Consider the following 72089-nt stretch of genomic DNA (forward strand, 5'->3'; position numbering starts at 1 on the left):
ACAGTGGGTTGGTTGAAGCAGCTGGATGATGGCATCTTCAACTCCAACTCCATGGCGATAAGCAAACTGCAGCGGGTCCTGATATGTTCTAGTTTGCTTATTCAGGTGGACCAACAGGAGTCTCTCCAGGACCTTCATGATGTGGGATGTCAGGGCAACCGGTCTGTAGTCGTCATTGACTGATGGGCGAGATTTCTTTGGAACTGGAACAAGGCAGGATGTCTTCCACAGGACTGGAACCTTCTCCTGGGCCAGGCTGAGGTTGAAGAGGTGCTGCAGAATCCCACAGAGCTGCTCTGCACAAGCCTTCAGTACTCTGGGGCTGACACCATCTGGACCTGCAGCCTTGTTCCTGTTCAGTCTCTCCAGCTGCCTCTTCACCTGACTTCTAGAGACAGATAGGTGGGAGGGGGAGGTAAATGGGGCAGCAGCATCTCCTGACTTGGTTGAAGACAGATTTATAGAACCAGTAGAGTCCATGACTGCGTTAGAGGACAAAAGAGCTGGCGTGTGACAGGAAAATGTTGCATCAGAGGAGGATGGGATGTCTGACTGGCTGGGGACAGGCGAGGAGGATGCTGGGTTTGTTCCTGAACTGAACCTATTGAAGAACTTGTTCAGTTCATTGGCTGTGTCCAGGCTGCCATCTGTGCAATCCTTCCTCTGCTTGAAGCCTGTGATCTTCTTCATCCCTGACCAGACATCTCTGATATTGTTCCTCTGTAGTTTGTTCTCCAGCTTCTTCCTGTATGCCTCCTTGCTCTCTCTGATCTTGATCTTCAGTTGCTTCTGTATACTCCTCAATAATTCCCTGTCTCCCTCCTTGAATGATAAAGGATAAATGACCCACACTTGTATAGCGCCTCTCAGAGTAAGGACTCCAAAGTGCTTTACACTACAGTGTATCATTCATCCATTCACACACACATTCACACACTGATGGTGATGAGCTATGATGTAGCCACAGCTGCCCTGGGGTGCACTAACAGAGGTGAGGCTGCCGAGCACAGGCGCCACTAGTCCCTCCGACCACCACCAGCAGGCAAGGTGGGTTAAGTGTCTTGCCCAAGGACACAACAGCAGAATTCTCTGTCCGGAGCCGGTATTTAACCTGTAAATCTCCGATTACTGGACAACCCACTCAACCTGTTGAGCTACTGCTGCCCCTGAAGGCTCTGTTTTTCTAATTTAGCGGATTCTTCAGTTCACTGGTGATCCAGGGTTTGTTATTAGCGAAGCATCTCACTGTTCTGGTGGGTATGATGTTGTCCACACAGAAGTTTATATAGTCAGTGACACATCCAGTCATGGCATTGATGTTGTCATATCCTTGGCAGAGAGTCATCCAATCTGTGGTCTCAAAACAATTCTGCAGGGATTCTTCTGCATCCTATGACCATTTTCTCACAGTTCTTCTTGTCACAGGTTGCCTCTGAACAAGTAGTTTGTATTCTGAGCAGAGAAAAACAAGATTGTGATCCGATTGTCCCAGAGGAGGTCTTGTTTTGGACATGTATGCATTCTTTACATTTGCATAACACAAATCCAATGTCTTGTTTTCTCTGGTGGAGCAGCTGACATACTGTTGAAATGTTGGAAGTGTAGCAGAGAGCGAGGCATGATTAAAATCACCAGATATAGTCACAAATGCATTGGGGTGCTGGGTTTGTAGCTTAGCGACAACGGAACTGATGGCATCACATGCATTTTCAGCAATGGCTGAAGGTGGAATATAAACGGTTGCCCAGACAACACTGGTGAACTCTCTTGGCAAATAATATGGGTGACAACTTACTGCCAAGAGTTCAACATCTGGGCTGCAGAGACGACATTTCAATGAAACATGACCTGGATGGCACCATCTGTTGTTGACAAGCACTGCCACTCCACCTCCTTTTCTTTTCCCGCTCCTCTTCAGATCTCTGTCTGCTCATACAGTCAGGAATCCTGGCAGAGAGATGCTGGAATCGGGGATATGGCCCTGCAGCCACGTCTCAGTGAAACACATAACACTGCACTGCCGAAACTCTGGCTGAGTCCTTGAAAGGGCTTGGAGTTCCTCCATCTTGTTGGCCAGTGATCTCACATTGCCCATTATGATTGATGGAAGAGATGGTTTGAATTTCCTCTTTTTCTGTCTCCATTTTGCTCCCGCTCTGCACCAACGCTTCTTGTGTTTCAGCTCATTTGGGATTTGTGGCTTCAGTTGAGGTATTATTTCAGCTTTCCCAATGTTAATCAGCTGCTCCCGATTGTAAACCAGCTTGTTGCCATGGTTATGCATCATAACAAATGCTCAAAAAGTGAAAAACGTGAAAAAAAATTGCAGTAAAAATCCTCCAAGCTTCACAGTACCAGAAACTGAAAAGTAAAATGTCCAAAAATACAGTTTTTCTTGAGAAACTAGAAGAAAAAATGTCCAAGAAAAGGCAAAACTTACATATAGTCAACAGAGCTACTCCAACATGCAGCCACCCAGAGCAGCGTGGTTCTGGAACGAGAAGCTGATCATTGGGAACCAGGTCTGGACACAGAAATGGGAATGGGCTTGGGAACTGTCAACTGATTTTTTGGTTGATAGATTATTTTAAAAAGGAATTATGTTCGTACTTCTTAGCCACTGTACTATAATTATACTGGTAACACACTGGGTGCCAGTATTAACATTACTTAGTGCATTATTAGCCATTAATGATGTAGGGTCCTGTTAATTATTAAGTTTCCTTAAGGTCAGGGCGGTTGTTTCCACGCAAACACACACTTAGGGCCTTGGGAGTGAGCATACTCAACGGTATTTGGCAGGGGATCTTTCAGCCTCATCCCGAGAGCTGGTGCCCACTTCCAATTTTTAAACTGCACTTATGCCAGCATGAGGGAGGGAGTGCGTGACTGTGTCTGTGTGTGGCTGTATATGTCAGGTGAGGTCTTGGACTCCTTCCCTCTCCTCGGACTTCTTGTGCTACAGCACATTTTCGCCTACCCTCCCCCTGTCACATTAAGTGCTGAGTGTGATGCCTATCTCTGCCTGAGTGTTCGCGGCTCCCGGGTCAGGGGGTTTACAATTTTTGGAGTATGCCTGAACGGCCACGTCCGCCAGCTCCTCAGCTGGGACACCCAGGTGTACCTTGGCCAACCTCCAAGTAGTCCTGGGTCAACCCGGGGACCTCTTGCAGGCAGGACATGCCCAAACACCTCCTGAGAGGCTTCTAGGAGGCATCCTGACAAGATGCCCAAACCACCTCAACTGGCTGCTTTTGATGCAGAGGAGCAGCGGCTCTACTCCGAGTCCCTCCTGGATGTCTGAGTTCCTTACCCTATCCCTAAGGCTAAACCCGGCTACCCTGCAAAGAAAAATCATTTTGGCCGCTTTTATCTGCGATCTTGTTCTTTCAGTCATCACCCAAAGCTCATGACGATAGGTGTTAATAATAATACCTAATTAGAATATTCTGGAAAAAATTATAAAAAGGACCTGCCTATTGAGACAAGTCAGGTCGTAAACGCAGAAGAACGGCCTCACTGTGGTCTCCAACAGACACGACTGAACACCAGAGTTTAAACACAAGCTAAGCTAAAAACGAGGGTTTTCAGACGCCACTGAAACTCGTGGGAGAGGACCGCTTCACCGACTGAGTGGGTTCGATAGGGCCGCCAAACTAAAACCAGGAAGTCGGTGTAAGTCTGCTAAAACAGGGGTGATCATATTCACTCGTCGTCAGATTAGCTGTTTCTTGAGGGGAGTGGCTAGTCGTCAGATGTGCTTTTGTGTTTACGGAGACACGTCCGAGTTATACACTTCTTGAAGCGATCCACTTGGAGATCTTTTCCCGTTTGCTGCTGACGGTTGGTGGAAGATCTCCTTGGGACCTGCAGTTTATTAAAAACTCGTTTGGCTCGGTGTCTTCCATATTTTCTAACCTGCTGAGATCCTTAACCCTGCTGAGCTCAGACTGCAGACCGAGCCTCCGCTGTTGCTCTGCTATAAACTGCTTCTCCAGTTCATCAGAGACTCGTTTTTGACTCCAGTTTCTCATCCAGTTCATGCATGAGGGTAAGTCTGTGGGAGGAATCGTCTTTCAGGTTTTCACTAAGAGAAGTTTTATGTTGCAGCTGCTGCTCGACGCTCTGCAGCTCCTGAGCTAGCTTCCTGTCTGATTCGGCTCTTTGAACGTTCTGCTGGTCCATCACCAGGAAGAGATCCGCGTTTCTCTGCTTTAAATCGATGATTTCGTTTTTGAGGTGAGAATTTTCACCAATTATAGCCGTTTTTATCCAGCTCCGCCTCATATCTCAGTCTGAGCCTTTTCTCTTCAGAGAGATTGTTTTGGAGTTCTTCAGAAATTTCTGTCAGCTGTTTTAAAGTTCTCCAGTTCCTCGTCTCTTCTGCAGCTCTGTACGTCCATCCAGACGCAGAGATCAGTGTTTCTCTGCTGCAACTTGCTGATTTCTTGTTTCAGGTGTGAATTCTCACTAATTCTAACCCTGTTTCTATCTGCCTCATAACTCAGTCTGAGCTTTCTCTCTTCAGTGAGAGTGTTTTGGAGTATTTCACAAGTTTGTGTCAGCTGTTTTAAAGTTCTCCAGTTCCTCGTCTCTTCTGCAGCTCAGTTGGTACATCGTGACGCAGAGATTGATGTTTCTCTGCTGCAACTGGTCGTTTTCCTGCTTCAGCTGAGAAATCTCACAGTTTCGCTTTGTTTTCCATCAGTTCAGCTGCATCATTCAGTCTAAGCTGTCGTTCTTTGCTCAGACCATCTCGAAGCTCTTTGCAGACAGAAGATATCTGTTGGAGCTGCTGTTTGCAGCTCTCCAGCTCCTCAGACATCTCATCTGCCTTAGCTAGCTTCTCGCTGAGCTCCACGTTTGTCTTGTTCAGATCGATTGTTAGTTTTTCATGTTTCGCTCATCTCGCTTATCTGATCTTTGGGGGAGGGGGGGGTTCAGCTCTTCTTCACAGAGCAGACGACGCTGGCTTTCTTTGCTGAGACTCTTTTCTAGATTTTCACAAATCAGGTTCTTTCCTTTGAGCTGGTGTTTGAAATAGTTTTGCTCTCCTAGACGTTTTGTCTCTGCGAGTCTTTGGTCTCTCTTAACTTTATCCAGCATCTCTCTTAAGTCACTGTTCTGTCTCTTCAGGTCTCTGACCTCCTTCAGGTTCTCGTTCACCGTGGCTCTACTCTGGGAGTTCTTCAGGTCTTGCTCATAGCCGAGTCTGAGCTGGCGTTCCTGGTTTTAATAGTCCTGCAGATTTTCACAGAGCAAGTCTTTTTGTTCAAGCTGCTGTTTGAAACTCACCTGCTTATCGTTAAGTTTCTGTTCAGTCTTGATTCGGTCTGCCTTTTCATTACTCATCTGCTTTTCCAGATCCGTAATCATAGTTTCCAAATCTTTTCTTGGTATTCCAGAAAACCTAGAGCGCTCTTCTGTTTCTCCTTTAGGATCAGAGCAGATCTGATTTAAATCCTCGTTTTCGTTCTTCTGCTCCTGTAATTTTGTCTCCAGCGTCACAAACATGTCCCGCTTTCTAATTCTTCAGTCTGTTCTCTAAAAGATGGGTAGCAAGCTTCTGCTGCCACTCTTTTGTCCTTTTCCTGTTTCAGAAGTTCCTGAAGAGGAATCTTTGGCTCAGCAGAAATAGTGGATTGGTTTTTGGTTTCCTTAAACTCAGGAGTCTCCATTTCTTGTTTAAGGGTCACCTGCTGTTCACAATCCATATTAAAATCCATTTTTAAATCGTACTCGACTTCCACCTGTTGTAGAACCATTTTGTACCACGAGAGCTCAGATTTACTTGAAATCTTGTGGTTTGACATGTGGTTGCTAATGGTAGGGTAAGCCATGACAGAGCGATGTGCTAGTCGGCCGACGTCAGTCACTACTGAAATGAGTGTGCTCTCATCGGAGACAAAAGAACGAGTCCTTCTGGGTGTTTATTACGTGTGCCATGACTTTTCTGAGCTTTTTGATTTACCGTGGTGACATTATTTGCAAAAACAATATTTTTTACATTTCATGTTGGGTTTGTTCATTTTACAATGTGTGCTCACCATGTGTGTGTTCAGCACGTGTGTGTTCAGCACGCGTGTGTTCAGCACGCGTGTGTTCAGCACGCGTGTGTTCAGCACGCGTGTTCAGTACGCGTGTGCTCAGTACGAGTGTGCTCAGCACGTGTGTGCTCAGCACGCGTGTGTTCAGCACGCGTGTGTTCAGTACGCGTGTTCAGTACGCGTGTGCTCAGCACGTGTGTGCTCAGCACGTGTGTGCTCAGCACGCGTGTGTTCAGCACGCGTGTGTTCAGTACGCGTGTGTTCAGTACGCGTGTGTTCAGTACGCGTGTGCTCAGTACGCGTGTGCTCAGTACGTGTGTGCTCAGCACGCGTGTGTTCAGCACGCGTGTGTTCAGCACGCGTGTGTTCAGCACGCGTGTGTTCAGCACGCGTGTGTTCAGTACGCGTGTGTTCAGCACGCGTGTGTTCAGCACGCGTGTGTTCAGTACGCGTGTGTTCAGCACGCGTGTGTTCAGTACGTGTGTGTTCAGTACGTGTGTGTTCAGCACGCGTGTGTTCAGTATGCGTGTGTTCAGTACGTGTGTGTTCAGCACGTGTGTGTTCAGCACGTGTGTGTTCAGCACGCGTGTGTTCAGCACGCGTGTGTTCAGTACGCGTGTGTTCAGTACGCGTGTGTTCAGTACGCGTGTGTTCAGTACGCGTGTGTTCAGTACGCGTGTGTTCAGTACGCGTGTGTTCAGTACGCGTGTGTTCAGTACGCGTGTGTTTAGTACGCGTGTGTTCAGTACGCGTGTGTTCATTATGCATCTATAGGGCCAACATTTGTGGGGGTGCCCACTGCCATTTGAGCCCCAACATGTCTCCCAGACACGTTACATGAAAATGACCGGCTTATCCGTGGGAAGTGTGTGTTTGCCCCAGCGTTAGCCCATTTTCATGCCTTTTGGTCTAAATAACATATGACCACTATCTTTCACAAGCGGGCAGGTCCTTGTTGACATTCTTCAGGATCTGTTGTTGTTGTTGTTGTTTCAGGATTAAATAAATGATCGATACAAAGGTTATAAGATAACACAACAACACTTCTTTGGTTTTTTAACTAATATTTTAGTTAATAATGTAAACACTTTTAGCTGCTGTGCCGTAAACCCGCTCAGCTCTTTCCCGTAAAACTACGCTGCACCTTGACCTTTCACACAACCGTGTAAAGCGCGTGACGACTAACCTTATTAGTGGCCTTTTATTGGCCGAACTTTCCATCCAGAAGAATCCAGCTGGATGCGGTGTCGGAGCTGCGCTGCGTGTGGAGACGGATGCAGGAGGACTGGTAATCACGCTGCTGAACTGACACTGGGCCAGTGGCAATCAAACGTAATGGAACAAGCCTGGGGATCGATACGAGTCAGTGATCGCAGACAGACAAAGGTTGTTTAGTAACACACAGCACTAATTGAAATCAATGGCTAATCTGATGACAGTTCTTAACCTTTACACCTGAGAGGATTCATAAACCAGAGAGAATCACGACGGAGCGCTGGCGAGCCGCTGGCTCCGTACCATTACTCTCCCCCACAACGCCCTTATGTTTCTGCTGATCCGCACTTTCCAAGATGCCTAACTAAGATGTTCAGTGAGGCTCGGATCGATACAGAGGGAGTACTAACGCTCCACCTTAATGGGTGATTCTGCCTTCATCCATAAAAGCATGCAGGTAAATAAAATATGCGTGGAAGTGGAAGTCCAGACCTGATTCATGCTTGAAGAAAACAGAAGTGCCAAAGAGGCCATGGAGACTAAATGGTATTCATACAGATGTACATGGGCTGATGGGGTCTCCATCAAGCAGGATTGAACCCAATTTGCATGCAATTACATGTAATGTCCTCAAAAGCTGCGGTTAATTGATCGAGAAGCCATGGTCCACCCGCGTGGCAGTCAGGCACCGGCCGCTATGACAGAAAGGAAGATTGGACTCAAAGCGGACGTTTTAATCACCAGACATCAATAAGCCATCAGGTAGCCTCTCACTTCTGTAAATGGAGACTTGTCAGAAGGAATCATAAGGAAACATATGAAGCTGATTGGTCACCAAGCACCATGTCGTGTTCGATTAGGGGATCTCTATCTAGGCCGTCCCTCAGATTTCACACTTCACTGGATTTCATTACCAAGTCTCCTAATTTATAAGCCACAATAAACAAGAAGCCCGGGCTGTTGTGAGTCAGGTTTCATCTACGGGGAGTCCTGTAAAGACCCAACGAGGGGAGGGTGTTGGTCTGATGGTTCCAGTCAGAGAGACCTCAGCTCAAAGGCTCATGACACCTACTGGGCTGCTCCTTGTCGAAGACAGATTACAAACTTGGTGAAATGATTGCGTTCACACCAGCTCAGAGGAAGTGAACCAAGGAGAGGAATGAGTTGGACCAACTAGACACCATAGGTGTGAAAACACCCTTTAATGGTTGCCTACTTCACTAAAGGCCACACACAACTGAAGGCTGTAAAGGAAAATGGCCGCTGTGTCCACCTGCAGCAGCATTGCTGATAATCCAGCGTGGCACCAGGCTGCTGTCAGCTTGTCTTTTCATTAGATCAGGCAGAATATTCCATCTATGGAGTCACACGCTCAAATGAGACGTTTTATTTCACCAGCTGTTGCTCGGAGACGGTCGGTTTTCCACAAAGTCGTTGAAAAGTGACACAAGGGGGGTGTGCATATTCCCAGCAGAGGAGCCGCTGTTTTCTGGACTCATTTGAAATCCAAGCGGTGCGAAGGTATTTGAACAAGGCTTTGATTCATGCGCAGACACACTCCCTGATCCCCCATCTAATCCCTACTTTAGCTGGGACAAGGACACGTTGACAGTTTAAGACCTCTTCTCTCAAACTCCCCTAAACAGTCCTGGTGACCGATCACAGCGTAGTCCCGCTGGTGTGGAAACATGTTTATAATAATCAGATAGAAGGCCTAACTGGTTAAAGTAATTATCAAAGAGCTGATAAAACGTCGACAGGTGATTTTATGGAAGGAATTGTCTCTAAAATAAGAGAAGTGATTTGTGAAACATCAGTGTGAGTGGAGGCTTTGCCACCGTGTAACGTTTCTGCTGTTAAAGTGTGATTTATGGACACTGAGAAGTAAATAAAAGGCCAATGAGACATAAACGCTGGGATTAAAGCTACAATGGCAAATTTGCTAAACAAGGTGGCACAGGAGTTAAGGGCTCCACCTGTAATCGGAAGGTTGCAGGTTCGAGCCCCGCTCAGTTTGTCGTTGTGTCCTTGGGCAAGACACTTAACCCACGTTGCCTGCTGGATAGGGTTAGAGGGGCCTGCTGGTGGTCGGAGGGACCGGTGGCGCCAGTGCTCGGCAGCCTCGCCTCTGTCAGTGCGCCCCAGGGCAGCTGTGGCTATCATCGTAGCTCATCCCCACCAGTGTGTGAATGTGTGTGTGAATGGGTGAATGACTGGTTGAATTGAAGGCGCTTTACAACACAATTTAAAATTCTTTATTAATCCCAGATGGAAATTGATTGAAGGGGTTGGGGGGGGTCCAGGACTCTAGAAGGCGCTATATCAAACGCAGGCCGTTACCATTTCAAACATGTTGTCATGCCTCTTAACAAATTCTAACGTCATATGTTTAGTGGAGACAAAATGAAAAATAAAAATAAGGAAATGAGTGGTTTTCTCACGTGTGTCTAACTTCAGCCAATAACACGGCTCCATCCAAAAGTATTAGACCATCAGTCTGTTTCACCAAAGCTCCGCACTTCACCCAGGTTCTCCACTCATTTAGCACTTGTGTGTTTAGCAACAGAACACCACTGGTGTGAGAGGTTCTTCACTCAATAACATCAGAGAAGGAGAAACAGCCGGCTGCTACCTCTTCAGCCTTAGGACAAACTACCAGAGTCCCAGAAGGAAAAAGTTTGGACCTAGAAAACGCCGACTGGGGTTCAGCGTTCTCTCTGGCAACGCAGGTGCCCAAATAAAAGGGCCGTGTTCTAGACATGACAGGGTGGGGTACCATTTAACCGTTTTCTTTGACCAAGGAAGGACAGTGTCCTCGTAAGCAAGGCGCCTGGCCTCGCAAGACATCGCCTCGCGAGGCCAGGCGCCTTGACGTTGAGAAACACTCCTTGTTCAGTAGACCTGCTACTGCAGCTCTACTGTCTTTCTACAAAGAGGAATGAAGGTAAGCACACACACACACACACACACACACACACACACACACACACACACACACACACATTCTGGTTTTTGCCCCTTATGAGGCCCACCGGTTTTTCTATGCTTTATGGGATCCACCCTTTCCAGTGGTCCTACATCGCTTTTAAAAACAAGGTTAGATGTAAAAAAAAATCTAAATCATTAATATCACTTCAATTTAACACATTTCTAAAGTTTTGACCAAAAAGGTATTTGGCCACTTGTGGGGACCGTTTCTAGCATTGCATACTTGTGAGGTCCATTCACATACACACGTACATATCAAGTTTTTATATGTTAATGGGGCCCACGGTCACTATCTGCAGCTGCTGATACCAGTCTTTATTATTACTCCCAGTTTCCTCATGTTGGACTAAAATATTTTTTTGTAATAAGTGATTATGTATATGTGTGAACATTTCTATCTGCGATGACAGATTACAAGACATTCAGCTTCAAAGACAGTTTAATAACAAAATTGAAATGACCAATTTAATTACATTTTATGCCATATGCTTGTGATTTTTTTAATTATTAAATCATTAATCTAATCTCCACTGAATGTTTTAACAATATCAGTTTGAAGTTCTATGCAAACCCAACATTTTTTGTTACATTGGCATTGAAATTATGCGTTTCATTGGACTGCATTCAAAATGCCTTGTTATTACAGGTGTAAAAAATATACAAAAAAAAACTGTGAAATGTTTTTATTTGTACACAACGGAACAGCCATAAAACCTGAGCAAACCCTTACAAAAACAACAAAAAGTAACAACAAACACAACAAAGGACAAAACATTTTGACATCCAATGTTTTGCTTTTACCTCCGTTCAATTAGGTGCTTTCATACTACTTTTCTTCTCAGGGCTGTAATGCGATTTTTAACATAATATTTACCAGCTTTCCAGTCTCTGTTTCTGAGAGCTTCAGGTGCAGCAGTAATACAGCGCTGACACTCTTCTTTACCAGGAACTTGACTCCTCACGATAAATCTCCTCAAATGTTTGTCCACTGCAGCACACTCTTCTGGGGTCCAGCTTCTCTTGACAGCTGTTTGTTTTTCTGTGTGGACAAAAACAAAACAATGTAGGTTTTCTATTATAAAGAAGTTTTAATCTTGATTAACACTGTAAGACCCACTGTTTTAGAATTACAACAATTTTGGTTATTGTCCAAAATTATTCCACAAATTCAGTCTCATAAATCCCCAAGGCCCTCTGATGGTGGTCAGCACAAAACTTACTGCATGTAAACAAATCAGGTAACAGAATTCCATTTGTACCATTTCCATGTACTTGAAGAGAGGTCCAGAGTCTGGGGGCTACAGCAGCAGATGATCTGTCACCTTTGGTCTTTTGCCTTGAGCTGGACTAACAGTAGGCTTTGGTCACTGGACCTCAGGGACCTGCTGGGGTGTAGGGTCTGAGAAGAGCACCAAAGTATGGTGGTGCTTGTCCATGTAAGGCCCTATAAACCAGAACCATGATCTTGAAATGAACCCTGAAGTTGACTGGCAGCCACTGAAACTGGAGAAGAAGCGGGGTGATGTGGGTGTGTTTGGAGGTCCTGGTTAGAAGCTGAGCTGACAGGCATTCTGAACCACCTGTAGACGGTTCAGGGAGGTTCTGCTCAGACACGTGAAAAGAGTTGCAGTAGTCCAAGCGTGAGAAGATGAAGGTGTGGAGAACTGTCTCAAGTTCAGAGCAGGACAAAATGGGACTCAGCTTTGCAATGTTCCTGAGATGAAAGAAGGAAGAGCAAACAAGAGAACGGACTTGAGAATCCAGGGTGAGAGCCGGGTCAAAGGTCACACTAAGACTCCTGACGGAGGGTTTGGTGTGAGAAGCAAGCTGACCAAGATCTCTGACTTTGGGAACCAGCTTGTCTGGGGCACAGATGAGGATCTCAGTCTTATCTTCATTCAGCTGAAGAAAGCTCCCAGCCATCCAGGTTTTGATAGAGTCTAAGCAGGTGTGTAACAGCTGCAGCTTAGACATCTCATGGGGCTTAAAGGAGATGTACAGCTGGGATGTCATCTGCATAAAGATGGTAGGAGATTCCTCTGAAAGAGCTCAGGATGTGCTGAAGAGGAATCAGATAGAGGAAGATGAGTAGAGGCCCCAGTGCAGAACCTTGTGGGACACCATGGGTGAGGGAGGTGGTGGAGGACCTTGGAGATGGCCACAGCGTTTTTAAAGTAAGCAGGGACCTGACCATAAACCAGAGAAGCATTAATTGTGGAGAGCACGCTGGGATCGATGGACTGAGAAGCACTTTTAAACAAAGATGAGGGTAAGATGTAGAGGGGGCATGCAGAGGTCTTCATAGAGTTGGCTAGTTTGGTTAACTCAGGCAAAGAAACAGGAGCAAAGCTATGTAGGATGATGGGCCTGGTTGGAGTCAGGAGAGGCAGAGATAAGGCTGAGGGAGAGATGCTAGATTTGACCTTATTGACTTTGTCCACAAAGAAAGACAGAACGTTCTCACAGTCTACAACAGAGTGAATGGAGGCTGTAGGAGAGGCAGGGGAGAAGATGCTTCTGATGGTGTTAAACAGCACCTTGGGATTCTCTTTGCTCTGGGACACCAGGTTGGAGAAATAGTCAACCTTTGCATCTCTGACTGCAGAGTTAAAGGAAGTCAAAAGATTCTTTAGATGCAGCAGATGGACATGGAGACGGGTTTTCTTCCACAAGCGCTTGTAACAACAACAAGCTACTGACCATCAACCTCTGTGACGGGTCAAACTGACCCGACATGTGCCTCTGCTTTTACCTGGAGCCGAGATAGCTGCTGAGACACACTCTCCTTCTGCAAGGACGGCAGAGGCTGGGTTCTGATAACCAGTTGTCAAGGACGCAGTGTGGGGAAGGAGGACAGCTGAACTGTTCATCTTATGATTTTAATAAAGAATGAGATCTGTTGATGAATTAATTAATATGATCAACTGCTGAATCAATTTGTGATCAAACTTGTAAATGATGTTTAATGGAGATGATGTGATAACGAATAATACACCACATATTGTTAAACACACAGCAGGCAAGAGCAGAGCTTCTCAAGGGCAAAGACGTCACGATCTGGGAATGCCCCGGGAAGGGGGGTCGTTCTACAAAACTACTGACAAGCGAGCTGAGAGTCAGTTCGTTGAGACTTCACAGGGCCCGTGAATTCCTCTTCGACAACATCAGAACTTTGGCACGCTGCCAGGTTCTGGACACTTGCAAGCAAGCTGAAAACACCAACTGAGTTCCACCATCAACCGTGGAACGGTTTGCTTAAACTTGAGCCAATCAGAGACTGATTTTGACCAGTGGACTTTAACCTCAAAGCCTCACGGATTGGGAGACCAGCTGGGAGCGACCGTGTTCCTCCATCGACCGGGGTCCGTCCAAGACACCCCCCAGGTGATTTAGGGCACTCATGATCACTTCTTGTTCCAAAGCGACACAGTAGACTAACCCAAAACATCATTTCTGTTTCAGACAGATGAACTAAGCCCTCAGCTAAGCTCTGCTCTCATGCACATTTTAGCTCATTAAACATCAGGGAATTGTTAACTGTGTGAGATTTTAAATTGTGATTTATAAATTAAATTCTTTTAAAATTGTTGAAGGTTGATCTTTATTCAAGCGAGTCTAAATACCTGAGAATAAAAAGTTCTTTAGGTCTTCTGAGAAAAATAAGCGTTGTCCGAATTAATATTCAATCAATATTAATCATTTCCAAAGGTTGTTAAAATAACATTCCTTATTTCACGTAAAGGGAGCATTCTCCACTTTAACACGCTCAATTTTTCTGCATTGGTGCTTTAGGCTGCAAAGGCTGTCATTAAATGATAATGATAAATGACCCGCGCTTGTATAGCACCTCTCAGAGTAAGGACTCCAATGCGCTTTACACTACAGTGTATCATTCATCCATTCACACACACATTCACACACTGATGGTGATGAGCTATGATGTAGCCACAGCTATGATGTAGCCACAGCTGCCCTGGGGCGCACTGACAGAGGCGAGGCTGCCGAGCACAGGCGCCACCGGTCCCTCTGACCTCCACCAGCAGGCAAGGTGGGTTAAGTGTCTTGCCCAAGGACACAACAGCAGCATTCTCTGTCCGGAGCCGGGATCGAACCTGCAACCTTCCGATTACTGGACAACCCGCTCAACCTGTTGAGCTACTGCTGCCCCCAGGAAGTAGGGTTCACTGCAGGAACTGATCTGGTTCTGACAGGACAGATGTTGTCCAGAATGGAAATGCAGTGCTTGTTAAACTGATAAGTTAAGGAATCTGGGTCGTTATCAGAAGAACAGGGTGGATCAATAGCAGCAGAAAATTTGCTAGCTGTGCTCTCATTAAGAAAACGAGAACTAACCAGAAGGTGAGCAGGAGGTGGGGAAACTGACAAGTTAAAGATAACGCAATGGGGATCTGAAATATGAACATCCTCAGGACAAACACTACCAGCATGTAGACCCAAAGTAAAAACAAGGTCTAGAGTGTGTCCCTTGGTGTGTGTGGGGCCAGCAACATGCTGGGTAAAGCTGAAGGAGTCAGGAGGCTGGACAAGGTAATGAGAAAGTGGTCTGAGGCATCATCGTAGATGTAGGGCTGGGCAATAAATCGAAAATGTATCACTATCGAAATTTCTGCCTCTTATCGAGATAATTTTTCCCATGTCAATAAATTTGATTAAAAAAAAAAGGTGTGTAAGTTGGCAATGTTCATGTCCCTTTAAGAAGCTGTACCACCTTGAGTCACATAAAAATGTGATTCAACGTAATACATGTGACAGCCCCATCTAGTGAACAACTTTTGTTTCTGCACATACCTGTAGTTATCGTCCATTTATCGTTATTGAGGTTCAAATCCTCAATATATCGTGATATTGATTTTAGGCCATATTGCCCAGCCCTACGTGGATGTTAACATCACCAACAATAACCAGTCTGGACAGCTTCAAGGTGGAGGATAGAAAGACACTAAACTCCTTAAGAAAAGAACTGTTTGGACCAGGAGGACGATAAACCATGGCACAGTAAAACGGGTCCTTATGCCCCAGAGTGCAAGAGAGTGCAAGCCCTTACCTCTCTTTTTTGCAGAGACAGTCTGGTTTTGGACTTGTGGCGTGGAGGTACATTCTTGCAGGGATGACATGCTGACCTCATGTTCTGACCCCTCTTCTGGCATACTGACATCTGGATCAAGAAATAACTTTATTAAAGTATACAATACACAAAATATGTAATAGCCGTCAGTATAGTGGTTGTTATTTTATAAAATAAGTATATGGAATTTGTGTCTCTTAAAGGGAGAGACGGAATTTCATTCTGTCTCCTATTCTAAATCATTTTCAAGTGACTAGTGAAGTAAAAATATTAATTGTCATGTTAGCCCAGGGATGGCCAACTTCACTCTTTAGGGACCCACATCCTACAGGTCTGAGATGTTTCCCTGCTTCAACACGCCTGATTCAAGTTAAATAGATCAAACAGCTTGTTGCCAAGCTCTGCACAATGAATCAGGTGTGTTGCAGCAGGGAAACATCTAAGACTTGCAGGATTGTGGTCCTCAAGCAATACATTTCCTCATATAGTGTACAGACGAAAGACTGTCCTACGCAGCCCACTAGTGCTGAAGTAGCTGTACGCCTCAAAGATTGGATGTTGGACAACATAAAATGAACTGATATCTTAGGTGTGTTCTTACTGTGTCGTGGTTCTAATTCCATGCTTTCGTTCTTTTTTAAACACAGAAACAGTTTTGTTTACCTGTTTTGTAGCTACAGTTTCACCGACGGCAGCCGTCGGTGAAACTGTAGCTACAAAACAGGTAAACAAAACTGTTTCTGTGTTTAAAAAAGAACGAAAGCATGGAATATGAACTGATTTCACCAGACAGCGACCGTTGTTACTGACATTACAAGTAGCGTTATAGTTAAGGTTAGTGTGCACTTACCTACTGTTTATAGGTTGCTCCAATCTCAGGGCACAGACTTCATGGAGAGATTGCATGGCTATTAAGACATTTTTTCTCCTCAATTCTGCACGAGTACACAGTTACAGCGAGTGGAGAACAAGTACATAGTTGAAGAGGAAAAATGTCAAGATGAAGCTGAGCGAGTTTAGTTCATGTCATCTAACCCGATGGCATACAGTATGCGTTTAAGCCAGTGATGAGGAGGAGGGGCGCAGCGGCTACGGACAAAGATGACAGTGAGGAGAGGGTTGGCAACCCTTTGTAGTGCAAATGCGGTCACTGCTCAGCCGTGGAGCAACAACCGTGGAGTCCGTTTGCTGCCATGAAGGAGACTTGGATAATGATAGGTATTTTTAAAATGCTCCTCTTTTTAAGTAATAAAATAATAAACTTGTGGATTAAAGGGTTTTTTCTTATCCTCAGTTGTTTTCAGTTAAAGGGCCTTTTTGTCCTCTTCACTTGGTCTTACAGGATGGTTACATTGGAGGTTGCAAGAGTGAGTGGTAACTCGTAGCTTTGGAAACTGAATTCCTGGCTGTCAGTCATAAATTAAGTAGCCAGCAGGTTTTGGCTTTCAACAAAAACTCTGTGACTTGAGAAATCCCCGCCTTAGACATGCGGTGGTTGGCCAAACCTCCTGACAGAGATTTACGGGACTTTGTTTGGAAGACGGTGGGTGGAATAAAACCATTTGGAGTGCAGAGGACTGACCGAGAGCTGAGGTGTCGAGAGGCCTGGAACAGGCTTCTGGCGTGTTGGCTCTCCGCTGCTTGTTCTGACAGTGTAAAACCATCTTTTCCTTCTATTATTAATGTTTGTCACGTGTGTCTTAATGTACTGTACATGCATATAAATATATGTGAGTCCTTTCTTGTAATAAAATCCTTCTTTGAATCTATTTTTGTCCGTCTCTCTCACCCATGTATGAGGTAAACGTGATTTAAATTGTTCTAAATAAAACTAATCTTTTAATCTCCCCCTTGTGCAATCACAATTATTCAGCAGATAAATGTGCTCAGGGAATTGTCCTGCGTCACTTTATCGTGGACCTACCAGATGTTCTATAATGAGAGAGGTGTTTTGTAGCTATGCTATCCCTGCGTGAAGTCCACGCAGAGAGATTGAAGCAACCTATAAGCAGCAGGTGGATGCACGCTAACCTAAAAGTTAAAGCTGCTTGTAATGTAAGGCAGTACTAACCCAATGTTCAGTTTTAAAACTGGGGTTGTGTTTGACTGTGTTGATTGTGCAGCCTCTGCATCAGACAGGTCTCCTGACAGAGTTGCAGGAGGAGGAGGTGGTTGGGACAAAGGAGGGAGATGGGGTTGTTGATGCTAATTTTTGTCATGCACTGTGTGAAAATGCACCAAAGGTAAGAACTGCATTGAAGCTCACCTGTTGCAGACACTCTTTGGTTTTGACTTTCTGATATGGAGGTACATTCTTGCCTGGATGACATGCTGACCTCATCGTCTGACCCCTTGTCACCTAGCACACAGACATCTGGACGTAAATAATTACTTGTAAGAATAAAATACACAAAACAGGTAAAACAGATAATTTAGCATCAATTTAAGAACATTGCATACACATACCTTCAATGTCCTCTGCTAAAGGTCCCTCCATGTGAATGGTCTAAAAAGATAGTTGAACAAATATTGGAAAGCTGAACTTGTGGGCAATCTGCAAAAGTATACAACTATAGAATTATTCTCTTATCCGGTCATCATTACTCTTAGGGCAGGAAATTAACTTTTTCATCCACCAGATTCAAAATTTTACTGGCCACTCAATGTTCTTAATGCCGCCTTTACAAGAAAGGATAACCACAGGTTGACTTGCAATAGTGGATATTTCATCAAGGGAAGGAAAAATCATTTGGGCACAAAATCCTCGATAACTTTAAGTAAATGACGTGTTTTCACCAGCTCCAGACTAGTGAATTTCAACGCAGCAGCAGCTGTGATGTTCGCACATCCTTTCCTAATAATACCGCCTATCATGTTAACGTCATTAGCTTTATATATACACCCCCACACTAGCAGTCTCCAGCGACTAAAGTCTACGCTGTGGTGAGATTTTTTCCCACTCTGTTGAAGAACAAGAAGAAAATATCATTTCTATAGCGCCTCTCAAGATAAAAATCATGAGGCGCTTCACAAAAACAAAAACAAAAAATATAAAAAATTGTAAAAATATAAAAAAGCACTTAGAAAATGTTTTAAAATATATTTAAAATAAGCAAGAATAGGCAATTGCGACTTAAAAGAAAAAATGTTAAGAAAGAGAGAGTGTGACTAGGAAAGAGGGAAATCAGTGGATCCTGAGGAAGGTGGAATAGGTGGGGAGAGCCGAATAAAGAGAGAGTGGTGAAGAAGGTCATACAAAAGCCAGCTTGAACAAGTGAGTCTTCAACTGCTTTTTGAAGGAGACCACTGAGTCCACTGATCTCAGGCTCAGGGGGAGAGAGTTCCAGAGTCTGGGGGCCACAGCAGCAAATGATCTGTCAAAGCTACAGCAATACTGCACCGAACAAGAAGATGGCTCTGCCTTCACAGGAAGCATAAAGGAGAATAGTTTGGAAAGATTTTTCCAACCAATACAGGTACAACTACTTATTTATCATAGATACACCGACAGTTATGATGCAGGAAGCCATGTGCTATTAGTTGTTTGCCACCACGCGTCCAGTTAAGAGCACAGCGAAGAAGACGTGCTGCTGCCTAGACTCTCCCGGTGTGAAAAGGACCGCTTTGAAGTTTGCGAGTAAACCGTTTCGCTGTCGTTTTGTGCCACTGATGCTTCCAGTGTGAAACTGGGGACAAGTTTTCTGGCGGCAGCATAGGCGTATCACTGCCCCAAATGATCAGTTGCATAACACATTTGAATGCGCTGTACTGCCAACATTACCTGCCAGGTGTGTGGCTTGATGATTGTGACCCCCCAATAAGCCATTTCGGTACTGCGTTGTGCGCAATGCATTCTGGTGTTTTGGACCCTAAACTGACAGAAGCGAACATACATATAGATAGGGAAAGCGGCAAAATTTATGATTTGAACAGTGGAAAGTTGTTGAACTGAAAACATATTCGCCTTAGAGGGCTGCCTGAGAAAGAACTAAGTGCACTAGCGTATGCAGCTACAGTGCAGAAACTACTAATTGTTTTGACGAAATAAGTGGCGTAGTTAAGGCTGATTATACCAGCTTTTGACATTTCATGGAGTGACAATCCCAGACCCACAAACGCTATTAGAAAGACTGGGAAGGAAAAATGTTGGCATGTAGAAGCGACCTCAGCTACTTTTCATCCCAGAGCTCATGCATTCAAGATGTGCTGTATCATAATATCGCAGGTATTTTCTTGCTTGTGAAATGTCTGTGTTATGGGTAGCAGTTAGCACCTAGCCTATGAGCTTTTGCCATGCTTTTAAATTCTTACAATTTGTATTCATGTATGGGTTTTTTACTTCTTAAAACCTGTAAGAGCCCGGATAAGGCTGAGATGCCCTGGCCGCCCACTGAATGGGACAAGCATGTATGCCCCCATCCTAACGGGAATGCATCCGTGAAAACAGAAACATGTGACATTGCACGACCAAGAGAGACTCCAAGCATCAAGATGTCGGGGTTCCCCCAGTGCTCCAGATCTCGTTTTACTGAGAGGAATGGGCAGCATATGTTGTTTGTGATGCAGCAGGTTTATCTTGAGATATCTGAACCAGCATTGGATGCGTGTCATATGTTGCAAACCAAGAGGAACTGCTATATGGCCTGCAGCCATCAAGCCAAGCAGCTTCATCACTGTAAGAGCTGTCACAGTGTGGCGAGGTTGCATGTGGCTGATTACGTGTGTTGAGACTGGGAGAGGTAGGCTCTCATGATGCTGGAGTTCAGCTTTATGCCCAAAATGGTGATCAGCTGTGATGGGATCACAGAACTTTTCTCCCAATTTATAGAGAAACCGAACATCCTAACGTGATTAGATGTTCTGTTAGTGTTCTCATCTGTGATTCCACGTCGGACTCTGAGGGAGCCAGAAGGAGCAGATAATCCAGATAAAAAGAACCATCAAGCCCACCGTGCGTAATGGCTGAAGCGATGTCTCTAGACAACTCTAGAAGGTGCAGGGAGAGAGGGAGTAACTGAACAGGAGTCTGTTGTACTGATATTGGACTCTGTTGAAGGACAAACACAGGAATTTCCTGTGTTTCGGGACCACTGGAATATGGAAATATGTGTCCCTCAGGTCGATAGAAGTTAACCAGTTGCCTGGACGAACGTAACTCTAAAACTGTCTCATGGTGATCATGCGGAAGCGCTTTTCCGCTATGAAGCGGTAAAGTTGAACAGGAACAGATCGTGGATGAGTCTGACACTTCTGGCCTTTTTTTGTAACAATGAAATTGCGGGAATAGAACCCCAAATTCACCTCATCTTTTGGACCCCTCGAGATGGCTTCCTTTGACAGGAGCTCCTTCAATTCTGACTGGAGGGTGAAGAAGTGGTCCGATGAAGTCAGTCTCATTTCCACAATCCTTGAGAATGGAGGGGGATGGGACCGAAATTGAATGGTAAATGGCCTGTATATGATATTGTGTCTTCTAGAGTCCTGGAACCCCACAAGATGCTTTACAACACAATCAATCATTCTCACACACATTCACACCCTGGTGGTGATGAGCTACATTGTAGCCACAGCTGCCCAGGGGCACACTGACAGAAGCGAGTCTGCCATACATATGCGCTACCGGTCCCTCCAACGACCACCAGCAGGCATACCATACCATACCATGTTTATTTGTAAAGCACATTTAAAAACAGCATGACAGCTGTCCAAAGTGCTGTACTGTAGTAAAAAAGAAGGAAACGTAGGGTTACATTATATAAACCCCGGTTCTTTGATAACAGAGTGAGGTGTTTCACTATGGGAATCGCCCTGGCGTGACCAACTACGGAAGATCCAATGACATCACGTCTGTCCCTGACAGACTGGTTGCGCAGTGCCCAGGCTCCGCTCACCCAGTATATACATGGCCAACCAACCCCTCTTACTCATTCGGATGATTTCTTACCGTTAATGCAAGAAGGGAATTGTTGGTGAAACACCTCACTGTTATCAAAGAACCGGGGTTTACATAACGTAACCCTATGTTCTTTTTCTAAATTCGTTCGGTGTTTCACTATGGGAGATATGGCCCACTCCTGGATTGCATATCCATCCCGAAGCGAGCTGCAGCAAAAACTCTGCTTAACCACTAAGCAGATGTTGTGCATCCTGCCTCCAGCACTGAATACGCCAGTGAAGGTTGAGACACATCCAGCCTGTAAAACCGAACAAATGTCAGCGGCGTGGCCCAGCTAGCTACTGCACAAATATCCTGGACTGACACCCCACGAAACAGGGCCCAAGATGTAGCCATGCTCCTTGTAGAATGAGCCCTCACCCCCCAGAGGGGGTTCAGCACCCTTACACCTATATGAAAGGCTGATCGCTTCTACAATCCAGTGTGCCAGTCTCTCGCAAGACACAGGTTTGCCTTTATGGGCCATGGCCCAAGAAACAAACAACTGGTCTGATTTTCTGAGACCAGCAGTCCTGTCCATATAAGCCCCTAAAGCTCGAACAGGGCAGAGACAATGAAGTAAGTAAGTAAGTAAGTAAGTAAGTAAAGTTTATTTGTAGAGCGCCTTTCACAGATATAAATCACAAAGCGCTGTACAACATGAGTAAAATCAGGGCAAATACCTCTAACCAATAAAAACATCATAAAAACAATAGCAGTGACAATAGTAACCAAAATCAGGAGTAAAAACAAAGTCAAGGTGTGAACAAGAACAAAGCCATCTTTTAGAATATTTAGCGGGGAAAAGCCTGGATGAAAAGGTGAGTTTTAAGATGTTTTTTGAAGACCTCTACAGATTTCAAGAGACGGAGATTTGAAGGCAGACTGTTCCAAAGTCTGGGGGCAATAGACTGAAAGGCCCTGTCCCCTTTGGTTTTTAGTCTGGTTCGAGGAACAGCCAGGAGGTTTTCAGATGTGGATCGGAGGTTCCGTGAAGTGGTGTGTGGGGATAAAAGCTCAGATAGGTAGCTTGGAGCCTGGTTGTTAAGAGCTCTATAGGTCAGCACTAAAACTTTAAACTGTATTCTATATTATACCGGGAGCCAGTGGAGGGACTGTAAAACTGGGGTGATGTGAGCTTGTCTGCTGGATTTGGTTAGGAGTCTGGCTGCTGCATTTTGGATGGCTTGAAGGCGTGAGAGGGAGGTTTTGCTGAGACCAGTAAAAAGAGCGTTACAGTAGTCTAAGCGTGATGACACAAAGGCATGGATGATTTTTTCCAGATCTGCAGTAGAAACCAGTTTACGGACTTTTGAAATGTTTCTCAGTTGGAAGAAACAAGAGCGGGAGATGGTTTTGACGTGTGAGTCTAAACTTAAAACCGGATCAAAAATAACTCCCAGGTTTCTAATGTTGGCCTTGGCTGATGGGCAAAGGAGGCAATTTCCTGCTCGATTTTTGGTTGAAGTTCGGGGGGTGCAGAGATCAGGGTCTCTGTCTTGTTGGCATTTAGAACAAGAAAGTTGCTGGACAGCCAGTTACTGATCTGGGTCAGGCAGAGTACAAGGGTGGCCAGCCTGTCCAACTGGTGTGGCATGAAGGACATATAGAGCTGTATATCGTCAGCGTAGATGTGGTAGGAGATGTCTGGGAAAGACTGAATGATGCCAGCTAGGGGAAGAATATAGAATGCGTATAGTAGAGGCCCTAGAACTGAACCTTGTGGAACCCCGCATGTTAGAGAGGCAGTGTCTGAAAAGAAGGTTTCTGACTTCACTGTGAATGTTCTGTTAGTGAGATAGGAAGAGAGCCAGTCTAGAGCAGAACCTGAAATCCCAGCCAGGGCATTTAACCTGTTTAGTAGTACGTTGTGGTCTACAGTGTCAAAAGCTGCACTGAGGTCAAGCAGGACCATGACAGAACATTTCCCAGCATCAGCAGCCATCAGGAGGTCATTATGCACCCTTACTAGAGCAGTCTCGGTTGAGTTCTGCTTCAGTAAGCCAGATTGGAAGGGGTCAGAGATCTTTGACTTGGAAAACCAGGATCTGAGTTGGGTTTCCACAAGCTTCTCAAGTACTTTACTGATGAAAGGTAGCTTAGAAATGGGCCTAAAGTTACTGGTGGAGCTGGCATCAAGGTTGGGTTTCTTTAAGAGAGGAGTCACTACTGCATTTTTAAAGTAAGATGGAACACAGCTTTGGCTCAGTGAGCTGTTGATCATAGACTATGTTTACATGCAGCCAATATCCGGGTTATGATCAGGTTAAGGTCGGTATTCGGGTTTCTGAGTTGATCAGAATAACCCGTTTAGAACCATAAATAGAAAGAGTTACCTCTAACTTGCATAACCCCATTTAAATGCGGACGTTGGGGTAGCGTCAGGACGTATGGACTACGTCCAGACGCAATATGCGTCATTTCCGGTTCTTCTTGTTCTGGTATCCGTGAAAACAACATGTTTCCCAGTTCGGAAGAGATAGTGACCGCATTTGTTTGCACTTTAGTTTCCTCGTCACTCAAAGTGTGGTGCTGTGCCGAAACTCGCCATGTTGCTCCCAACTTGTTGTTTACTTCCGGTGTTCTGGCGCATACAAGACGTCTCGCTACTCAAAAGACCAAGATTCCTTGCGAACAGAGCATGCGCAGAACACACGCATTGATGGGCATATCCCGATATGCGTTTACACGACCAAACATTCGGGTTAGAGAAGGGTTACCCCAGGTGTAGTAACCGGGTTTTTAAAAACCCGGTTATGAGCATATCCGGGTTTTTGGCGGTGTTTACATGGCCGTGCGGAACCGGGTTATTGTGAATATTTGGGTTTTAAAAGGGTTACTGGCTGCATGTAAACGCACTCATAGTCAACAGAGATGGACTGATAGAGGCAAGGGACCCGACTAAGACAGAGAGAGGTAAGATGTCTGATGAGCATGATGAGAGCTTCATCTGACTGATTATTGAGGCTAAGTCATTTAGTGTAATTGGGGAGAAGGAGGTGAAAGACTCGGAGCACTGGGGGGCCTCCCCTCCTGAGGGTGGGGGGGTGGGGAGCTGGTGGAATGCTGGATCTCAGATTCAGCACCTTGTTGGCAAAAAAGTGGAGAAAGGTGTTACAGTCATCAGCTGAAGAAAGCTGAGCCTGCTGCGGAGGAGAAGACACGATGCTGGAGATGGTATCAAACAAAACATTAGGATTATTCTTATTTTGACATATGAGGTTGCTGAAGAAAGAAGACCTGGAATTTTCTACACCTTTGTTGTATGACTCGAGAAGTTCTTTAAAATATTCGCGATGAACAACCACACCTGTCCTCTTTCACCGTTGTTCCGCTTTTCTACAGGAGCGTCTAAGATCAAGAATCTGGTTGTTCAGCCAGGGAGAACTGGAGGCACTGGAACTGCGGCTGGTTTTGTAAGGGGCGACCTGATCCAGAATTTTGAGGCAGTGATCATTAAATGAGTTTGTAAGGAGCTCTACGTCATCAGAGGAAGGAGGTACAAAGTCAAAGAGGGAGGAGAAATTTAAAATGGTAGAACTGTTGATAATACGTCGTTGCTTGGCAGAGTCTGGTAAAAGAGATTCAGAATTTAGGTTAATATTTAAAGAAACTGACTTATGGTCACTGAACACAACATCATGTATCTGCAGTTTATCAACAAGAAGTCCGTAGGAAAAGACCAGATCCAGGGTGTGGCCTGCTCTGTGAGTGGGACCAGACACGTGTTGAGAGAAGTTAAAAGAGTTCATCATGTTTAGGAACTCCCTAGTGGAGCAGTTAGATAGATCCTCAGCATGGATGTTGAAATCTCCAGCAATGATTATCCTGTCTAGTTTAATAGTTGAAGATAGGAGATCCTGAAAGTCAGACAGGAAGGATGAAGTAGATCCAGGTGGGCGATAGACCAGAATTCCATAAACTGGTAGAGCTCGACCAATTTTAATCATGATCATCTCGAATGAGCTGTAGGAGTTTGAGGATATTATTTGGCACGAAAAGTGTTTCTTAAAGATAACAGCTGTTCCTCCACCGCGGCCTGTGGTCCGTGGAGCAGAGAAGAAAGAGCAGTCTTGGGGACAGAGCTCACGGAGATGAGTGACGTCATTTTCACGCTGCCACGACTCAGAAATCCACAAAAAGTTTTATTTTTCAGTGCAGAACAGATCGTTTAGGAAGTGAGACTTGTTAGCAATGGAGCGCGCGTTAATTAACGTCGTTTTCGCAGAGAAATCTGGCGATGTGTGTACCGCAGGCTCCATAATGGCGGTCGGCTGGCGGGCTAAGCTACGTAGCGACTCCAGGCTACACCCGCGGAGGTTCTTTACCTTTAGGTAGCGTCCTGCATCACGGGCACCATTGAGCAGCGAGATCAGCCCAACTCCGCTGAGTTTCTGTGGGATCCGCCACAACGCAGCCAAGGAGCAGCGATCGGGAAGAGCTTCACCTCTCGGGATCTTTCGGAGCTGAACGAAGAAGCCAGCTCTCTTCCCCCGTTTCCTCTTCCATGGTCTCCGGGGCAGGCCCACAGGTAACAAAGGGCCGACACCTGGGTTAACGCCAGGTTCCAGAGGCGGTGGAAAAGCGGGTCCGGTATCGGAGTTCTGGAGGTTGATCATCGCGGACCTAATCGACAATAGTAAGTCTCGACCATATGTTAGCAGGGAATCCGCACCAGATAGAGAAAAAACAATAAAAAACAACAACTAACCAAAACAGATCAGGAGCCTAGCAGACGCACAGACACTCATGGGCGCCAATTAAGCTTCTGCTCTTCTGCTGAGGAAAAAGGAGGTGGGTGAAAAGCCAGCAGCTCCACAGGGGAGCAACTATAAGACAACTCCATTACTTTAGGCACAAAAGCTGGATTGGGCCGCAGACACACTTTAGTGTAGCCAGGGGCCCACCGTAAACACGAGGGACTGACTGACCATGCCTGAATGTCACTCACTCTCTTTGCTGTAGTTAAAGCTAAGAGCAGCGCAGTTTTTAAAGAGAGAAATTTCAATCCAGCCCCATCTATAGGTTCAAAAGGATGATGACAGAGGGCCTCCAGAACTAGAGAGAAGTCACATAGTGGTACCAGTGGCCTAAAGACTGGTAGCTTACGGCGAGCACCCATCATGAAGCGACTCACTAATGGGTGTTGCCCCACCGGTTTGTCACCAAACCCCACATGGCATGCATAAATTGCAGCCAGATACACCTTAATAGTGGAGAAAGCTTTACCTTTGTCCATCAGACTCTACAAAAAACAGAGTACATCCACCACCGAACACTGAAATGGGATGACACGTTTCTCTTCACACCACACCTCAAAAACCCTCCATTTACAGCTGTAAAGAGAGCAAGTTGAGGGGGCCCTAGCGTTTTGAATGGTGTCAATGACACTTGGGGGCAGGCCTGCCACGCTCAGGTTCCACCTCTCACGGGCCAGGCCCACAGAGACAAGCGGTCTGGGTGAGGGTGATAAATCTCTCCCCTGGCTTGGGACAGGAGATTACTGCGGACAGGCAGGGGCCAGGGTTCGTCCCAAAGCATCTGGATTATTTAAGCCACCCATGGCTTGGATGGCCACAACTGAGCCACCAAGATCAAAGACAGGCCCTGTTCCCTCACTCTTATTAGAATGGAGGAAATCAGACTGAGAGGAGTAAACACGTACAGCAGCACTCTTGGCCACTGGTGAGCCAATGCGTCAACTCACAGAGGCGCGTCCGCGTCTGTCAGGGAGAAGAAGAGTGGGCAGTGGGCGCTTTCCCACGAGGTGAAGAGATCTACGGTAACCTGACCGAATCTCAGCCATATTTGGTGCACCACCTTGGGGTGGAGTTTCCATTCTCCGTACAGAGGATTTCCTCTGGACAGAAGGTCTGCCCCTCTGTTCAAGCTGCCCGCCACATGTGTTGCGCGGACTGAGAGGAGTCTGGAGCTGCACCACACAATTATTTCCTTGGCCAGTGAGTGCAGCTGTAGGGTGAGTGTCCCGCCCTGACGGTTGATATAAGCTACCACTGTGGTGTTGTCTGTCTTCACTAAGACATGACGGTCCCTTAAGTAGGGCAGGAAGTGTTTTAAGGCCAGAAACACTGCTAGGAGTTCCAGCACATTTATGTGAACCTGTTTCAAACTGCGTGACCAAACGCTGTTCACTGCTCTCCCCATCAAGGTGGCCCCCCAACCTGTAAGAGACGCATCCGTCGTCATGGTAACTCTGGACACCACCGCCCCCAGCGGAACCCCAGTTGTGAGAACTGTTCAGTCTCTCCAAGGCTGGAGAGCTGACATGCACGCCGGAGTTATCTTCACTCTGCGGTGGAGATGACGGCGGGAGCATAGTCTTAACAACCTCACCCACCACTGAACATCTCTCATCATAAGAAGCCCCAGTCGCACCACAGAAATCATTGACGCCATGAGGCCGAGAAGGCGCTGGCAAAGTCTGTACGACGCACGGTATCCTAACTGAAAACGTGCGACACACTGTGTGAAGGACGCAATCCTCTTCTGACAGCGAAACGCGATAAGAGAGAGAGTTTATCTGAAGACCCAGATATTCTGTGCATTGTCTGGGGAATAAACTGCTCTTTGTCCAGTTTATTTTCAATCCCAGGTCGGTCAGATGGCTCAACACCACCAGCGCGTCGCTGGCTGCTTGCTCCCGGGAGGGAGCGCAAATCAGATTATCGTCTATGTGAGAGAAAATTCTGATCTCGCGAGTCCTCAGTGAGGACAGCGCTGCCTCCACACACTTGGTGAAAACCCTCGATGCTAATGACAGCCCGAACGGGATGGTTTGAAACTCGTAGGCTGTGCCCCGATAGGCAAACCTGAGAAACTTCCTGTGTAGAGGATAAATAGAGATGTGAAAATAGGCATCTGCGAGGTCAATCGTGACAAACCAATCTCCTGGGCAGATGGAACGGCAGAGTGTTTTGTGAGTCAACATTCTGAAAGTGTACTTGCGTAAGTGTTTGTTTAACACATGCAGGTCGAGTATGGGACGGAGAGATTTCCCGTCCTTCTGTGGAACAAGGAAGTAGAGCGAATAAAAACCCTGGTGGGCCTCGTCGCTCGGCACCATCCTGATCGCTTTTTTTGTTCAACAGTGAAGCAATTTCGTTTTCCAGGATATGCGCCGAATCCTCTCTTGCCACTGACGTTATTATCCCGTTGAAACAGGGAGGTTTTGAGGCAAACTGAAGCCTGGAACCCCAACAAACTGTCATCAGAACCCACGAGGGAACTGCGCATGCGCGCCACCTCTTGGCCCGCGCCGAAAGCAAGCCGCTGTTGGGTGACGTCATCTCCGTCACCTGAGCAGCCTCGACTCGTCCCGTGGGAAGAGTGAGAGGGCCCTCTGCTGGGCGCAGAGGGACCTGATGGGGTTTGTTTATTATTTTTTGTGGGGAGCTGTCTGCCCTTGACTGAACGCCTGGCTGCAGAAAAGCCGTCTTTATTTTTAAATGACCCCCCTGAACATTTCTGCACACATCTGGGAACAAAGTGCTTGGTGACACTAACTGCATGCTCATGAAAAGTGTTAGGTGACACTGCGTTTTCTGCTCCACACACTCGCCACTCCTGCTGGACCGGGAACCACAGGAGTGTCTGAACCCTGAACACAGAGGTCTGTTTGTACCTCTGAAAACCTCCTCTTTTTCTGGAGAGGAGAAGCAAGAGCAGCTAGGATGACTTCTTCCTCTTGCCCTCGCTGGGGTGAGACGAGCGGTTCCTCGCGGCTGCTGCTGCGAAAGAGTGCTTCCCCCATGGGCGAGGGTTCTCCGCCTTGTTTGGCTGACCACCTGCCGATCGCTGTGGTCTAGCCCCACCCTGTTGACCCTTTGCCGCTGGGGCAGCTGCTGCAAACCCAGGCTTGGGTGCCTGAGGTGGCTGAGGGTTATGTTTACGAGGCAAGCAGAGATTGAGGGCCTCACCTTCCTGCTTCCTGCGGGTGCTTGTCTCAGTCATCTTCTCCAGGGCGGGCCAAAGAGACCTTTGACAGGGTCAAATGCTGCATCCATGACATCAGCTTTCTGGCTGTCACCTAGGCCTGACAAGTTTAGCCACAAGGCTCTCTCACCTGAAACAGCCAAACCCATCACACGTCCACAGCCCTGGACTGCTCCTCTAGAAGAGTGCAGGATGAGATCATTCACCACACAGATTTCATCCCATAAAGCCGGGTTAGGCGCCCAAGAGTCCAGCTGACGACCCATTTCCTCCAGGATTTCTCCTTGATAAGCTGACATTAGAGTAACTGCATTGAGGGAACACACAGATTGGCCAGCATATGTGTGCATCCTCTGAAAAATGGATGCCGTGAGACGATCCGTTTTAGATGGGAGAGAGATGCTGGATGACGCTGACACGGATCTGCGGTTGGGGTGAAGGTGGTATGCCACTGAAGGCTCCACAGTTGGGGGTTCGGCCAGCCCCAATTCCCCCATCCCATGCACCTCCAGTTTGGAGTATCCCTTGGTGGGGAGTTTGCTTTTAAATGAGCTAGACCAGTAACACTTGGGTGGAGCGGAGGACAGTGGAAGCCTCATACAGGTCTCGTCCCACCCCTTCTGTCCCTTGGGCTGCCGGCCACTGAATGTTGAGCTTTGCAGCTGCTCGCCTGCAAACCTCGTACACGTCGGTGTCCCCCTGTGATGCCACCCCAGTGCCGCTAGGTGGCCTAGAGTGTTGAGCCGGGAAGGTGGAATCCTCTTCCTCCTCGTCCATGTCCAAATAGAGGAGGTCATCACCCGCATCGAGCAGCCCACTGTCAACCAGTCCCTCGAACAGAAGTGGTAGCGGGGGCTCCTCCTCCATCATATCTGCCCAACTTGTGGAGGCTCGCGGCTGATGGTCATCACCTGCATCACAGGTGTGGCCAAGCCGAGGCCTGGGTTCCGGCTGTTAGCCACTGCCACTCTAAGCCTCCTTTTTCTCTGGCATGGAGGAGCAGTGAGGACATGTCTGCGGGTTAGCCAGCGATGCCTGGGCGTGAGCAGCACCCATGCACACTATGACAATAGGATGAGGGTCCCTGCCTGAAATAGAAGCCCCACATGACGCCGGGCACAGGCGGGATGCAGCCTCTTTAGCCTTTGGTTCCGACCCTTCCGTCTGGGTAGGGGTGGAAGCCATAGCTGAAAAACCGACTGGTCGTGACAGATTAGCCTGAAAAAGCGTTAGCAAGCTAGTTAGCAGGTGTAAGTCTGCAACTATAGCTATATTTTATATGTAGGACAACTCGTCGTGACACGTTAGCTGCAACAAAATAGCTCATTAGCGAGTAAATGCTAAATAAGAACAGGACAAGCTCGCAACAACGCGTTAGCTTGAGCCACACTCGCTAATACTACTCCGTCAATGACAACCGAGTAGCCGCGGGAGCAGTTCGCCGTGACGCGGTAATGGTTCCTAGCAAAGTGTGCCAAGTGACTTAGAAACACTTACTCAGCTCTAATCCAGACTGCATTGGGACTGCGTTCGGCGACGGATCCTGATGGTACGCCTGGGAACAGTTAAGCAGCTGACCAAAGATAGCCTGAAAATCGCTGAGGGAGCAAAGTGTAGTTTCTCACGGGAAGAAAGCAAGAAAGCGAGAATGAGTAGGAGGGGTTGGTTGGCCGTGTATATACTGGGTGGGCGGAGCCTGGGCACGGCGCTACCAGTCTGTCAGCGACAGACGTGATGTCAATGGAGCTTCCGTAGTTGGTCACGCCAGGGCGATTCCCCGTAGTGAAACACCGAACGAAGTTAGAAAAAGAACCCCGAAATAACAAAGAAGATTGAAAAAAATTATAAAGGATAAAAGGGATAATAAATTAAAAGAATTAAAAGATTAAAAAAAAATAACGAGTAAAAACAAGGTCATGACTAAAAATATTTAAAAAAAACATACTAAAAGGTAAGCACATGTCAACAGGGAAGACACCACAGACTAAAACACTAACAGCCTGATCATTGATCAAAGTTAATGATAAAAATAGGCCTTCGGCACTGACTTGAACCGACACAGTGACGGGGCCTGTCGAACACTGAGGTGAAGAGCATTCCAAAGTTTGAGGGCAGCAAACACGTAGGCCCGCTCCCCACTGGATTTATATTTCATCTTTGGGTGCAAAAGAGCAGGTGATCTGCCGATCTTAGGCTTCTGGATGGTACATATGGCTTGAGCAGTTCTGACAGGGAAGCGGGAGCTGGACCATTTAGGGCATTGTAAACAATAGTTAAGACCTTAAACTGGATGCGGTATTCACAGTGGATGAATCAAAATATTGGTTTAAAAATGTAACAGCTCAGACGGTATACAATTATGAATGTTAAAATCACAGCTGAGGTCATGTCTGGTGTTACCATAGTGCACTAAAAACATCTACAAGAAGAACTGGACGGAAGGGCCCCACTTGGGTCAGACTAGAGACATACAAGTGTGTAAAGGAGAGACTCCAGATAGAAATGTGTTTGGAAGATGGAAGGACCCCATAAGAACATGACTGGAAACATGACGGTGTGTGTGGCATTATCTGGCCTTCCCCACCCAATAGGTTCACCTGACTACCATACAGCCACATGAGCATTGATCCAGTTTAGTAGTAGAACAACATCACATACATGTCAGCACAGAAGAAGGTGTTTGAATGTACTCTTACCTGTGTGTAGGTCTCATCTGGGATTGGTCCATCATTAAGCATCTGAGGAACAGGGCTGGCCTCATTCTCTTCTGCTGCAGCAGGAGTCTGAAGGCCTTTCATCTGAAATATAGATAACAGACAAGACTCAGAACTATATGAAGAGACTTTCGAAGGCAAAAAAGATCATCTAACTGTGAAACAGCAGCACAGAACGACAACTGAGAACATGGCGTGGCCTTCTGGACTGCTGGTAATGAGCAGCTCTCATGACGATTCCAGGAGTTCACAGTGGATGAATCAAAAAATTAGTTTAAAACATGTAAAAGCTCAGACGGTATACAATTATGAATGTTAAAATCACAGCTGAGGTCATGTCTGGTGTTACCATAGTGCACTAAAAACATCTACAAGAAGAACTGGACGGAAGGGCCCCACTTGGGTCAGACTAGAGACATACAAGTGTGTAAAGGAGAGACTCCAGATAGAAATGTGTTTGGAAGATGGAAGGACCCCATAAGAACATGACTGGAAACATGACGGTGTGTGTGGCATTACCTGGCCTTCCCCACCCAATAGGTTCACCTGACTACCATACAGCCACATGAGCATTGATCCAGTTTAGTAGTAGAACAACATCACATACATGTCAGCACAGAAGAAGGTGTTTGAATGTACTCTTACCTGTGTGTAGGTCTCATCTGGGATTGGTCCATCATTAAGCATCTGAGGAACAGGGCTGGCCTCATTCTCTTCTGCTGCAGCAGGAGTCTGAAGGCCTTTCATCTGAAATATAGATAACAGACAAGACTCAGAACTATATGAAGAGACTTCCAAAGGCAAAAAAGATCATCTAACTGTGAAACAGCAGCACAGAACAACAACTGAGAACATGGCGTGGCCTTCTGGACTACTGGTAATGAGCAGCTCTCATGACGATTCCAGGAGTTCACAGTGGATGAATCAAAAAATTAGTTTAAAACATGTAAAAGCTCAGACGGTATACAATTATGAATGTTAAAATCACAGCTGAGGTCATGTCTGGTGTTACCATAGTGCACTAAAAACATCTACAAGAAGAACTGGACGGAAGGGCCCCACTTGGGTCAGACTAGACACATACGAGTGTGTAAAGGAGAGACTCCAGATAGAAATGTGTTTGGAAGATGGAAGGACCCCATAAGAACATGACTGGAAACATGACGGTGTGTGTGGCATTACCTGGCCTTCCCCACCCAATAGGTTCTCTTTTGCTGCTGCAGGAGCCTTGTTTTTTCCCACCTGGATTGTAGATGAATAAAACATATCACAGATCAAAGATGAAATGCATTTCCATAGACAACCAAGAGTAATATTGGAAGCATGGTTAATATTGGAGAAATAGCAACCAACTCACCTTACTGCGCCAAGGCCATTTTGAATCACCATAGTTGTAATAAATTTCAGCTCCTATTTCTATTTTCTTCAGAGAAAAAAGGCACAAATGTGGTTTGTTGTCAACTATGATTTTTTTCATAACGCAATTAGGATTTTTGTGGTTGTCATTGACCAATCTTCCGAGAGAGCCATCTTCTTCAGATGCATCCAGGCTGAAAAGTATTAAAAAAAATTGTAATAGTTTTACATTTTTTAACAGTTTTATTGAAATAATTGTTTTCAAAAGATTTTAATATTTGTGCTTTAATTAGTTTATCAAGTATTAAACCCTTGTTCCAGGGATAACTCGGAATTTCTCTAATCAATAAAAATCATCAATTTTTCCATGTTTACCATAAGCAATGGTTCTGCCACTTAAAGCCAAAGAGAAATTTGCTTTCAGTCTCTGAGTATCGTCTTGACTCGCATTCTTCCTTTGTGAGGAGTTTACCCCTGTACTCCAAGACGAAGTCCCCTGGTTCATTGGGGGGTGTGGCAAACACTCCTCTTCCTATAAAATATATAATAATTAAACATTTCATTCTGGGACTCAAAAGAGATACTACAGTATTTTAAAGTGAGGCTGAGGTTCTTGCGTCTAGTCGGTATATAACCTGCAGACAATGCTCAACATTCTCCTTGCAGGTAAACAGATTTTTGATCAGGCTTTCTGTGGCCAAAACATGTTTTTGATGCCAACCCATCCATATGAATGTATCACTGAGGTCCTGTCTATGCTCTGTTACTTTCCCTTAATCTGAGAGTGCTGTGTACCATTTGGTCCACGTAACACACCAGTGAAGTGTAACAACACAGATGCACCCTAACCCATGCAACTCAGACTTGACATAAACCGACAAACAGATGTAGATGGATCCCAGACTGGAAAATTACAGTGGGGCCACAGCAAGGCATGGAACTATATATTAAATAGCAATACAAAAAAGTATTCCTATTTGCAATATATGAGACAGAAAAGCAATATAACAAATGTATATACAACAAATAGATTGACTAGTTCAATAATGTATGGTGCAAATGAGCTTTAAGTTGCAGTAAACTAAAAATGCATTTAAATCTATTTTCACAAGTGCAATGACATTATGATTTACAAGTTTGTAATAATTGAGATTTGACACCCAGAGATTGTGAGGAAAAAATGTATGCAGAGGAAGAAATAGAGAAGAAAGTGCTATTTCAAGGTTCCTGCATCTTTTTTAAAAATCTAAATAAATGCTTTTTAAATACCTTAGGAGCTCAGTAGATGACACATAAGTCCTAACAGGCCAAGAGAAACAAGAAAAGAACTGAAATTCATTCATGTGAATGATGACATCTACTTTTAATGTTTAATAATGCAATCCCTACTAACTTCACCCTTTCCTTGTCATTTTTGGATCAATACAGATGAAATTTGCCTTAAAGAGCAAACTGCAGCTTAGTGACAAACCAGAGGGAGAAATCATCAGCCAAAGCAGAGAGATTTATCTGTGGTGTCAGGAGGTTCTGTGGAGGAGCAGGTGTCTCTGTGAGTGAACGATGCTAGCTAGCTTGCTACAACTCGTGCGCTAACAAAATGCTACTGTCATGTAGAGCAGTGGTTCCCAAACTTATTTAGCCGCGCACCCCCTCGCACCCCCTTCTATGTCCCGACCATGTTGACACACCCCCCAGCCCCACATCAGGGCATGGCTATATATATATATATATATATATATATATATATATACACATATCAGACGTCACGCTAAACCAGGGGTCGGCAACCTGTTCCCATCAAAGAGCCATTATTACCCGTTTCCCACAGTAAAGAAAACACTGCAGCAGCTGCGGCGTTGTGGGCGGGGCCTACCCTCAGACAGCAGAGCGCTGCTAACAACAGGTGACAGCAGCCGGTACCGGTCGCTCGTGTACGTCAAAGTTATCTTTCATAAGAAGGTAATCAATAAAACAATTTATATAAAGTGGATCCAGAAGTTGTAGCCCGTCTCTGCCTACAATATTTTGATATTTTTCACCCTGTTGGTGGTTTTACTGAGCAGGTGCCACTTTTGTCATACGTTTCTTTTTAAAACATGTTTAGACTGTTCAGAATGCAAATCCAGGCTCTGTCACGTTTGATTGTTGTAATTAAACTTTGTAGGTGGGGAAGGTCAGAAAAGGATCCGATCATTTTGTTTCTCCCTCATTTACAGTGACCGAGACAACGGCGCAGTGCGCCTGGCTCTGGTGTTAATCAAGTTAAATTTGTAACAATTTTCACAAGAAAACAGAACAGTTAAAAGCAGGGCTTGTGTTGTGTTAACCGGACAGTTCCCGTATTTGACCGTTTATTTTTGATGGAGAAAGAATAGAAAGAATTACCCCGACGCATGCAGACGAACTGACACTTTATTCTAAGCAAATCGCAGATGTAGCTAAATCACTCAAGAAAAGATTTCCTTCTGAACATCTGAGCTGGACACCGCTCAGTCAGCGCATACATAAGGTGCACAGCGAGCTGAAGGTGTGGAGAGGGGCTTGGAGCACGTCGCAGAAACAGAGCGCATGTGGGAAGATTCCTTCCACTGAAGCGAGAGTTTTCAAAACCCGGTCTCTCAGAGAGACTTGTCACTTAGAAAATGTTCCCTGATGATGAAACTTTGGCTGAAGAGCGCTTGTTCCTGTCTCCAATGTGGCGTCTGAGGGGAGTCCCAGAATCTCACATCGTCTTCAGCTCAGAAAGCGCCTATGTTTACGCACATGCGTGACGCGTCAACCCGGTCTCACAGTAAGACCGGGTTGGACCTGTTCAGGTTTACGCAGACAATCTACATTTAGAATTAGCTTACATATGTAAAATTAATTCAGTAAAATACAAAGCATTTTATTTAAATATCCATTCATTATTTTACAAGCACAGAGAGCCGCATGGAAGAGCCGCATGCGGCTCCAGAGCCGCGGATTGCCGACCCCTGAGCTAGGGCATGTGCGGAGGACACACACACACACACACAAGCAAAATATACTTGTTTTCAATTACGTTCATTGGGCCCACTTACTTTTTCTTAGGCCCACCCACAAATGAGTTTCTGGCTACGCTAATGGTGACTTTTGACAGACTTCTCTGAGCTCCGCAGCCATTACACTTCTCACCTTGCGCACCCCCTAGCGGCACCACACTTTGGGAATCCCTGGTGTAGACAATTAAAATATTATTGGTCAGTTAATATAATATTGATTCTTGGCAATGAGCATTTGTCAGCTGTTTAATACTTGCTAATATCCATTCACGTAATGTAGCTTAGCGCTTTAGAGAGAGGGAGAGACGCATGTCATCTTATCCAGAGCACAACCCAGAAACCAGCTTCCCTAGCCCGCTAGCATCTTTTAAAAGCTTTGCATCCTCTTCTTGAGGTTAGGAGCACAAGTTCCTAGCCAGTTCTGACCTAGAAACCAGCATCCCCGCCTCGCTAGGAATTTTTGAAAGCTCTATCCTCTTCTAGAGCTCCAATGCTGATCTGGGTAGGAGCCATCAAATATTTTTCAAAACTCCACCAAGTGGCTCTGGAGGATAGGAGGCATGTTGAACTCCCGTCACATCACTGGGATTGTAATCCTCTGGTCTGGTGTGGAGTAGAAACGACCGTGTTTTCAGCTGCACAAAATGCACCAGAAAAGGAAGAAGGTGCTGTTCATCTACAGACTACTGGAGTCTGTAGATCCTCCACACAATAGTTTACCATTTTTTTCGAAAAATCAATGGTTCCACTTATATTACATTATCTATGTGAACTCTCCAAGATTATTTAGAGCTGAGAGGCGCAGAGCTCTGATCGTTGATGCACTCCAGACAGATGCATCCTGAGCACAGCCACAGCTACATTCTCAAAGTGTCGCCATCTCAAAAACAAATTTAACACATAATCGTTCATGTCGGCTCATATCCCTTCATGTTTTCTGTCTTTTATTTGTGCCTGATGCATTTTGCTGCTGTGGAGCAGAGCGCATCACCTGTTTCATTCTGCTGTGACTTCACCTCACTGATGCGGTCTGTGCGTAGCACACACTCCTCTATATTTGCGGTCGGTAGATCTTTTAGAACTGCAGTTCAAAGGTAACTCATAAGGTGAATATATATGAAGCCAGATAGCAGTTTTTCTTTAGGATTGAGATGAGATGAAGGAAGATGATAAACAGACAGGACAGAAAAATAGTCAAATAAAAATAAGTTCCTTTTTGTACCTGCTGGTAGCAACAAACAGACACCATTTAAGGTAATCAGAAGTCAGCAACAGAAAATTAAATCATTCTTTCAATGTTTAGAGCAGCATGAACTCTGAGAGGCTGCAGGCGCATCAGTGAGTTTGCAGTAAAGATGAAAAAACTACCGTTGTTAAAAGAAATGTGTTTAACTTTGAAAATGTGGGCGCAATTTTAATTACTTGTCAACTTGTCAACTGCTTTGCTTTTGAAAAACACAAGTTGTGTCAAGAAATTTTCGCAAATTACCTTTGTAACCGTCAATGTATCTCGACATAAACCCAACCTTGTCAGTACAGGACAGGATGTGTGTCTTTGCATCATCTATAGGCTTTTTCCTCCTCTTTCTTGTGGACATAATGGCTCTGTGAAAATAATCGTAATTAGTACTTAGTCAAGGCAAATCTCACAGAAAGGTTTTTGAAAAATAGCAAGAGAAAAATAAAATCTAGAACATTCATACAAACACACATACAGCAGCTGTGCATTGAGCTTTGCTATTGCATGATGCACATTGTTTAACATCAAACACAGGATAATGAAATATACAAATTCTGAAATGTGTACACTGAGAGCTGACCGAGCCTGTTGAAGCCAAGAAGCTAGTTTGTTATATAATAACCAAGCTGTGCTGCAAAGACACTCAGTCACTAATCTAAACTAGGGCTGTCAAACTTCTGGTACAACAACATCACTGACACATGCAGCATTTTCAACCTGGACCTTATTTTTTTTTAGCCTGGCCAGCCAGACTCACTCTGTTCAATTCTGCACAGAGCGAGTCTGGCTGGCCAGGCTAACTTTTTTAACAAATATTACGTTAATTTACTCACCCAGACAAGTGTGGACCTACTTGGCGTAGTTCAGGAGGAGTTTTAATCAGGTTGCTATCACTGTATATCCATATAATGGGAGCCTATCAGGGCAGGATATTATAAGATTATCTGCCCCAAAACTCCTTCATTTAACAATGTTTTGTTGAGAATAGTTAAAAAAAAATTCCTCTGTGAGTTCAGCACGTCTCAAAGGTGCTAACATATTAGCTTCTGGAGTTTTACAGGCTTTTAATGCAACCGATTCCAACTGAGATTTCAATAACGTTGCAGCCCTCCGCCATTACGGCTGTAGTCCGCGTAGGTTGCTGAAAGAGTCTGTAGAAGCTGAATTTAGTCCAATTGGTCATTCGATTATTGCAATTTGGAAACACGCAAACCCGAACTACACTGATGTCAACAGCAGCAAGTTCTGTCAAACCGACCGTTGCAGAGCACAGAGTTAAAGTGCTGGCCGGACTACAACCAAGATGGCGACTGGCCGTGACGCTGTTTTAATCGCACAATATTGTTGTATTTTTGCCTTGAAATCACCCCAAACCGAACAAATAAACACTTACGAGATTTTCTGAACTCCGATGGGAGTAGTGTTAACGTTTAATAAGAACACTTGGTTAAATGAAGGAGTTTGAGGGCAGATAATGCAGCAACAACTCCTGCAGTTTTGCTCCCATTGGCATTATATGGATATAAGCTGATGGCGACTCGATAAAAAAACTCCTTCTGAGCGGCTCCAAATAACTCCAAACTTGTCTGGGTGAGTAAACAACGAACTATTTATAATATTATGTTGCTAAAGTTAGCCACATGGCAGCCAGCTTAAATACATCCCAACAGAACGCCAAAATATAAACTCTTCTGAACCATGCCTAGCTTACCTGCTGCATGCAGAGGTCGGTAAATGTAAAAATATTCAAAATAATCCAATCACTCCGTCGTCTTTTTGTCTTCAATCCGTGTTGTTTTCTTCTTGTTGTGAACTTCCGGTAGTTTTCCTCAGTGCAGCAATGTCATTGGCCGAAGGTTTCAGACTCCCGCGGTGTGTATAAGATTTTGCGGGAAGTGTATATCCTGACTTCCGGTTACGGTCGGCTGCAGGATACACACCTTTACACACTTGCCCACTTTTTGCTACCTTAGGGGACAATTTTTTGACATGAAAAAAAAAGCAATGGTAGCATCAGGGGAGGCTGCTGAGCTCATTTTAATTGAAATCGGAGTGGGGTCCACCATTTTGGGCCCCACTTGGATTTTGGACCTCCTTAGGTGGGTGTGCTCCCACCCATGGGAACCCACACCGAGAGAAATGTTAGGACACACACACACACACACACACACACACACACACACACACACACACACACACACACACACACACACACACACACACAGTGGATGTTTTTAATCCTTCCACACATTTTTTTTTTACTTATTGTTGAAATAATAGTTCAGCTTGTTTTTGCACAACAGTTTTGGTTCAGTATCAGACATGCGTCCATTTATTGTCGTCTGGTGGCGCTTTGGGTCGGACCCAAATGCAGGGAAGCAGGCAGGAAGCCCCCGATGGGAAGAGAAGACGGATCTGACGCAGACGAGCACAAACAGAGTTTAAACACAACAGGATGAGCAGGGAAACAGGTGGGTAGGGTGAAGAGCGGCAGGTGAGTCAAATGACCTGTTAGTGAGGGGAGACAAGACCGCAGCGGCTGGAGGAGCAGATCGCTTATGAACTAATGCTTCATGGTAAAAATTATTCTTCCCCCGTAAAAAATCAAAATAAAATTAAACATATTTTCTCTGTTTCAGTCAGATGTGATTCATCTGGTTCAGATACAACACCTCTTTGTTCCCAACAGAGAAACAAGGAAGTTATAACGTCACACGCTCACGTCAGCAGGCGTTAGCACCCAGGAAACCACACGCAGCGATTCCTGCTGACAGTTAAACCCGTTAGGATCTGAACGACACCAAAACACATGATTACCGGTGAGGAGAGCATCACGAGAAAAGCTTTATTCTGTACTGACTAGATCTAAAAAACAGACCGAGGGAGAAGGGTTTGGGTGACACAGAAGAAGTCTGGAACGTCTGCTAAAGATCTAACTAGTGAGGTTTCTGCCATCAGCCTCATTTCTCGGCGTAATGTGTGCTCTGACACTGATGGCTGTCCTCTGAACAGATGAGCGATTGAAAGCAGCAGCATGAGTGTGTTAAATAACAGCTCAGCTTCATGAAAGCGAGCTCTGAAAGCCCAGAGTCTCAGCACCTGTCGGAGTAATCGTTGAGGCAGGAGGATCGATCAGACGCCGCTATCAGCCTCCCACAGATGTAACGCCGTCACTTATGCTGTGAGGGGGTTTAAATCGTACTCGTTCCCCTGTGACCTTTGCTTTGAGGCGCTGCTGTTATCTAGATGTGCTCAGCTCCGTATCATCAGGCCTACGTGCTGCAGAGGCGCCATAAAGACATTGATTTGCTTTCCGCTCGGTTTTAGTTTACTTCTGTTTAATTAGCAAATAAAACAGCAACGACATTCCTGGTTTAGGAATGACGGCTGTAAGCGTTTTAGACCGATAGTTTAGTCTCTGCAAACCTTTTCTAAGCAACGCCTGCAGGTGAAGCAAGCTGCAGCCACAGTGGAATAAAAACGAGCCGTTCAGGATGAATGCACCAGAGCGTGAGCGGGCAGCAGACTGGGTGAGTTCATGCGTCTGGATTCACGCTAAAGCCTCGTTCTCTTTCTGCTCTGAAGCTGCACATCTGTTTGAATTCAAACAGCACAAAGAAAACGTCCCTGTCGGAAATGAGCGTCCCGCCTCCGACTGATTAACTCCCGCTGTGGCTGCAGCTGAAGCTGATATCAGAGCTAGCTGCTCACACCTGGTCCGGTCGCACCGACACGGACGTCACCAACCTGCCACAGTGAGCCAACACGCCGAGCTCTAGATCATAAAGCGAGATCAGAAGAGTCGTGTTGTCACACTCGTCCAAGGATGGTCACAGAGGCAGCAGGCGAGGGCCGTCCTCCTCTCTACCTCACCAGCTCAGTGGCCTGATGGGGTGAGTCTGCTCTGGGACTGGAAGATCGGGGTTCGAATCCCGGTCGGGTCAAACAAGACCGGAGGACGCCCAGGTGCTCCGAGTTCTGGGTCTTTCCCCTCTCTTCCCAGTGGGACACACCTGGAAACCTCCAGAAAACAAAGACCTTTCATCTGATCAGCTGAGTTTTATTCTCAGGTCGTGGCAACAGCTGCTGCACGCTGCAGGTGGGATGCTGACTTCTCATGGACGCTCCGCACATCCGGTCACAGCAACCGACCTTTCGCCAGAGCTGGAGGACACCGGAACGAGGGTCCATGCGGCACAATCTGTATTATTCTGTCAATTAAACCCCGAATAGACAGCAGAGCACTTTTTCTGATAGGCTGCTTCAGCTCCGCTGTCATAGCAACCGCTTAAGAACATCCCTGCTGCCACAGGCCGCTGCACTCCGCCAGCAGATCTCTCACCTCAAGTCGAAATAAAGGTTTGTGTGAAACTTTACACCCATCATCCATCTTTTAGCATCGCTTTACTATTTCTGTGTTCATGCGTCCTTTTAAATCTTTTAATGTCGTTTTTTTTTCCATTTGTCTGTTACTGAAGCAACGAAACTCCCCAGACTGGGATAAATAGTCCATCCACCTGCATCTCTGTTTAATATTGAACATAAGAAACCTCCCGTGGACAGTTGGTGTGACAGTTTCCACCGAAAGTTATGCAAAAATGTCACGATTTGTTTTCATGTGGTTGTTTTGTTTGGGAGAAAATTATTTTTGGAAAATAACATTTCCACATGAAGCAGATGGTCCTCATTTATTTTCCTGCAAACTCCAGACTGTCTGTGGACGACTTCCTTTCAGATTTGTTGTATTTAAATGTTAATATTGGCCTAAATCTCAGCTGGTCCCAACACAAGGCCCCTCTCACGGCCGCGGTGAGGTCGCCGGGGCTCCTGAGCGGTCCCTGCAGCCAGAAATGTTCTTGAATTAAATCCAACGAAATAAAAAGAAGATAACAGATTCTAGCTTAATGAGCTGCTGGCTGTGGCTTCGTGTTTAACCAACAGCTCTGATGATGGTGTCGCTTTTCACACATGAATCCCAGTAAATATCAAATCTCACAGATTCCCGGAAAACCAGGTTGTCTGGAGGCCAAAATCCTGCAGAACCTGTAACCTGATCTAAAATAGTGACAGTCAGCCGAGCGTGGCCACGGGCTGCTATTCTCATCCTCCTCCCCGAGATTAAGTCATCCTGTAATCTAAATTTTTAATCCAAAGCCGACATCAGGAGTCGGTTAGAAATGGATGAGTCAGCTTGTCGCTGAGGTGGAGCTGCAGGTGCTGGCACTTCGGAGCGTCCATATCTCCACTTCCTGTCTCAGGGTCGGGGTTACCGCATCACTAAACTCCACCGGATGGTCGGCGCCTGGCTGAACAGAACCACTCTGGTTCTAAGTCCAGTCGTTTACGTGCGTCCTCCCCGACTCCGTGAGAGACGTGAGAACATCCACCATGATGCTCGTGTCTCCAACATCACCTGGAGGTCAGCTGCCTGCTCCATTGATGTGCTGCAATTTGTATTCAGCAGCGGGAGAGCGGCTCCACTTCCTGTCGGGGAGGATTTGTCTCTGCACACGTTAACAGACAACAGAGCAAGCAGCTTCTGCAAACCAGAGGAGACAACAACAAGTTGTTTGTGTGGAGACGGGTGAAGGCTGGACCCTGGTGGTGGTGAAACAGCAGAAGGTGGGGCTGAAATTACACTTCAGCTTGTGTTTCTCACATCTTCTAGGCTGAACTAAGCAATCACTGAGCTGAGGTGGAAACAAACCTTCCTTTAGGGTCAGACTCGGAGCTCTTGCATGTCTGGGATCTGGGCTCCAAACGAAGCAGAGCTGAAATTGGGTGGTTGTGGTTTCGCCTTTCAGGTGAAAGTCTGTGGCAAATTGTCTCTTCTGCCTCATTTATTGCTGGTGGGAGACGGCAGAATGATGCGCACAGACGATACAGACGTAGGTCACGGCGTGCCGATGAGTTCACCGGAGAAGCACCCCAACCTGGATGGGATTCATCCTACAACAGCGGACAAACATGGCCTCAGCTGCTTGAAATAACCAGATTTCATTACTCTGAAAGGTGTGTGTGTGTGTGTGTGTGTGTGTGTGTGTGTGTGTGTGTGTGTGTGTGTGCGTGTGTGTGTGTGTGTGTGTGTGCGCGTGTGTGTGTGTGTGTGTGTGCGCGTGTGTGTGTGTGTGTATATGTGTGTATGTATGTGTGTGTGTGTGTGCGTGTGTGTGGGTATGTATGTGTGTGTGTGTGTGTGTGTGTGTGTGTGTGTGAGAGTGTGTGTGTGTGTGTGTGTGTGCGTGTGTGCGTGTGTGTGCGTGTGTGCGTGTGTGTGTGTGTGTGTGTGTGTGTGTGTGTGTGGTTTCTATGATGGCTGAGGAAGTAGCTCCATGGAAACGTTTTACTTTTAGAACCAACATCTGTCAGATGACGTGTTGTTCCCTCCGAGGATGTCAGGGTGACATCATGGGAAAGCAGATCAGGACCCTCGTCAGGTTTGATGGAAGAGGTCCTTCACTCATGTTTTTAATATATTCCAGTGGTCTTTAATGGTAAACTGCTGTTTTTGTGAAGCACCTTCTTAGGGTTCTACACCCCCCAGTGCTTCACAACACAATCACTCATTCACACTAACACGCCGGGATTGAACCTGCAACCTTCCAGTTGCGGACAACCCACTCTACCCCTGAGCAGTGTCTCTAGGAGAGCCTTGTTTGTCGTATTCTGGGGAAACAGAGCTCCGGTGCACCTGCTTCAGCTCAGAAATGTCAACCAGAGGAGGAAGTAGCTTCAGATGACTAACAGTCTTATTTCCTGATATTTGGACAGCTCGCCTCTGATTGGCTAACAGCAACACGGCTCTACCACTGACTCACTTCGCTCTGAAACTGATGTTCTATCTCCACAATTAACAGAAGCCTGGAGAAGTTCTGCTGTGTGGTGGAAATGCTAATGCTAACAGTTAGCTCCTACTAGTTGACACGTTGTTCCTGAACGCTAAACCAACGACAGCCTTCCCCGTCGTGAGTCCAGATGGGTGAGTCCATGAATGTTAGTGACAGGGTGACGTCGATCTGTCAGGATGTTCTAATCCTGGAGTTTCACCGTCTGGTTTCCATCAGACGCTGAATCAGGAGATGGACAGGATTCGGTTTGCGTGTTAAACTCCGAGAGAACGATCATTTCCTACAATAATGAGTAAAACGTGTTTTTTCAGTGCAGGACCGCTTTAATGCAACAGCGAACCCAAATACTCACAAAGTCAAATGAGGAAAACAAAGATTAAAATTTTACATTAAATAATGACTCGTGTTCAATGTTTGATTGGGCCAGATGATTCAGAACTGATCTCAGATTCATATCAATGAAACATTTTATTGATAGTTTCCAGTAAACAGAACGACATCATCATTTAATACCAACAGTAATAATTTATTGACATTTAAAGCTCGTCCCCAGTGAAGCCAGGAAGGAGCGAGAAAGCCTTTCAACTGCAGGTTTTAGAGCTGCTTGACCTTTTCTTTCACTCCTCTTCTCCCCCTTGAGTTTGTTTACATGTTCTTCTCACCTCGGTGACTTTGTCAGGTTTCTGAAACACTAACAGAAGAGTGTTTGGCTACTTCCTGTTGAAGAAGCTCATCAAAAAGCTCCCAAGGACTCCCTTTCCTTGTCTCAGCTCTGCTATGAGCTCCACTTGTAATCCGGGTTTATTTCAGTCAGTCAGATTATCCCGTAAAGAAATGTAGGAATAAAAATCCAGAAGACTGATGATGGAAATGTTTCACTCTGGAAAGCGTTGTTGCTGGCGTGTTTCGATCAAGCTTCTAATGACTGATTGTGTTCAAATGCAAAGTTTAAGTGGAAGAAGAGAACAAATTGGGATGTTTTTAAGTTTCTTATATACCAGTTCTCTGATCAAGCACTTTTATTTATGACACCTTCCAAAGGAGCCATCCAGGCCTCGGTCACTTGACTCGTGTTTGTCTGGTAGGAATCAGTGCCTTGTAAGTTATCTATGAGCAAAAAAGCACCAGTGCTCCTCTTTCAGGAACTCGAAGTGAGCCACATCAGAGCTGAAGGATTTTGAGTCTTACTTCCTGGTATTGGGACATCTCACCTCGGATTGGCTAACAGCAACACGACTCTTCCACTGACCATTTCCTTTGCAACGTCGATGTTTTATCTCCACAAGCCTGGAAGAGTTCTGCTGGGTGGTGGAGATGCTAATGCTAAAGGTTAGCTTCTGCTACTCTGCTGTTTCCTGGACGCTGAACCAACCACAGCATTCTCCCTTCAAAGACAACCCGAGTCAGAACGTTTCAGGTGAGTTGCTGCCGTCTCGTTCCTGTCCGGCTTAAAGATCAGCGACGCTCTGCAGCAAAATCTGACACAGAAAGCTTTTGTCTGGCAGCAGCAGCTCTGAGAGTAACGGAGGCAGCGAACCGCCCCGGCGGCACTGAAACGTTCATGTGAAGTAAGCAATCTGTCGACTCCTGCAGTCTAAAAATAAACACCACAGACAGGAGCAATATCTTATTTATCTCTGCAGAGTGTGGTCCCTCCTGTTCCTGCCCGTGGTCTTCAGAAGCGGTGCGAGCGTTTTAACCTGAAGAAATTACAATCGATTCTGTGGAATAAAGCACAACGTGCCTCGAGTGCACTCGGATGTCTAACTGCATCAGGCTGAAAGGGAGAGGAGGTCTCGCACCACTTCAGTCAAATTCACAGGATGGAAGGGTTCCCTGAGTACGATGACTGAAGATGATGGATGAAGCGTCTGTGAGGCTGGAAGTTGTGAAGCTCACCGAGGAGCAGCCATCACAGTCGCGTCAAAGACCTCATGTTAGACGAGATCTCCTCCTTCACGTTTCATCCCTCGGGTGGTAAAATACATCACAGGACCATGAGCCCCCCGACCCAGAAGCTCTCGCTGTATGTGTGCTCTGGAAGGTCAGAATGAGCCGTTTGAACCCCGACCGGCGCCACGGGTCACAGAAACCCTCAGAGGTTCCTCAAGAGACGTAAAGCGAGGAAGACAAAGTGACACGTTTGTGTAAACTTACAGCCTGGTTTGTTTTTCTCTGACAAATAAGAAAAAAGAGAAACACAGAAGCATAATTAATATTCTTGTCAGCGTGGCTGCCAGGCCGGGTGGGCTTCCAGCGGCTGCAGCGGCTCGCTCCCCCATCATTTCATCTGGAGTCCAGCCAGACGGCACGCTTTGAAATGGGCAGCATCCCCACACACACACCACTCACTCGGTGTGAGTGTGGGGTGTGTGTGTGGTGTGTGTGTGTGTGTGTGGTGGTGGTGGTGGGGGGGGGGTGTTACTCACGCAGCATGATGACATCATCTTGCTGATTAATTTAGTCACTTTTGTCCATCTTGTTCCTGGGCTGGTTCACGTGACACGGATGATGATGCAAGCAGCATCCAGTCAGACACCAGAAGCAGCGCATAGCTTCAGATTGCAAAAAGTTTTCTTTCTCATCTGAGTTTATTTGAACTTTTCAAGAGGAACAAACAAGTGACATCAACCATCCTTGGTCTCCATGTAAACAGACCAGAAACAGGCTGCATGTTTCACACAAAGGATCTATAGGGCCAAGAATAAGGTGGATGCTTTCAACTAGTGTGTGTGTGTGTGTGTGTGTGTGTGTGTGTGTGTGTGTGTGTGTGTGTGTGTGTGTGTGTGTGTGTGTGTGTGTGTGTGTGTGTGTGTGTGTGTGTGTGTGTGTATGTGTGTGTGTGTGTGTGTGTGTGTGTGTGTGTGTGTGTGTGTGTGTGTGTGTGTGTGTGTGTGTGTGTGTGTGTGTGTGTGTGTGTGTGTGTGTGTGTGTGTGTATGTGTGTGTGTGTGTGTGTGTGTGTGTGTGTGTGTGTGTGTGTGTGTGTGTGTGTGTGTGTGTGTCCATTTAGAGAGGGGTTGGTTGAGAACACATCATTGGCTATTCTGATATCCTCAGAAACCTCCATCTAGATCAGCTGCATCACTGTGTGGTATGGAAACATCACTAAACACTAATACCTGCAGGAAATGGTTACAATTAGAAACTAGAATAAATGTTTTTATTTTAAATATGGCTGAACGTTTACTTTTGTCAGACTTGTTTACTTCCTGTTTAATTTAGAAATATTCTTTCTTTGGTTTTGTTCGGCCAGGTTCCTTCATCTGTTTTCTGCTAATGAATCTGACAGTTTTGCCAGTTTGTGTTTAACATTTGCTTTCCCTATCTGTTCATTTATCACAGGCCAGCATGCACCCACCAGGTTCCTTAAATAAGCAACTGGACGACATCTTTTCCTCCTCGGTGAGGATAAAGGGCGCCTGATGAAGGATTGAGGGAAGACGAGTTTTCTTTACTGTGTTTATTTTTAGAAAGTCCTGCTTTAACTCTGCTTTGAGAGGACCCGTGGCTTCTTATTGGACTGTAATAAACTCACACGACTCGTTATGGAGCTGCGTTGGCTATCAAACACTCTTTTTTCTTTGCACATTCCTTGTAATAAATATTAATATTAAAATAATTGATACTTTATTGATCCCTCTTGTGGGAAATCTTCTCTGGATCCGATTCATCCCTGAGGAGCAGTGAGCTGCTGTTTTTGCAGAGTTCAGGATCAACACCTTGCCCAATCATCCTTTGACATGCGACCTGCTGGGATTAAACCACTCCCACATTCAGCCGTGGCCACGCCCAATATCCCTCATCCAGCTGATCAGACTCCTTCCTGTGATCCCAACAGTAGTGCAACCGGCTCAGCGGCACGCACCGGGGCTCTGGCACCACACATTTTACCCAGTAGTTGGACATCACCACGATTTTCCTGACACCACATCTGAGCCCACAGAGGACTCATCAATATAGTTTCTGAGCTGATGTCTTCAGTTCTCACTAAAGTGCTGACGGACACATCTTCCACTCCCCATGATGCTTCTGGTCAAAGTTCCCCAACGTCGAAGCTACGCGGAGCAACGAGAGTGAAGAAATCCTGAAAAATGTTTACAGACCTGTGTTTCATGGAGGTAAAAACAGATGGAGACAGAAAAAAGTGTGTAATTTAACAGATTACCATGAAAGGGGCGGGGCTTAGGAGCTTCAGTTGTTTCTCTGAAAGTGGATGACCAGAACATAATGTGTCAGGTAAACCACCTCACCTGTTTTATAACAATATCCAAACCGATCTGGTGGTTAACCCTTTATTAGGATGTGATATTAGGGCAACTTTATTTAATAACTGCAGGTTAATTTTAATGTTATGAGACAGTTCAACACTTCCTTATTAACAGAAGAACTGCTTTTACTTATAAAACCTGAACGTGAAGCACGTGACCTCATTAAGGCTGCAGAGGTCAGGTGAGCAGATGCTCCTGCATGGAAGGAGAAGATGAAATCCCAGAGGAGATCAGACCAAAGCTGCAGCTGAACTTTTGACCATTCTGCCCCTTTTCCAACTTTACCGACACTCCAAACTTCCAAAACTTGTTTTAAAAATGTTACGTTGATGTTTTATCTCCACAAATATCACAAGCCTGAAGGAGTTCTGCCATGTGGTGGAGCTGCTAATGCCTGGGCTGCCAGCTTTTGGTGTGAAAGTGCTCAGATGCACATGTCTCTGGTTTAAAGGAGTGAATTACTGGTTTAATCATTACATGATCAATAACCCTCTCAGTGGTAGAGTGTCCACCGTGAGACTGGGAGATCGGGGTTCAAATCCCGGTCAGGTCATACCAAAGACTTTAACAATGGGACCCAGTGCCTCGCGGCTTCACACTCAGCTTTAAGTGCTTAGATTGGGAAATGATTCCCGAGCGCAGCCACAGCTGCAGCGCACCGCTCCCCACGGGGATGGCTTAAATGCAGAGATGAATTTCACCAGTGTGCGATGAAGTAATGGAACTTTAACTTTAACATTTGCAGTAGTTTCTAGAAGGAATGAATACCTTGCAGGCAATACTCAGGGCACAGACAAGCCTACAAACCCCTGGCTCAGCAGGGCCAAGTCTGCAACATCACAGCTGAGCTTCAGAAGACAGGATTTGGAATCTTCTTTACTGATATTTGGACATCTCACCCCGGATTGGATAACAGCAACTTGACTCTAACGCTAATGTGCAACATGGATGTCGTATCTCTACACCGAACACAAGCTCTGAGGAGCTTCTGCCGTGAGACGAAGTTGCTAATGTAGGACTCTCTTGAAAATGAGGATTTTAATCTGAATGGGACCTTCCTGGTTAAATAAATAATAAACAAACAAATAAACCGTTCCGCAGATGCTTCCAGTGTGAGGTGGTCATTGGTCATGTTGGGATAGCAGTAGCAGCAGCGCCAGCAGCCAGGGCCCAAAAACCAACATCCAGCTGCTGTTTTCCCACTTTGGCTTTCGGCAGACCTTCTGACTCCACCAGTTTAAAGAGGTCTTTATGATGTGGACTGGAGGATTTTATTTAAAGCAAATCAATAAATCTCTGATAGCGTTTGGTGACACGTCATGAGGCGTTATAAAAAGAAACGTTACACGGGATGTTTTTATTCTGAGGTGTCACATGATAATTACCTGTGGTGTGTGTCAGGATGAGAAAAGCTCTTCGACAGTGACACGAGTGATGTCGAACTGCAGCAACTGTCCTATTAATACCTTTTTATTATCGAAGCCTAAAAATAAAATATCTGTTTTTTCCTCCCAGAGGGAGATTTGATTCAGACATTTGGAAAACTTTGGAGACGTTTAGAAAAAGTAGGCGAGGACAGAAACAGACAGGTGGAAGACAGAGCGACAGAGACATGTCAGCCCAATTAAACACATTTGTTTGGAGCTAAATAAACAAAAAGGCCTCGGCTGGTTTTCCTCTGGACCGACAGAAGTGAGCGATGTGGGTGAGGTTCGTCGCGACTGGCGGCGACACCGTTTGGTTCTGGGGAACGCGGTTAATCAAACTCATGGATGCTGCTGACATCCAGCTCTCTTCGGGGTGGCACGGTCATCATGAATATCCTTGTCTCCCTGATTTTTATCTTGTCCTCCAGTCAGCAGCCGATCCTGGGGTGTTGGTCGGTGCCGCGGCTCCCTGCCCCCATCAGCCCGTCTCCACCCCGCTTTTCCAGAGTGTGAGGTAATTACCTCCCCATGAATCCACCGATGACTAGATCTGCTGTAGAGATGATAAAAATAGCTGACAGGGATTTTGACATAATAGCCACATTGTCTCTGGGAGAAAATGGGCTTCTAATGAATTCCGATGAGGCCCACCTGGATAATTATCTCGGCATCGTTCAGATGGAGGCTGGGATAAGACGTTTTGTTTGTGAAGGCTCCCGGTGTTTGCTGAGCTAAAGTGACTTGCTGGTGACTTTTGGACAACCTTGGCGTGAAGTTTATGATGACTTTGTGGAGACGGAAAGCGCTGCTCTGCCAGATATTCCTGAATGATAATCGAGTCTGGTCTGGCCGTCTTTATTTGCAGCATGAAAGTGGCTGTTGGTTCAATCAAATCCCCAAATGTGGCCTTTTAGGGTTCACAAGCCAGCAGAAAAGTTCAAGGTGTGTGAACGAAAGCCTTCGTAATCCTCTGAAGCTTGTTGAGGTGCTAAGAAATGGGAATGCCTCTGAGAAGAAAACACCATCTCATTCACTTTTTGTATCAGAACCTGCTTTCCAGCGAGCACATTAACAGCCCCCCAGAGGGCCCTAAGCGGACGGCTATGCTGAATAACATCAGAGGTAAGGACTTTCATGTTGGTGCTTTATGGGTCAGATGTTTCCAGCCAAGGTCAGACTGGTTCCGAGTTGCTCCCACGGGTATGTTTGGCTGCATTAATTGCATTATAATTCTTATCAGAGCTGATCCGTAAAACCCAAAGCCTCACTTAGTGAGCGTGTATCCTGGGTATTGTGTTGTCCAAGTGGAAAAAAGCGGCGCACAACGGAGCTGCCCGAGCTTTTTACCATCAGGAAGACGAAGGTTCGTCCTCTACAAGCTGCAGAGTGGATCTTATCAGCGATGCTAGCGGGATCTGCTACCTCAGCCGTTTCTGAGAGCATTCGCATCACGCCGGGCGGGCGGGCGGCCTCCGAGACGCTCGTCCAGAACAAACCTGTAATTATCTGCTTGTGTTGGAACCACAAAGAGGAAAAGTGTGACGGCGGCTCGCTCGGCAGAGCCGTAATTGGAGCAAAGAAGAGTGTTTGTCATAAATACATGTTTGAGTTTTACACAGAATGGAAATGAGAGGCGTGTTCTATTATGCGAGTGTGTGCTGCTGGAATATCAGCTGTGGATGAACGAGTTAATCTGAAGGACAGAAACGGTCTTTGTTTCGTATTAATGCATCATTTCATTTAACAGCTCACAATAAACAAGCCGCACTGGATACAACACCAAGTGTAAACGAAGCGGAGTCATTAAAACATGTGAGCATATAATAATATTGTGTCTGTAAACTTCTGATTTTCTATAAAAGCATAATTAAACGAGGAACATTAGTAGATTACCTCAGTGCTCTAATGAAAATATTCATCTTTTTAATAACAATTCTTTACAACAGGGCTTGGGATCACACGGGATTACGCGTAGCATTCTGGGATTAGTCGGTAAATTAAAGGCGACAGCAATAATGGACATTAGCAAATATCCAAACAGAAAAAAGAACCAAACAGCATTTGGGAGAGGCGGGACCAGACGAGAAAAGAACCAATCAGAGTTCGGAGCCGGCCGCTGTTTGAACAAGCTAACAGTAATACGGCTTGGGATCACACGGGATTACGCGTAGCATTCTGGGATTAGTCGGTAAATTAAAGGCGACAGCAATAATGGACATTAGCAAATATCCAAACAGAAAAAAGAACCAAACAGCATTTGGGAGAGGCGGGACCAGACGAGAAAAGAACCAATCAGAGTTCGGAGCCGGCCGCTGTTTGAACAAGCTAACAGTAATACGGCTTGGGATCACACGGGATTACGCGTAGCATTCTGGGATGTGTGCAGCCATGTTAACCCTTTAAGTGCCAAAGTCGCAGAATTGCGACAAGCAGCAATGTTGCATTTAACAAGCCACAGCAGCAGAAATGAGCCCTCATGCAGTGAATACGTTACACTCGGGGTGGCAGACACCTGTAACTTCGATCCAAGCAGCATTTGTGGGTGTGTCACCATTCAAACTTTTGGAGTATTTAGAGCTTGAACCCCGCCCACCAGTCGCAGAGCCGTGGAGGTTGTCCGAGCGAGTGAGAGCGAGCGAGTGGTAGAGGAAAAAAACATGCAGAGAGGAATGTTCAGTGCTGACGAAGCTCTTCGTCTAGTACTGGCAGATTCGGATTCGGAGGAAGAATACTTCCTCTCCGGGGATGATCTACCGTCTTCTAGCGGGACGGAAAGCGTGGCTTCAGCGCGCAGCAACAGAGAGTCTGTCAGCGAACGAAACTTTGTTATGCTACTTGGTCTCACGGCTGTGCCTCCAAGCAAGAAAACGGTGAAAAATCAGCCCGTTTTCCATCTTTATTCCGCTGCATGGCGATCACGTGTTGCACCCCACAACACAGCAGCCACAGTTGCGTAATATAACCGATCACATGAAAAACAGATTAAATGAAACTGCAAGAACGAAACTAAGTGGGCTGTTGTCAGTAGTAACAAGCAACAAATAAGGACTCATAGGCCGCCAACATGGCGGCCGCGTCGGTAATGGAGATGCGTTCACAGTTATTTTTACGGATTTCATTCTGAAAGGGGAAAACTCCGGAAAGTTGCTTTAAAGGCCTCATCACACAGAAGGAATAAACATGTGGGTCTTCATCATTGGGGTGGCGAACCCTGATTGAATTTCACCCGGCCAGACGTCAGAGACCAAGCTAGTCACAGTTTGTACCACGGTGCCGTTCGACCACTAGTTCTGTGACGCGCCAAACATCGGTAAGTCTGCAGAACCGCACGACTGCTTTCGTGCAGCTCGGTCTCGTCTCACGTTTACAGTCAGATCTTTAAAAATAACATTAATAAATGTAATAAACTCTCACATTAGAAGGGTGACCAGCTGTGCTAAACAGGGATATATGCGTCGTAAATGTTAAACCTTACAAAGTCGGCAAAATCATGAAAATCAAAGCTGCCCTTTTTCATCATACGCCCCAAACAAGTACAGAAAATTAGGTAACATTTATTGTTATTTAGAAATGTTCGTAATGATGGTGAAGAATGTCGAGAAGATGTTCTTACATTTAATCAGGAACCATAGAATGTGAAATGAAATATCACCTTAATGGATCTTTGAGTAAATTTAACCAGAAGATCGGATCTTTTTATTGCAGAGATTGAGCAACACTTCACATCAACTCCAAGAAAGAGAGAGAGCCAGGGTTAAAAAGTTAAAAGATGTATTCCTAAACTATTTAAACTAGACTAACTCTAAACACTATGTGATGATGAACTAAGGTGGAGTAGGACTGAGGATGGTGTATGGGTGAATATGTTCAGAACCAGCAAATCCGGAGAAACGATCAGTTCTGATGGGAGTGAGATGGTGTTTCACTCTAAGCTTGGTTGGAGATTATAACACACATTGAGACGCCATCTGTCGGTCTACGTACCCCAACGGAAGTCCCCGTTTAGATCAGGAGGTGTCGAGGTCCAGCTTGGAACTTGTCTGGAACCGAAGCCTGTAGCAAAGCCGCAGTTGCCGACCAGTCCCGTCTAGAGATGCTCCCAGGTCACGACAGTTCATTGGCATCTAGCGAGACCCTGAAGCGGTCGTGATGGTCCAGCTTTTTGGAGGAACCGTTGCAGCAGGTGGAACACGCAACAGATTTAATCCAGCTTGTCGTTCGGTTCTTCCAGCTTTAAGAGGAAAGTTACGGATTGGCCACTCCGATAACTTCTCTAGAACGCTTTGAACTGAAGTTAAGATGACGCGGGGCACAGTTAACGAACACCAACAGAACCACACCTCGCGTCAGATCTGGAAGGTTCTGATTGGATCAGAAAAAGGAAATGTGTCGTGACTTTAGCATTACGTGGGATCAGTCTAGCGTCTAGTTTAAAGTTATATTACTTATATACTATCGTAGGATTATAATATCAAGTAATTAATCTCATTTCACAGATTGATTGACATTGAGCTTCATATCGTTATTTGGACTAACAAAGTTATTTCATTATTATTTAAAGACAAGAGAGTTCTTGGTCTTCTTCCTTGTGCTGTCTGAGGAAGCTAGAGTTCAGGTAAGAGCACAGGCCACGAGGGGCCTTGGCCCATGTTTGTAGGCTAGGCTTGTGTCAGAAACTGATGGTTCTGCTTGGCCAGAGCAAATAGAGCAGGGCCTTTAGGTCAGAAATGGACAATTCATCACGCTACAAGAAATAATAATATAATATTTTACATATTTTCCTGTTTCATATAAAGATGTTGATGAAAAATAGAAGAGGACGGTTAGTGGATCAGCCAATCTCGCCATCGATGATGAAGAAGAAGAGGAAGATGACGTTGAGGCAGATCCTTAAATACATAACAATCTAAAATATTCCAATAATCCATATTGGATCTGAAATCATATCTATTGTTCAACAACTTAAAAAAATCATTCCACAAGAATATTCTATCATCTGAATAATAGCTGTACACTATTCTAGCATAACAACATGTTCTAAAGGGTGCTAGATATTCTAAAGGGTATTATAATGTTCTGTAATATCAGCGTTTATATTTGATCACATTTTGGTGATTTTCTGCATGGAAATAAGCTCATTTGAAAAGTATAACCACAGCAGAAAACTTTCCCACGATGGCACCCCGGGAAGGATTTTAATCAGCGCCCTATAAAGGGTTAAACCTGGATCCGGTAGTCAGACTTGATAATGAATCATTTATTAAACCTATTTAAATGGTCACTATCAAAGGGTTTCATCATGGGTGAAGCAATAAAAGCAAATGAGACCAAAGCCAACCGCACAGATGTGTGTGAGCATGAAGCATGGAGCGTTATCGGTCCTCAGCTGTTTCGTATCACACCAGATAACCAGCTGACAAGTGCAGGTAAATGACCCGCCACAAGCACGCCCACAGGGGTCGTAACACAGGAAGTACTTTAAATCACAGCTTAATAAAACCCAGTAATTACCAGTAGCAATAGTGATTACCTGGCAGGCTGAAGCAGTGGCTGCACTAGTTTAAGCTGTGAGGAGAGGCCAAAACTCTGATTAAAGTACAGGAAGTACTTTTCAGATTAAGAGTCTGAAGTGGTGAAATGCTCTGGGGTCATTAGTTACGTCTCCTTCACTCTGCAGGCCCGACCCGTGACGTAGATCCGTCAGGCGTTTCTAATCCTGGAGTTTCACTGTCTATTTTTTATCTGAAGCTAATGCAGGAGATAGTCTCCTACACCTATTATCATGTTCAGCCTGCATGAAAAACTCAGACTGATTATAATTAGAAATAATCATTAAAAGGTTTTTTTTCAGTGTTTCACACTGAAAGTGTTTGAAATAATTTAACAAATGCTTCCTGGTAATGGGTTTCCACATTTACAGCAGCTCCTTTTTCAATTGATTTCTTATTTTTAGTTTTAAATTGAACCATTTTAAAGTTACGGTAAGAATTTCTTTCATCCAAGAAGCTTTCTGTGACGCAACCTCAGGGTTGAAAGTTCCTCTACATGAATCCTTTTCATGATTATTTGTAATGTAATCTGTTCTGTTTGATGGGAGCTCTGACCCGAGGCACACACACAGTTCTTATACGAGTAATTCAGCGGCGTGAGAAATCCTGATAATGTGAACCGGACGGACCCGTAGCGGAGCAGCTACTCCATCGTCTGCTATCCGTTTCAGCCTGAGAACAAAAACAGATTCTCAGCTGTAGGACCCTCCCTCCTGCTCCGTCTCCTGCATTTTAAGATGATTTGACTTTCAGCATCAGTGTCTCAGTCCATAAGAAAAGTTTGAGGTATTCAGCTGAGAGACCGAGTCAGGTCTTCTGAATCCTCACCAGGGTAAGAATGTTGTTGTATGAAACAGTCAGGCTGAAGAATGAATGACTGAAATGTGTCGAACAGCTGATGGTATCATAAACAGATGGTTAAGAGAGCATGACGCCATCAGAAAATGTGTCGTTGTTTATTCTGACTTGTTTTTGCTCTCGACTGTGAGGGTAAAATATGTTGCTTTTAAGCTCAACATACAGTAGTACCGTTACTTATGACCAATAAGGTGATATTCTCTACAAATATAGGGTAACAACCCATGGGGGGGGCAGGCTTCAAGACAAACGGTTGTTTTCTGCCTGGTCCTAGAGCTCAACCAGTGTCTATTTAATATAGCGTAATTTTGTTTTTAGATAGTAAAAAGTGCAGGGGTCAAAACTTGACTTTGGAAAGTGTGTGTGTGTGTGGGGGGGGGGGGGGGGGGGGGGCATGCGGTTTCTGAATAGCTGGAGGAACAAGTTTCTGTGTCAGCTTTGTAGCGCGCGAACAGGTTTTGACAGCTTGTCAAAGATGCGGTGGAGAAGAGTTTTCCTGCGGTGGCCAGTCCGGAGTTCGGCTCAAAACTAACGGAATCACTCAGCAAGTGATTCTGTTTTAATATCCCCATATTATGATTACATGGCCAACCAGGACGTGCCGTGTTAAGAGGTGTTAAACAAACCTCAGACCCGCACCTGTCCCAGATACAGGATGCTCTGATTTGTGGATAAGACAATATCTATGTGTCATGAAATTACTTTAGCCTTGTGTATGTGTGTGTGGCTGATTAGCTCGCCACGTAGACTGACTATCAGATAAATGGATCTTTGCAGGACAATATTCATTTCAACCTTAATAATTTAAGCACTGATTAATCAAAACGTTTCTTTTAACCCTATTGTCCATTTCATTATATGATTAGTTAACTCATATGAGCTGAAAATGTTGACTTTTATTCAGAGGCAGGAGGAATCCTGTCGAAGCGATAGGGGAAGCTTAAGGCCTTGAAACGGGAACACTGTGTTCAAAGCTGCAGAGGCCTGGACTCCAACTGACAGAACAGCAGGATCCAGCAGACTAAAGGCACCAGATGTAGACTCATGTCTTCATGTGACCGGAGACTGAAGAGGTCAAACTGTAGATGAATAACGGACCATTTCTGGACGCTACAGCTGATATCATTTGAAGTGCAAATAACAACAACAGCAGCAGCAGCAGTGACACAATGCTAATAAAACAACACTACACCAACAATGCCACAATAGCAATCAAAAATAACAACAACTAAACAACAACAAGCATTAAAACAAATAAGAGTGAGAGTGTATAACTCCTCACTTTAACCAGTACTGGCATTATCTTGTTACGCAATAGCATTGATGCAAAATTCTGTACGTGTTCAATACTTGTGCAATACCAGATGTACATTAGCATGTCTGCGTCCCTCATGCTGCATAGTTCTGGAAACCCAAGTGTACTTTTATTTGTTGTTTTTAGTGATGGAGGGTACAATAATAGCTTAATGCCTCTGTGTGTTTACCTGTAATCCTGTTATTTTCTTCTTCCTTGCCTCAGTAGCAAGTGAATTTCCCCACTGAGGGATTAATAAAGTCTATTCCAATTTTATTTCTAATTCTAAAAAGAAAGATTTTCATTGTTTCACAAACATCTGAGATTTGAACTAAAGGCATCAAAAGGTACGACCACGAGATGAGCTGAGGGAATAATCAGATTTCATCCGATCAGCAGTGTTCCAGAATCAGCTCTGGGGCTTTGGACCTCCTGCTAACGGTGAACCGGAACGTTTGTTTCTGCTAATTGTTGCCCTCGTGTGAGATCTTTGTCACTGACTGTGTTCGTTACGGAGATTTTAGGGGGCAGCAGTAGCTCAACAGGTTGAGCGGGTTGTCCAGTAATCGGAAGGTTGCAGGTTCGATCCCGGCTCCAGAGAGAGAATTCTACTGTTGTGTCCTTGGGCAAGACACTTAACCCACCTTGCCTGCTGGTGGTGGTCGGAGGGACCGGTGGCGCCTGTGCTCGGCAGCCTCGCCTCTGTCAGTGCGCTCCAGGGCAGCTGTGGCTACATCGTAGCTCATCACCATCAGTGTGTGAATGGATGAATGATACACTGTAGTGTAAAGCGCTTTGGAGTCCTTACTCTGAGAGGCGCTGTACAAGTGCGGGTCATTTATCATTTAGTTTCAGCAAAGGAGCAGAGTATCTCCAGAACAGTTGTTCTTTGTTTTCTTCTAGTTTTTATTCAATTTCCAATTCAGTGGATTGACGTTTGATTAACAGATGAGTTCAAAGCTAGTTTCCTCCAACTAAGGCTATTAGCTTAGGTTAAACCATTCCTGAACCGCCCTGACCTTGAAAAAGCCATCCAAGCTTTTATCAGTCCAAGGCTGGGCTACTGTAACACTCTGTGATCTGGGTTAGTCACAGTCTTTCATTGCACGTTTACATCCATCCATCCATCCATCCATCCATCCATCCATCCATCCATCCATCCATTGTCTGAACCCACTTTGTCCACGTAGGGTCACGGGGGGCTCGTGCCTATCTCCAGCGGTCAATGGCAATCAGGCGGGGTACACCCTGGACAGAGAGCCAGTCCATCGCAGGGCAACACAGAGACACACAGGACAAACAATCTCACACACACACACACACACACACACACACACACACACACACACACACACACACACACACACACACACACACACACACACACACACACACACACACACACACACACACACACACACACACACACACACACACACACACACACACACACACACAGCCCTAAGGACAATTTAGACAGACCAATCAACCTAACAGTCATGTTTTTGGATGGTGGGAGGAAGCCGGAGAACCCGGAGAGAACCCACGCATGCACAGGGAGAACATGCTAACTCCATGCAGAAAGATCCCAGGCCGGGAAGCGAACCCAGGACCTTCTTGCTGCAAGGCAACAGCTCTGACCACTGTGCCACTGCGCAGCAATTATGATTGGAGTGATCTGCACATACTTCCAAGCAGACGAGAGTGCTCTCAAAACACCACACATGGCAGGATTATCTGATAAGATTATCTTTAGAGCCGTTTCAGTGATTGGACGTGTCCCCAAAGAAGTTAAAATTGAAGGCTCGAGTCAATAGTTATCGTGTCACGTGAAATGGGCCTTATGTGAAAAAGAAACTGCCGGTTGAACCTGCAACCACCTTCTTCAATAGAACAGACATCAGTGGTGTGACCCCGCCCCCTCTGACTCTTTGGGGGTTTGTTTCTTTAAAGTAAAGAGATCCCGCTCAGACAGCCTGAGGGCTGTTTCTCTCAGGTGAGCAGGAACTCTAAGCCTCTGGACACAGTGAATGGTATGTGTTGACATTTGCAGCCCTGAGGGTCATTTGTTGTTCTCCATAATTCATCTAAAATGTCACGTTTGCTTGTTACAGCTGGTGTTCAAAGTGAAAACAAACGAGTGCTGCTGTCCATCGTTCAGCCCTGCGTTGACAGCAAGAACTCCTCTGAGATGGTTGGGAAAAAAATGGCTGGAATAATGAATTATTTATCACGGCAGATTAATTTCATGGTCTGCTAGCATCCTGGACAATTGCACAGCGTGTAACATCCTGAAGAGATTACGCAACGAGACGTTACAATCACGGTGAAGCTGAGATGAGAAGGATTCAGAAAGCATTTGTTCATTTCTGCTGTGAGATCTCATGTCTTCAACAGTTAGTGTTCATGTTTATTTAACGGCTGGTTAATACGGATGCTGACTGGTGTTCCTAATCACATCCTGATTACATCGGGCTAATCACGTCGTGTCAGCGAGGCAGCAGTGTGCAGCAGGCTCACACATGCAGATGCATGCGCCACAGAAAACCTGCATGCTTTACGTTTGTTTGTGATACTCTTCTGTAAGGAAAAGATGTTATCTGGTCACGTTTTAGAGGACATTTTATTCGTTTTGAAGCCATTCTATGAGATATAAATCTACAATTAGGACCATGTCATTCATTCATCCAGTTGTGAGTGAATGTGTGAGTGCCTGAATAATGGAAAGTGTTTCGAGTGACTGGAACATTTTTTTTTTGATGATGATGATTATTATTTTTGTTTTGAGAGCAATTACAAACAGATAATGTAAAATATTAGCATTAAAGGTGTGGAATGCTCATTTAATCGGTAGGAAGGAATGCCTTGTAAGTCGGACTCTGGGGAAAAAAGCTCTGGTGCGCCGTTTCAGGAAGTAGAAACTTCAGACGGCAATATTTACTTCCTGATATTTGGACATCTTACTTCTGATTGCATAACAGCAATGCAACTCGACCGCTGACTCTGCAATGTTGATGCTTTATCGTCACAATTAACACAAGCCTGGTGGAGTTCTGCTGGGTGGTGGAGCTGCTAATGCTAACAGGTAGCTTCTACTGGCGGAGATGTTCTCTGGATGCTAAACTAACACCTTCTCTGTTGCGAGTGAAGATGGGTGAGTCCATGAATGTTAAGTGACAGAGACAGTTTTCCTGCTCCAACACACCTGATTTGAATCAGCAGGCTTCTGCAGAGCCTGACGAGCTGCTGAGCAGGTGAATTAACTACCGAATGGTGAGGGTGAAAGGGTGTTGAAGCGGTCATGTTGTTGCTGATACGTGTTTTGGCTGCCGTTTAACACAGGAACCTTCTCTTCATCACGATAAAACCAGTTCCTGCACCTGAACATGACATCATTAAACCCTGCTTTCATAAACAAATATACTAAAGAGGTGGATGGAGCGTTCAGACCACAGACACAATCGTACATGTAAAGGACCTAAAGCTGGCTTCACGTTGAAGATAACCAAGAGCACACATGTCACAGTAATAAAACAAGCCATTATCCAGCCGCCTGGTTGGAGGGATTCAACTTTATCATGGCTAACGTTAGCTAAGGCTGCTCACCTCTCGACGTTAGAGTTGTTGAAAGAGGTGGAGATGAATCCTCTCCGGAGTACAAACTTCTCTGGCTTTTTCCTTTTTCACTACATCACAGACCGAGTCAGGCTGACCTCTGGTCCTTGTTGTTCTCTCTGATGTAGAACCAAGGCTCCAGCGTGGGTCATTCCTTTTTAAAACCATAGACAGGTTTCTTGTTTAAATAAAGCTCCATAACGATTCGTGTGTGTGAAGCCGACTTTAAGCTCCAGGTTGTTTAATCAGATCCAGCTAGGAGGCGAATCAGTTCTGCGGACACTAAACTTAAAAATCTGCAGTTTGCTTTGTCACCGGGGATTTTCCTGCCTCTCCGTGATGGATGGGATCGTGCACGCTGACTTTCTCTGACTCCAGCCTAACCTTTAAGAATTAGATGATGTAGGAAGTTAACATGCAGCTGCTCCCTCCAGTCAGGTTTGATCCACCGTCTCCGCCGCCAGCAGCCTTTTAGTTGCTCCAAACTTCTCCCGAAACACAACACAGACAGACAGACACGACTATAATTGAATTTGAAGCAGAGTCTCTGTTCTCCTTTATCAGCCCACCGACTGGGTCCTGTCTGAATCTTTTTACGGTTATCTCTGACTGAACCGGTCTAATGTTTATCTTTGGGATGAATAATAACCACCGAGGACGTCGTCAACAGTTTTACTCCAGCGGGGCAGTAGATATGGATTCAGAGCTGCACATGTCTGATGAACACTGAGGAGTCGTAGCACAGCCCATAATATGCATCCCAGAAAGAAATGCACAAGGCAGAGAAGGCTGCTCACGAGTGTGCTGTCAGGACTCTTGCACACTCATTATTATAAATTAGGATTAATTTCTCACAATCTTAACGAAGCGACCCCTGTGCGCTTTATGGAAATGTGTTTCATTACAATAAAAATATTCATATCTAGATGAGAATTCCCAACTGCTTCCAGTCAGCTCATTTGCTCTACACATAACTTAATAAAACACGACTCCCAACGTTGAATTCAGACCGTTGAGGCTTCATTTTGCTCACCAGCCTCGTTTTATTAACAGCAACCAGCAGAACTGAAGAGATGCGGTGAAACGACACGGTGATGCTGTTGTGAGGGCTGCTGTCAGGCACGTTGGGAGGAAGAGGGGGGCATGCTTTAGAGGAGGAATCGACGTTTTGGGAGTTCGTGACCTTTCTGCTGATCCGCCCATAGCTGTGAATGACAAGTGCATCGATTCCAGCAGCGGGGACTTTGTTGCTGCAGTACAGGTGAAAGTGCTGCCGGGAAAGACGACGGCTCGGCCGCAGAGAGCAGCCGCCGAGATAAAACAGTCGGAAAACTCACCGTCTGCTGTAAAATCCTGTCGTTTCTAAACGAACTTTCATTCTCAGCGTTTGGGATCAGTCGCTTTAACCTGTTGTTGATGCTGACGTCCGTTAAAATGACAAAAGGAGTTGTGCTTTCATGCTGCAGCTCTGGAGACACGACAGCGCTTCGGGGACTGAAGCATCGCCACCGCAGGAAACATGGCGTAACAGAGGATGCACCTCTGTTAGCAGAGGGAGATGATGAGTCATGTCCTGGGACTCGGGGAGTCAGAATCTCACTACGAACGTCTGCTGCGAAACACAAGCAGCTGCTTTGAAAGAGTTTCCAAAATGTCTTAAAGTCTTCCGAAGTCCTCCAGCTGCTCACACCCTAACTGTTCAGGTCACGACGCGTCTTACCGGATGACCCAGTCTGTTTGCCCTCCCTCCCAACGTTCTCTCGCAGCGCGTTCAGACCAAAACCAGGGTCTCACGGCAAAAACTGCAATCACTTCCAAATATCTAAAAACACTTGCGGTGCTTGTCAACATCCTTGCATCAGTTGCAAGGCCTTGCTTCATTAACTGAAATTAAATGTGAACATTTTGTAAAACAGTGGGAGACTTTAGGAAACGTTTCAATCCAAGTTGTGACTCGGTCAAATAATTAAAGACAAGAAAATCTCACAAGTCTTTTGCAACAAAATAACAATCATAAAAGGAGACTAGGGTAAAAAAAAACTTTTTTTGAGTTCCTGGAATTTCCTGTGTGTATAAATGAGTCATAAAAAAACCCAAACGTGTCGTAAAGGATGTAAAAATGTCCCGCTGTGAGCCAGGAGGAGGTTAGGACCCAGAGACAGAGCTGAATGTGGCCATGCTTTCACTGATCTTCAGGAGGCAATAAATGAACACACAATACTCCAGACTCCTGATTTTGATCAACCTTTCATTCTGCAAACTGATGCGTCTGGTCTGGTGCAGGTGCGGCTGGAGTTTGGTTGCAGGAAGTGGATGGGGGGAGGAGACCTGTTGCCTGAGTAGGACATTGCTGGGCCGAGAAACTAGATGTTCAACTGTGGAGAAGGAGTGCTTGGCGATGAAATGGACGGTCGAGTCGCTGAGATACTACCTGTTGGGACGTCGTTTCAGCCTGGAGACTGATCATCGTGCTCCGCAACGGCTTCACAGGATGAAGGACTCAAACACAAGACTTGCTGGTTGGTACTTGGCTCTACAGCCACATGATTTCACTGTCTGCTATCAGACAGGAAAGTCCAATACGGTGACTGACTCTCTCTCTCTCGAGAATGTATGAAGCTTAGAGGTAGTATACCCTTAAAAGAGGAGGGGAGGAATGTGATGTAGCAAGTCCATAACAGGCTTTTGTTATGGTTTAGTAGGATAAATGAAACCAATCAAAGATACTTTATTAATCCCAGAGGGAAATTAGAGTCTCAGTACACACAGTTCAGAGATCAGACATACATGGGCAAAGACATGACAAGAACTGGTGACTGTGGTCATTCGCAACCCTGAGTTGCGCTACCTTAATAGAGATCAGAGGGTTACATGAGGATTGGTTCAGGTGGAGGAAAAAAAGGAACTTCAGAGTTACCCTCCACCAGGAGGACAGCTTTGCTCTGCAAAAAACACCTCAGACAGAAATGCAACAGACTTCAGACAACACAACATAAGTGTCCACTAGGTGGGGTGGTGGGTTGGGACTATCCCACTTCAGTTCCTGCAGCCACCATAAGCAGCACATGTCACCTCAGTGTGGATAGGGGGAGGAGCATTGAGGGTTGGAGGGTTGCAGTGACCCTGGACGTTTCAGCGGCCTTCCCGCAGTCCCGCCCAGGCTGGGAAAGGAAACAGAGTTGAGTTGCCATAGCGACGGCACATTCCACATATCTTCTGAGGGGGGAGTTTTCGTTGGAGCCTTGCAGGCTCAAGGGCACCAGATTAAGATTAGAAATTGTTTTGGGGCCAAACAGAGATAATTTCCTCTCTGTCTTACAGTTTGTTGGTCCGTGCTGATTCGTCCACTCTCTCCTTGATGGCATCCATCTTTTGTGCCAATAATGAATCTCGGCCAAAGTTCCAAGCTTACGATTCATCTCGACAATTATGTGAGTCTGTGAATTCACAGCGTGGTGCAAACCATCTCTGAGCTCCGGGATCAGGCCAATATTCCTCGACAGCTCGTTACTTTTCCGGTAAGCCAGGAAGCCTCCAAGGCCAATGAGCAGGAAACCCGGCACCAACACCACGAATATCCACACGTCTTCAGAGTCCTCCACAGACAGCTGAGATAAACAAGTCAAGTTCCACTGTTTCCAGGAGTCCATGATGTGTCCAACTGGGTCTGTCCCGGCGGGGCATCCAGGAGCCCCTTCTCCCGTTCTCATCGTTGAAAAACTTTTATCAATCGCGTTGAGAGACCAACTGACGAGATCCATTTTAGTGATTTTCAGTATCCAGAAAAATGCAGAAGCAGCCGTGCACACAGCACACACACACAGACAACGGTCCTTGAGGATAAGATATGGAGGAGAGGAGGAAGAAAGCGTCTGCACCCTCCGAGAGCCGGAAGAAGAATGACCAGACACAGACAGGGTTATATACACAACACAGGTGAGACCAATAAACAGAGGAGGAGCACAACGGAGCAGGGGAGGAAACCAGACCTACAAATGGGGAAGGGAGCAAAATGAACTAGAGGGAGAAAACAGACTAGATGAAACACTTAACAGAAGACTAATGATTAAAGGTGTCTAAGGGAAAGCGTAAGGGAAACCTAGAGAGCCTGGAGGGGGTTGGGGAACACCAGGAGACACATGAGGGAGATGCAGGACGCAGACCATGACAACAAAAGGCCACAACGCAGAGGAATGTCTTCAGGGAGGAGAGAATCCACACAGACGCGTTCCAGTCAATGAGACGCTGGTTCTGGGATGATAAAGGACCTGAAGCAGGACACGGGTCAATCTGTTCAACCTGAAACTTTTATAATCATCTGGATTTCTGACGAGTAAAAACCGTCAAACCCAACTGCATCAGCTCAATAACTCTGGAGTTCCTGGGTGATTATCACGCCCTCTCCTCACTCACCTCCACTTCAGGGGATTTAATCCTCCACCACTAATTCCTGACCTTTCCAGACCCCCCCTCCAGGAGACCTTGTCAGCCCTGCAGCCTCGGGCATCATCAAAGCTCTTGTGCAGAGTATCGGACTCTGAAGCTCCTCACCCCACGTTCTGAACCCAGCAGTGATTGCCGTGGAAACGTCTGCCAGTTCGGCTCTGCAGGTATTAATGAGAGCTCCACGTAACTTCCTCAGAGGCTGAGATTTCCTCAGAGGCTTGCTTCTTGTATCTGATTCTCTTGGTTCCTGTCAGAGTTAGGCTGACATTAATACGACTGACTAATCACATCCCGTGAGAGTGGAAGCAGGATTCCAGCGAATCAGCCAGGACTCCCATTTCCACTTTATTTTAGAGAACAGACTCAGAACATCTGCTGTTTTCTGGCTTTTTCTTCATGATTTGAATGACGAGTTTTAATCGTTTTTTTGTTGTTGCACTAAATCAGAATCAGACCTCCTTAGAGTCCAGATTTAAGGTGGTATCATGATTTTAAGGTTTCCTCCGCTGTTCTGAACGGAAGAGGTCCTCCTGAAAACAGAAATGTTTTATGAGTCGGAGCACTAGTCTAAAGCGTTCGCCTGCAGGAAGCATCGACTAAACCACCAAATCAAACGGGGTTATTTTACACCCGTTTCTCCTGAAGCACAGATCTGCAGACAACCTGCTGGGGTGAGATTGATGTGCGGTCTGTTTCTCAAGCAGGCAGCCATTTGCATTGATTGAATTTATTCAGACCCGCCCCCTCGAGACTGTCATTGGTGGGTTTCTCGCCTTCCTCTGAAAGGTTGGAGCCAAATGACACCAGAAAACACAGAGAAGGAAACAGCCGGTAGGCAGATGCAACAACAGCCACACGTCTGACTGAGCTACGAACAGCATTCAGGAGGGAGTTTGCAAAACGTCTAAAAGACTTTAAAGAGTTTTCGTTTCCAGAGCGAATCTCAGGGCCTCGCCGTCAGGCGTGCTGAACATGAAAATGTTCTCCACCCTCCAGCACCTGCATCAGCCGCAGCATGGAAACAGACGGGAAGAAGATCGAGTCAGAAACAAGCCAGTCTCTTCTACGTCATAGGGAGATTTACTGTTGATGGCCCCGCCCACCTTGGCTTGGGACCACCCACAGGAAGGAAAGAGCAGAGCGTGTCTTGGCTAGTAGAGCTAGCCATTACCCCTGGTGCAGCAGTACCGGGACCAGAGTGAACAGGGTGTGTAAGGGGAGCATGAGTGGGTGTCCGGCGTGCATTTTTCTTCACATGGTAAGATGAACAAACCCAGAATGAAATGTAAAAAATATCCATCCATGTTCTGAACCCGCTTGTCCAAGTAGGGTCGCGGGGGTGTGGGTGGGGGCTGGTGCCCATCTCCAGCGATCAATGGGTACACCCTGGACAGAGAGCCAGTCTACCGCAGGGCAACACAGAACAAACAATCACACACACACACACACACACACACACACACACACACACACACACACACACACACACACACACACACACACACACACACACCTAAGGACAATTTAGACAGACCAGTCAACCTAACAGTCATGATTTTGGACGGTGGGAGGAAGCCGGAGCACCTGGAGAGAACCCACGCATGCACAGGGAGAACATGCAGACTCCATGCAGAAAGACCCCAGGCTGGGAATTGAACCCAGGACCTTCTTGCTGCAAGGCAACAGCTCTAACCACTGCGCCACTGCGCAGACCATGTAAAAAATGACATTTTTGCTAATAATGTCACCACGGTAAATCAAAAAGCTTAGAAAAGTCATGGCACACGTAATAAAAACCCAAAAGGTACGTCCCGTAATTATTATGGAAAAGTCACCTCTGAAATAAAGTTTCATAATAAACACAATTTAAAGGAATGAAAAAAAATTCATAACATTTAGATCAAATTTTGACAAAATTAATTTATTTCACAATTTCATTATCAGATGACATCATTTTCAGCAGAGGCTGAGCTCTGAAGCTAAACTCTGAGATTTCTCAGCTGAAGCAGGAAAACGACCAGTTGCAGCAGAGAAACACTGATCTCTGCGTCTCGATGGACGTACAGAGCTGCAGAAGAGACGAGGAACTGGAGAACTTTAAAACAGCTGACAGAAATTTCTGAAGAACTCCAAAACAATCTCTCTGAAGAGAAAAGGCTCAGACTGAGATATGAGGCGGAGCTGGATAGAAACGGCTATAAATGGTGAAAATTCTCACCTCAAAAACGAAATCATCGATTTAAAGCAGAGAAACGCGGATCTCTGCCTGGTGATGGACCAGCAGAACGTTCAAAGAGCCGAATCAGACAGGAAGCTAGCTCAGGAGCTGCAGAGCGTCGAGCAGCAGCTGCAACATAAAACTTCTCTTAGTGAAAACCTGAAAGACGATTCCTCCCACAGACTTACCCTCATGCATGAACTGGATGAGAAACTGGAGTCAAAAACGAGTCTCTGATGAACTGGAGAAGCAGTTTATAGCAGAGCAACAGCGCAGACTCGGTCTGCAGTCTGAGCTCAGCAGGGTTAAGGATCTCAGCAGGTTAGAAAATATGGAAGACACCGAGCCAAACGAGTTTTTAATAAACTGCAGGTCCCAAGGAGATCTTCCACCAACCGTCAGCAGCAAACGGGAAAAGATCTCCAAGTGGATCGCTTCAAGAAGTGTATAACTCGGACGTGTCTCCGTAAACACAAAAGCACATCTGACAACTAGCCACTCCCCTCAAGAAACAGCTAATCTGACGACGAGTGAATATGATCACCCCTGTTTTAGCAGACTTACACCGACTTCCTGGTTTTAGTTCGGCGGCCCTATCGAACCCACTCAGGCGGTGAAGCGGTCCTCTCCCACGAGTTTCAGTGGCGTCTGAAAACCCTCGTTTTTAGCTTAGCTTGTGTTTAAACTCTGGTGTTCAGTCGTGTCTGTTGGAGACCACAGTGAGGCCGTTCTTCTGCGTTTACGACCTGACTTGTCCATCTCACCCCCCCCCCCCCATGAAAAAAAAGGGGCATCATGGTGGCACAGTGATTAGCGCTGTTGCCTCTCAACAAGGTTGCAGGTTGAAATCTCAGCTGTAGTCCTGCTGTGTGGAGTTAGCATGTTCTCCCCATGTATGCGGGGGTTTTCTCCCGGTGCTCGGGTTCCCCCACCTCCCAAAAACATCTTTAGGTTAATTGGAGACTCTAAATTGTTCCTAGATGTTAGGAATACGTCTTGTTTGTCTCCCTTTGTCCCAGAGATGGACTGTCCAAGGTGTCCAGCATCTCTCGCCCAGTTTAGAAGATAAATAAGGGAATAATTATTAAGTCTGAGACATTAAATTAGCCACGCCTCTTAAAAAAACCAGCCTGAGTAACCAATAAGAACACCCCACCATCACCACCACTGCTCTGTCTCAAACCCACAGTCAGTGGGAGCAGATGGCTGTTCATACTGGGCCAAGTTCTGTTAAAGGGGAGTTTTCCTCTCCACTGTCGCTACATGCTTGATTAGTATGGGGATCCATGTCAAGTCTCTGACACAACAAGTCAGTGACTCGATGCAGTCTGCTGAGTTTCATTAGGTGGGAAACTTTTAACTAATTGGAAACATTTTGAACTGAACTCAATGCGATGTGTAAAAAACGGGGCCTTGGGGTCGGGTCCTGACATGTATGCTGCCGGGAAGAAGGCGGGAACATGCGGCAGTGCCTGGCCCGGCTCAGGGGCCTCAGGTAGACCTAGGCTCCTCTGCTGTCCCATCACAGGGGAGGGGGATGTCCAGGAGAGGGAGGACCCCACCTTACCTGGATGTCCCATGTCTAATTTGTTCTGGAAGTTGTGCAAATGCAGGGATGGGAGAAGTTATTCTGCTGGGGTGGGGCTGGGTTGGTGCCCTCGGACATGTAAATAAAGGCTATGGGATCCCTCTGGGGGGCTGCACAGTGGCGCAGTGGTTAGAGCTGTTGCCCTACGATGGACTGGCTCTCTGCCCAGGGTGTACCCCGCCTGATTGCCCGTTGACCGCTGGAGATAGGCACCAGCCCCCCGCGACCCTGGACAAGCATGTACATGGATGGATCCCTCTGGGCTTTTAGAAATAATCAATAATCAGCTGTTTGGTACCTAACCCTAACCCTCCAGCTGTGAAAACATCCAACAGAATATGTTTTGACTAAAAAAAGATTGAACACGATCAGAAGAAGCTCCCAACACGGTGTTGGAACATCTAAGGAGCACCTGGAGCTCCCAGGTCCGGGATGAGCCGGAGAAGACCCTTCCCTATCCCTTTTCCACACAGTCATTAGCTGCTGATCTCATCGAGCCTCCAGACCGAAAACTTAATAACAGCACTGACACGCAGGTCTGCCTCCCATGCTCCAACTAATGAGGTCAGACGGAGTCTCACACCTTCCTGAGAGGTCCAGCTGCCTTCTAATAAGCTCTGTGTTTGTGTATGCTAATGATCTCGCTGCTAATACTCTCATTTAGAAACCTGTCAACACTTCGCCCACTCAGGCGGCTGATTATGCTGCAGTACGTACAGTTTTTGAGTCTGACATGGAAGTTAACCACTTTGCTTGTGAGGCATCAGCAGAATCCGGGTCAGGCGGGCTAAGATGACACGCAGAGGAGCATTAACCCGGTTTAGACCCGACTCCAAACGAGACACGCTGAAGATAACTGCATCTTCTAATCAGTCCAGAGTCTGGATCTGTGGGTGCCCGCCTCCGATCCCACCCTGCTGCAGCGTTCCCCGTCCCTGGTTTCCCGTTCTTATCTGGACCAGTTGCACCTCTGCTGCTGTGTCCCTGGCTCCTCGGTGCCGAGTGGTCTGCTCGGTATGCCTCAGCCTCCTGTTCCTGCCTCTTCAGCTGGGTTCTGCTCCAAGACGGTGTTCATTTTGTACACAACATTTTTTCGTTTCATTATATGTTTTTGTGATGCAAAACTTATTTGTGAACGAAAACGAAACAAACTCAAAGACATACTCCTATAAAGTCTAAATCATGATGAACAATGATTGAGATTTAAAACACGACAACAAAAATTGACCGTGACAAAAATCAGAAAAGATGGAAACCAGAAAAAAGAACCAATCAGCAAATGGAGCAGGCGGGACCAGATGAAAAACTAACCAATCAGCTCTCACCGCTGTTAAAACTAGCATGCTGGCTGAACTACAGAGAAATAGTCCACGGCTGGGAGGTAAAATGTTAGTCTGAAAGGTTTTTGCTTGGCGAGCGTCCATCTGGGGCTTCCCCTGATTTTAAAAGTGTTACGGTGATGGCAGCGAGCGAGGGCGGGTCGAGGCACGGGAAGTGGATTGCTGTAGCCAAAATGAGCTCACGGAGCCGCGCATCGTTTTTCTTTTGGTGGTGCAGCCACCGATGCGAGTGTTTGGTGCTCTAACGGCGTTTCTGTGAGGAAAAACATTCAGGTTTGCTCTAGGGATGCACCGATCAGGGGTTTTGCTGCCGATCACGATATCGATATCAAAGAATGCTGATCACCGATACCGATCACCGATACGATCGCCGATACCGATCACCGATACGATCACGTGGATTGGCCAGAAATTTTCTACAGCATTATAATGAGTGCTACAGACTACATAATCTGGGAATGAAGGAAATGTAACCTCATCTAAAATGTTCTGTAGTAATTTAGACAAAAACGTGTTTTTATCTTTTAAGAGAAACAAAGTCTTGCAGCACAGACAGTGTTTTTATTTCTGACCACCACTTGTAAGCTTCCTGCTCAGAACCCAAGGTTTAGACATGAAGAGGTCTCTTGGATGAGAGGAAAACGTTTACGATAACCAGAAAACTCCAGCTGTGTTAATAAAATCTCTTAAGATGATCACGACCAAGAAAACCGAAGCACTTAAAGGCAGCTCCTATCAGTAACAACCTAACTGATTCAAACATTAACGCCTGTCAGAGCGCCCCAGGGCAGCTGTGGCTACATCGTAGCTCATCACCATCAATGGATGAATGATTCACTGTAGTGTAAAGAGCTTTGGAGTCTGTAAGCTGCTATCCAACTGCAGCTCATTTATCATTTAAAGGCTCTAAACACTCTACATAGTGCAGAAACACAAATGAATAAAAACTCAACATTGTGTGTTGAGGTTTAACATCATTCATGTTATTTTTGTTGTACCAGAGAGTTAATGATGATAGGAGAGTAATGCTATGGTGGAGAGGATTATTTCCGGTTCCAGGAATCTGCTGTTATGCTAAG

The 72089-nt window shown here is 45.8% G+C and overlaps 1 protein-coding gene across 5 annotated transcripts; it reads right to left on the reverse strand.

Moving 5' to 3' along the window:
• Positions 1–10874: 10874 nt before the first annotated feature.
• On the reverse strand, positions 10875–39403 carry LOC139061566 (uncharacterized). Of its 5 annotated transcripts, none has more exons than XM_070552693.1 (11): positions 39269–39403; positions 37807–37922; positions 33670–33826; positions 33296–33488; positions 33121–33180; positions 32584–32685; positions 31921–32022; positions 17803–17842; positions 17603–17695; positions 15316–15426; positions 10875–11289 (listed from the first exon to the last, which is right to left on the reverse strand). In XM_070552693.1, the coding sequence occupies exons 2-11, from the start codon at positions 37913–37915 to the stop codon at positions 11072–11074; spliced, it is 1185 nt and encodes a 394-aa protein (XP_070408794.1). In that variant the 5' UTR covers positions 37916–37922; positions 39269–39403; the 3' UTR covers positions 10875–11071. The 5 variants fall into 5 exon arrangements, with proteins under 5 accessions (XP_070408794.1, XP_070408791.1, XP_070408793.1 ...); XM_070552690.1 differs by having other exon boundaries at positions 17603–17710; XM_070552692.1 differs by lacking the exon at positions 39269–39403 and having other exon boundaries at positions 17603–17710; positions 37807–38052.
• Between the last annotated feature and the right edge of the window lie 32686 nt (positions 39404–72089).

Source organism: Nothobranchius furzeri, chromosome 6, assembly GCF_043380555.1.
Source record: "Nothobranchius furzeri strain GRZ-AD chromosome 6, NfurGRZ-RIMD1, whole genome shotgun sequence".
NCBI lineage: Eukaryota > Metazoa > Chordata > Actinopteri > Cyprinodontiformes > Nothobranchiidae > Nothobranchius > Nothobranchius furzeri.

Bases quoted from the DNA above. Each gene is read 5' to 3' on its own strand.
- LOC139061566 (XM_070552690.1), bottom strand. From the start codon at position 37,915: ATGTCCACAAGAAAGAGGAGGAAAAAGCCTATAGATGATGCAAAGACA. The intron at 33,181-33,295 runs GTGAGTTGGTTG...TCTACAATCCAG, and splicing joins AATGGCCTTGGCGCAGTAAG to GTGGGAAAAAACAAGGCTCC. The intron at 15,427-17,602 runs GTGAGCTTCAAT...TTCTTGATCCAG, and splicing joins CCAAAGAGTGTCTGCAACAG to ATGTCAGTATGCCAGAAGAG.